The following is a 66,785-nucleotide window of genomic DNA, read 5'->3' as shown; positions in this document are numbered from 1 at the left end:
CGATTGGACTTTGGAGTGAAATGATGGAGCCATGTTTCATCAATTGTCACATATCGACGCAAAAACTGGGGTTTATTACGCTTGATCATCTCCAAACACTGTTCCGAATCATCAACTCAGCGTTGATTTTGGTCTAAAGTGAGCTCGCGCGGTACCCACTTTGCACAGAGCTTTCCCATACACAAATATTCGTGGATGATATGATGTACAGGTTCAGTTGATATTTTTAGAGTGTCTGCTATTTCATTCAATTTACGTAACAACCTTTTTTGGGCGTCCACTGCGTTCACCGTCTTCAGAGCTCATTTCACCACGTCTAAACTTAGCATACCAATCCTTGATGGTTGATTTTCTTGGGGCAGTGTCCGGAAACTCAGCATCAAGGCAAGTTTTTGCTTCAACTGTATTTTTTCCCTTCAAATAACAATATTTTATTAACATGCGAAATTCATTTTTATTCATTTTTTTCCACAATAACAAAAGTTGCTTCACTCAGAATGCTATAACTCACAAACTAATGATCCGACAGCTGTCAAATTTATACACGCATCTTTTGACGGTTAGGGCTAACTAAAAAACATATGGATTTAATTCTAGTAGAGCCATCTATGTGTCAAGCCGGGGACTTTTCAATGAGTCTGCTATTTGTATCTATATTATCTTCAGATTTTTAACCACACTTGTTATAACAGTGTGGTGTAGTACAGTTTCATGTTAGCGTTAACTTTAAATATAAAAATAATATGGTACGAACGTATAACATGCATTTTGCAACCAGATTTTCGATGTTTATCAGTTTTTTTATTCACTTGATATCTTTAAATACTCTTATTTTTGAACATTCCCTTAAATTTTTGCTTTTTTGCCAGTAATCCTCATCAATGCTTCAATATCCGTATAATCAGTTTGTTTTTATATCATTTGCTCCTTTGAGGGTGGGTTTCATAATGATAAGTCTTAGAATTTTTAATTTAATTGATATATTTACTAAGCTTTTGTCGGTTGTTCAATGATGTGTTCGTTACGTTGTGTTGAATCTTGAGTGTATGGAAATCTTTCTTTTTTTTTGGGGGGCCTGGGCTGAAATGATGGTTTGTTCAATAACTATTGTGTTGAAAGTCATAAGCGAGAGGTCAAAGAGCGGACATTTATTGGATTTACAACTTCTTGCAAATGATGGTTTACATTTTTCTATTTTCAATCTAGTAAACAAAATATCTGTTTATGTTTAAAACCCATGTGATATAGGATGTACATAGTCTATTCAAAGTTATTTTGTACATACGTCATCTAAATTTGTGACGTCGAAACGTCGCAACATTGCTGCATCAACTCTGAGGTTTAGTTCAGTTTGGCTTTGACATACAATAAAATTTTAATCTAAATAAAATAATTGAACAAAAATGTTATCAAATTTAATTTATTTTAACATTATAGTCCATCTAAAAGCTACAGTTAATTATACAGCCACAATCGTTTATAGGTTAGAGTTATAATCTCTTATTCCTATTGCCTTCAATGATTGACTTTGACAGACTCATTAGTTTACGTGTTCGAACTAATCAGACAGCATCCTGTCTCTTTATAAATAGAATAAAATGAGAAGGAAAATATTGTGAAAAATATCTGAAACAAACTTACAAATTGCCGCAGGCAATACATTAAACATCTTAATGACGTATCTACAAAAAAATTTTGACTAAACTATATATTCGTTGTTTAGAGAAACTGAAGCAATGTATTTTATTGTACATATATTCAGAAAGCTTCAGCACTCTATTAAAGCTTTGAATTATATGTTGGGTAGTATTTCTCGTTGAATTTTGGCTTTATTCTTCTTATCCAGGATTCATTTTAAAAACAAGAAAGGTTGTTTCGTCAAAACTAAAAACTTTTGTTGAAGATTAAGTGTATTAGATTAGATTTTTGAAGGTTAAGAGGTAGGGTAATAGTAATTCCATATTTTCTCACCATACAAATTTCACCCGGATCCGTTAGCATTGTTGCCGATTCAACTTGCAGTTTTAGTTGGTTTTTGCTTTAACATATAACAAAATTCTAATCTAAATAAAATAGTGTATCCAAAATAATGTTATTAAATATAATTTTAAAAATTTTATTTTGAAATTTTAGTTTTTAGTAGTAAACTTTTAATAGTAAACGATCTAAGATACGGCGATGAAAATAGATCCTACGATAAAACGGTTCCGAAACATTCAATGACCGTCTCAATCTTATCGTTTCGTCAGTTTATTTCGACAAAATATCCATCCCAACGAAAGCAAGTGCATTAAAGGCGATTACCGAAATAGGTAAACTTGAATTCTGTCATCGAGATACGTCATCGTCGCGGGCGACAAAGAAAAATATTCATATAAATGGTCGCACCAGGTGCCGCTTTCCCTTGCTAAAGGACGGGCGACCGTATAAGAACGAGAAATTTTTACTCGGTGGTGGAGGGCGCCCCACGGAGCATCCCCCGGGGACTCGTACGCGGCTCCTTGTCATAGTCGTTTGAAAATATACGTCCACCTCCCTTTCCGCGTCTTGTCGTCGCGGTTAGAATGTGATTATACGACGCCTGACAAAAGAAAAATGACGCCGGGAACAGGCAGATATTTCCGCGGCGGCGATCGCCGCCCTCACGTGACGAGTAAAACGAAAGAAATACGTTACTAAGAAACAATAACTCAACATAGAACATATTACGATTAAATTAATTATATTAATAATAATAATATAATTATATTATAATAATATAATAATATATAATAATAATATAATTATTTATATAATTAATATAATTATATAAATTCAGTAATTAATAATAAGGAAAGGTAATTGCTATTAAAGAGCTACCGGCAAGTTTAAAAGTCGCAATGTTGCCGCATAATCTCTGAGTTTTAGTTCATCTTGGCTTTGGCTTTGGCAACAAAATTCTAATCTAAATAAAATAAACAAAAATACTGTTATGAATATAATTAATAAAAATATGTTATATAATTTAGATAATTTAGTTTAACATTGCAGTACATCTCGGTCAGCTGCAAAGGATGCTACCCCAATAGCAAGAGGGAAATCAGAATATGAAGTAATTTACCCCCTCGAAATTAGAGAAGTGATAAAAGAAAGGGAAAAGCTAGAAGAGTATGGCACAGAACGAGAAATGCTGCATACAAAACTACTTTTAATAGAATTAGTAATCAGACGAATCAAAAGATCAAAGAATATAAACAGAATTGCTTTCAAAAGTATGTAAGTGAAGCCCACAAGCAGACAAAGATTATTCGCTATGGAAAGCAACTCGAAGATTTAAAAGACCAATTATTCGAGTACCGCCAATTAAAAACGATCGAAATGAATGGGTTCGACGCGACAATGAAAAAGCTGAATAGTTCCCATAATACTTAGCTAACATATTTCAACCTACTGTAGTATGTTTATCAACCCGATGTAGATTTAAATCTAATTTCTAAAGTTTGGTTTTCGAAATCACCATTCAACAATCGATCAAGTGTACAGAGTAACTGCGGCTAGTGAAAGAGCGTTTGAGGAAAAGAAATACTGCCCTGCAATATTCCTGGATGTCTCACAAGCTTGTGATCGGGTTTGGCATTTGGGATTAATCTGTAAGATGAGCAAATTGTTACCGCGTAACTATTGTCAATTGCTGGAGTCATATTTGTTCAGAAGAAAATTTAGAGTATCGCACGAAATGGCGTTCTCGACATTTAAATATATCTCGGCTGGAGTTCCATAAGGTAGCGTCTTAGGACCTCTCCTGTATCTGTTCTACACAGCTAATATTCCAAAAACAAAAGAAACACTTCTTGGAACCTGCTGACGACACAATTATTATGGCCAAAGATATATCTCGGCTTAGGGCAATAGAAAAAGTGCAGTCAACAAAATCTACAAATGGACGAAAGATTTGAAAATTCAACTTAATAGCTCCAAATCTGTCCACGTTAAGTTTGCATTGAGGCGAAATAATAAAAACTTAATTATATCACTCAATGGATGCCCGATTCCTCAAGCAGAATCAGCTAAATACCTTGGAATCCATCTTGACGGTAGATTAAATTTGAAGCATCACGTCAGACAAAAAGCAGAACACATTAGAACCAAAATAAAACAACTATACTGGTTAGTCGGAAGATACTCTCAACTTGATCTAAAATCAAAGAGTTTGATTTATAAGACAATCATAAAGCCAATTTGGACCTATGGGGTGCAAATATTGGGTTGCATTAAAAATTCAAATCAACTAGTCATACAACGCTGCCAAAACAAGGTTCTTCGATTGATTACCAATGCCTATCGCTATGTAACCAATGAAGAACTGCACGATGACCTGGAAATCAAATGGATTTGCGAAGTTATCCAAGATTTCACCTTGAAACACGAAAGAAGATTTACTAAATCATACTAACGTGGAAGCAATACAACTGCTGGACAGCGTGCAGGATGTCAGGAGATTGGAGCGAACAAAACCATATGAACTTATATAAAATGTATACCTTTAGTGTAAACTATAGCTATAAGTTATTATAATTTTGTAATTGAGGAATATATATTGATGTATTTTCTCGCACTCGTCTTGCTTGTTAATTAATCCAAGTACATAGGAAAAGTAGTAATAAATTAATTGTAAATTAAGATTTTACTAAGCGTATCTAATAAAGATGTTATAAAAAAATTGCAGTACATCTAATGAATATTATCGCTGGACTTAAAACTACAATTAATTATACAGTTATAATAGCTTGTAGATTAGGGTTGTGGTTAATTATATTCTTCCATACCACCTATGAGTTAGAGTTGTAAGCGCGTTTTTTTATTTAGTTTTGTCCCCAAGAGCTCCTATAACCTAATTAACAATTGTATATTCAAGCAATATATTTTACTTTCATTACAGAGCATATTTACTAGCGTTGGGAACTACCAACAGTGGTCGCAAAACAGTCGAAACAGTCGATAGTCAAAAAACTAGCCACTGAAAATGGTAATTACTATAAAAAAAAAGAAAAGGAAAAAAAAAAATTACTGAAAACTATATAAAATGCAATTGATAATTTAATTTTAAACGAAGTAGAATTACTTTTATATTTGAATGTTCTGTGGATCTGTAAAAAGGAAATGGAATTTTTCTATGGAATGGAACAATAGCCCATAAAGCCGGCTTGGTGGCGCAGTGGTAACGGCGATGGGACAGCCCTCCTACCGCTGCAATAGCCGCGGGTTCGAATCCTGTTGGGGCATGCACGTAAATTTATGTTTGTGATTGTTTAAAATTTCTGAATGTTCTAGGCAAGAGTGTAAATTCCGACAAGGAAAATGATCCCAGTCACGCCAGTAACCAGGCTGGGTAAAACCGGATGTCTTCTGGGATGATTTCTAAAGTTCGTCACTCGCCAGTCGGTAGGCTTAATGCTGAGGACCGTGGTTCGGAGCCCACGTTAAACTTAAGCCCAGTCCAGATAAACCCATAGTTGGTAAAAGGAGACTTTAAAATGTATATATAAAAAATACCCCATAAATGTATTATTGTATTTTAAAATTTTAATTGCTTTTTTTTAAATAATAAAACCTAAAAAGTAAAGATGTACAATAACCATAAACACTAAATAAAAATTAAAAGTAGTAAAAGTATTAAAAGTAGTAAAAAATTAAAGATATACCTAATCATAGAAAAAAAACTAATCCATGACAATTATAAAAGTGATGGCACAATAACTACTAGAGTTTTTTAAAATAAAGTAAATGTTTTATTTAATAACATTACCTATTATTATTACTACCAGTCAAAAGTATTCCACTATTTATCATTCACAATTTTAATCCTTTTACCTTAATACATTAACAATTTTGAAGCATCAGTAGTGCTAATTTTTGGAGAATTCTAATCGGCATTCGCCAAATTCGGTAGTTTCCGCCTAATTTTGCGATGTTGCCATTTACAAGCCATCGAGAGGTAGAATCTAAGAGACTACAACGGCCATTTTACATTTGACCTTGGTACTGTTTGTGAGGTCAATAATTTTATTGTTTAGTTTGTTTATTTCTCCTTGTACTTTTCATGTTTTCAGCCGGTGTTCGGTAAAATTCGGCAGTTCCCGCCTGCATTTGCGACTTTGCTGTTTACTAGCGTTCGAAACATAGAGTCCAATAGCAGCTCTTCATTGTTTGTGATTTATTTGATGTTGTTGTACGGTTCATATTTTGCGAATAATTGTTCATAATTGTTCATATTAACAGCGAATATTACATAGCGTTATTGGACCGTTTGAAGGAAGAAATCACTGAAAAATGACCGCATTTGAAGAAAAAGAAAGTGCTGCTTTACCAGCCAGTGAAAACGATGCCAAAAATGAATGAATTGGGCCTCGAATTGCTTCCTCATCCACCGTATTCTCCAGATCTGGCCCCCAACGACTATTTCCTGTTCTCAGATCTCAAAAGAATGCTCGCTGGGAAGAAATTTTCGTCGAATGAAGAGTTGATTGCCAAAACTGAGGCCTATTTTGAAGCAAAGGACAAATCGTACTACAAAAATGGTATCGAAAAGTTGGAGGGTCGCTATAATCAGTGTATCACCCTTGGAGGGAATTATGTTGAATAAAAAAAATTAATTTTGCCAAAAAAATGCGTTCTACTATGATAAGCCGGGGACTTTTCAATTGACCTGTTAATTAGATTAAATTCCTAACTTCTTAACAAGCGAATAAGTCTTAACTTAGAGTGACTCTTATTGTGGTTACAGATTCAGATATATTTGTATTTCGAATATCCGATAGTTACGATTACATTCAAAGAGATTACAAGAACTTTGGTTAATAGATGAAATTCTCAAGAAGTTTTATCAATAATTCACTTATTTTTTTATCCAGGTGAAAATAACCTTATTTATTGAAAGTTCGTCCGAATGAATAAAACTCTCTTAAGTACGTCCTCTTGGGGATGGCCCCTCTTCTCTCCGGTGCCGGTATGTACCGTTCGCATTCTAATAAAGTTGGGAGCAGTTTGTGCCGGCCCGGGCTGGACTGTTTGCAAAAAGGGAGGACCGCAACTCTTTGGGGACCCGTCCTGGCAAAATTACATTCTTGTCTACGCCGCAGATCCTGCCTTCCGTTTGCCCGGGCCTCGGTAAATAGACGCACGTACGCTTAGTGGGAAAAGTTGGGTTTTATCCGGGGAGATGACGTAGTAGTGACAACGCCATCGATACTTGGAGGAATCCCTTTCGCTTTTTGTATTGTCTTTTCTTGTCCCGTGGAGCTTTCGAGGAGATTTAATATTGTATTTATTACGGCGAGCTTTTATATTTGCATTGTGTAATGTATTAAATTATTTTAATATAATATTTTCAAAGCACCTTCACCATTTTGTCATATAATAATTTATCATATAAAATGATGATACTGTCTGCTAAATCGTATCGGGTACATTTGTTCATGTTGAAGTATCTCGAAGTGTGAATACAAGATTTTTTGGTGTATTGGAAATATCTGAATTTGTACCGAGTAAATCGCATTTGCTGCAAATTTTACTTTTTTACTTCATTTTGAATGCTTTTGGAAGCTTATGATAACAATACTCTAATGATTTCAACACGTGAATACTGACTTTGACATTTTAAGAATGGTGCTTTGGACATCAAAGATAAAGAGCGTTCTGGACAACTGACATAAAAATTGAACACTAGTATTTGAAATCATTACTCGATGATGATCAATGTAAAACGCAAGAAGAATATGCAGAATTGTTGGGTGTAGCAAAAGAAACGATTTTCAATCCTTGCTTTTGTCGTCAAAAAAAAAATCGTTAAAAATCGTCAAAAAAAAGAAAGAAAATCTTTTGAAGAAAATGGGAATTATCTAGAAGCTTGGAAGATTGAAAACAAGAAATATTGAAAAGCGTTTGGTCATGTATGAAATGCCGCTCCAATGGCCAAATTGAAAAGGTTTTATACACCGTATTATTAATGGTCCATCTGGTCATGAACCAACATTAACTTATTATTTTTATTAACAATTTTTTATTTTAATAACATTTTAATAACATTAACATTATTAATATTAGGTACCAAGCTAATGTGCTCGACCACGTTTCAGAACCGGTGAAAACATACTTGGAGACATTAAAATGAGAAGTGCTGAATGAGAACTGAAGACCTGAAAAACCTGGTATATATATAGTCGTTACCTATCTGAACAGCGCTTAGCTTCTTATGAAGATATCAAAAAATACAACGTTCTTTCTAGATGGACTTCGTAAATTGCCTGAAAGGTAATGTAACATAATTAGAGTTACTTAATATCTTTATAAATAGTAAAAATTACCTTCACCATTTTATCTACAATAATAATTATGTTTTTAAATTGTTTTTTTCTTCAAGTAAATTTCGATCATCAGTTCCGTTTATTTTACCGTTACTTTATCCTCGTCTCGCGTCGCGTTGGGTCTGATAAGGATTTCATGGCCAGATGGTATTCCATCTAATATTATTGTGGACATTTTACCTAAAACGTTAAAGTTCCGATATAGAAAGGTTTGTAGTTCTTGAACAATATTTCGCTTTCCAGTGACTTTCGTTGTCCATAAAATAATATATACAATATGCTTTGCGCTAAACGACGCCATTTGGAAACAACTATTATATTTTTGACTGTTCGTCAAGAAGTGGTTAGAGCAATTTTCAATCCCAGAAACGAAGGAGCGTAATGGATCTGTTGGTGGGACCAATATTGGTAATTTTACTTTTTCACCGGCACAACATAATCTAGTAGAGTCAGTACTTTATTTTAACGGTTTACAATATAGACAAGCTATTATAATTTCTCCAATTATAACTGATTTGTTGGCCCTATAATCTGTTGTCAATCGTGGTGGAATGCTACTCGTTCCTGGACCATAGGAGCACTGCGTCAGCGGCATCGCTCAATTTCATTGTGTCCTACTCGCTGTTACTGTGTTAGATGTGCACGATCTCGTTGCATTCTATCCATTTTAATGCCAGTTCCGACTACATATATCAACTTAATTGTTGGTAAATATTTACTCGATTGCAATTAGAATACGATTCTACTAAATTACAGTTGACAGATGTAGTTATGTCATATTCGACTTATAGTATATTTAAAACAGCAGTGAACTTACGTCAAAACGTGGCGACGTTGCCGTATCAAGTTTGAGTTATGGCTCACTCTGGCATTGATGTATAACAATATGCTAATCTAAATAAAATAATTAAACTGTTACAAGTAAAAAATTATATTGTTAAATAAAAAATTACCATAATAAAACATAATTTATTTTAACATTACAGTTCATCTAATGGATATATTATAAAAGGACTGAAAACTACAATTAATGATACAGTTATAATACTTTAGAGGTTATGGTCGTGTTTTGTTATATTTACATTATTTTTTTCCATACAACCTATGATTTTATGAAGTGGTATCCCCTGGAGGCCTAATCTGCCTAATTAACAATTATATATCCAAGTAATATGTTTTACTTTCATTAGAGAGCATATTGACCCTTTGCGCTTAGTTCTTATTTCCTTCGGTACAGTTTTTCCTTGTAAAATCATTTTGATATCATTGTATTTCCCCTTATATGTAGCGTATAGAGTGTATATATTGTATATGTAGTGCCGGTCGGTAGTTTTAATCAGTATTCAACATTTTAGACATACACACAGGCGCAAAATAAATTTCCGGGCGCATCCATATATATTTGAAAACTAACAAAAATGTCGATCCTTTGTGATAGTGAAACTATTGATGACAATGACACCTTGTTTTGGAGAAAATAGTTGTTTATAATTTTCCTCGCAATTATTCCATATTTTCTTACCATACTAGGTGTACTGGAAAATCATTACCGGTTTTTTCTAACAGATGTCGCTAGGCTTAAGTTACAATGTTATGAATTATCAATTTATTCAATTGACACGAAGCATCAAAGCTATACATGTTATATTTTGGGAAAGTAACATCGTCATATCACTTTGAATATATCAAGTTTCTTGCTTGAAAACGTGCATTTGCGGCACGTACTATTCTTATTTCATTCTCATTCGATCAAAAGAAAAAAACGGCTGAAAGTAATCGTTTGCTGGACGAAAAAGTATGCTGTAACTTTAAAAACATGTAAGGCGTGGTTTAGAAAATTCTAAAGTTTTGTTTTCGATATGGAAGGCAAAGAACGTTCTGGTAGACCGAAAAAGTTTGAAGATGCGAAACTGTAAGAAATATTGGATGAAGACTAGCGACCTATTACGAACAATGGGGAAAATCTTCAAGATGGGAAGATGGGTGCCTCATCAATTGACAGGCAAATGAAAAGTCGAAAAATTATGCTTCAAGGGTATGATAGGAAGCAATTTCTGTATCGAAAAGTGACGAGTGATGAAAAATGGATTTATTTTGAAAACCACAAGCACAAAAATTATGGTTATCACCTGGCGAAGCCATTATCGACTCCAAATCGCTTCGATCGCAAGACGATACCCTGAGTTTGGTGGGTCTAATAGCTGGTGAAACAGTTGATAGTGATCGCTACTGACAACAAATGATCAATTTGAACCATGCATTGACCGAAAAACGCCCAGAATGGGCCCGAAGGTATGATGAAGTGGTTTCACAGCACGATCAGGAAGCGTTGAAAGCAGAATGTTTCGGAAATAGATCGATGAATGGTTTTGCTCAGATGACAAATAGTTTTTTAGGGATGGTATCCATACATTTCTTGAAAGATATATAGAAGCAAATGGCCAATATTTTGAACAAATACATTTTTCTATTTTCCAATATACCTGGTATTAACCTTCCTTGGACTTGCACGACAATTCTAAAGCCGAAATTAGTCAAATTGGTCCAGCCTTTCTGGAGCTTTAGCGAGACTAACACATGATTAATTTTTGCCGATTAAAAATATATTATGAACTGAATAATGAGAATGGATTTTTAAAAATGTGCTGATCTGATGGCCATTACTTGCTTTAAACTATTTTACGTGCTCGTATGTATTCGAATTCGAGTCAGTTCTTCCCTATTCTTTCATTCCGAGCTTTCCCTTCCGGGCATCATTCTTTGTCGGGCCTGTCGGACCGAAGGAACGGTAGTCGACATTGGCACGTACTACGGCTGGTCGCTGGCTTGTCAGTGGCCATTTACAAGGGTTGGATTTCTTGTCGGAAGGGGGCCAGACGGCGGACTAGAACTTAGGACAGCGGCCAGGCCGGACATGAATAATGCATGCCGCAGATGCGGAATACGTGTAGTCGTTCGAGAAGGGTCGAATGCCAGCCGACCAGCGGTGGCGGGGGCGAGGGGGTTTGGTCGGCCCGCCCGCCTCCCTTACCGCCCGGATTTGGGGATCCGGGTGTTTCGCCGCGCGAGATAAATGGAGAAAATTATGGGGAGGGCATCGCAATCATGGCAGATTGTACGACGATGGCGATGCTTTAATTGGTTTCAATTCGTTCGCGATTAGTTGGCTTTTATGATGCGAAAAATAAATGATGGGATTTTACACTCACATATTACGCAGCTTAACTTAACAGGTTAATTGAAATGTCTCCGGCCTACCATAGTAAAACGCATTTTTTTGACAAAATTAATTTTTTTTATTCAACATAATAACCTTCAAGGGTGATACACTAATTATATCGACCCTCCAACTATTCGATACCATTTTTGTAGTACGATTTGTCCTTTGCTTCAAAATAGGCCTCAGTTTTGTCGATCACTTATTCATTCGACGAAAATGTCTTCCCATCGAGCATTCTTTTGATCAGAGATCTGAGAACAGAAAATAATCGCTGGGGGGCCCGATCTGGAGAATACGGTGGATGAGAAAGCAATTCGAATCCCAATTTATGGATTTTTGTCATCGTTTTCACTGACTTGTGACAAGGTGCATTGTCTTGGTGAGGCAGCACTTTTTTTTCCTTCAAATGCGGCCGTTTTTCGGTGATTTCGTCCTTCAAACCGTCCAATAACGCTATGTAATAGTTGTTGTTGATGGTCCTTCTTTTTCAAGGTAGTCAACGAAAATTATTCCATGCGCATCCCAAAATACAGACGCCATAACGTTGCCAGCCGACTGTTGCGGTTTCCCACTCTTTGGAGCGGGTTCATCGTGTTCAGTCCACTCGGATGACGGTCGATTGGACTTCGGAGTGAAATGATGGAGCCATGTTTCATCCATTGTCACATATCGACGCAAAAACTCGGGTTTATTATACTTGATTACATCAATTCGGAGATGTTGTTCCCTGTTACACATTTCTGCAGGCAGTTAACAAGACATGATTCGAAATTTTCTTGTGCTCGAAATGGAAGAGTAAGGACTAGAAGACATGTAGTTTCAGCAAAATGGGACACAGCACACACAGCTAGTTCAACAATTCAATTATTGAATGACGTTTTTCCATGAAGACTAATTTCGCGAACTGACGATTTTGCATGGTCAGCCAGATCTCCAGATTTAACAGCACCAGACATTTTCTTATGGTTTTTTTTTTAAATCAAAAGTTTATGTGAATAAGCCCTAAATGATTCAACATCTGAAAAGACAATATTCGATACGGATTTGAAGAAATTCGGCATCAGATGTTGCAGGATGTCATGAAAAATGGCTGAAAAAGAGCCGAAAATAGCCGATATAACTTTTCAATCATAACGAAAGAAAAATGTAAAGACCAAATAATCTTTTTATGAAAACCAAACTTTCTTATCTTTTCTTTGAGCTTTTTACAATTAATTACACGATTATAATAGTTTGTAGGCTTCTCCACACCGTCTATGATTATGAGTTCTAGGCGCGTTTTTTATATAGTGGTATACACTGGAGGCCTAATTCTTTAAATTTAAATATCTTCATGGCGTGAGTTTACTGTTATTTTGAATAGACTATAAGTATAAATTGAGACATGATTCTTACGGAAAAACCGAAAGTACTTGTTCAGAAACTTACAACAATATTTTTTATAATACCTACTTTGGACGTTTGTCGTTTCCGAATAAATACAGTGTCTTTGTTTGATGTGAATAACTCTTAAAAAAATGTTTTGCCAAAGACTCGAAACAAGACGAAATGCGGAATTAGAAACGATAAAAACAACATAAAGAATTAGAATTAGCCTTACGAACAACAGACCTACGTACAATAAAATCGAATTGTCTTCGGAAAAGGGCCCGTTCTTCCTCTTTTTTCTCCTCCTCGTCCTCCTCCTCCTCCTTTCTCTCTCTCCCCCCTCGCGTCCGCATTAGGACACATCGATGTAATTGGACTTCGTTTATGTTATCCCATCGAACCGGTCCGTTTTCGTTCGTTATTCTCTCCGGTAACCATCAGACGTCCGACCTATTATCCCTCGGAAAACTAAAACAAAAAGAGCACAAACAACGGCGCTCTCGGGCTATCTGGAAAGAAAATACGGAAAAGGCGGATACAATAAGGATGGCTGCGGCTCGGGTCGGGCCTCGGGGAATTGGAAACTCATTACAGTCGTCTTTGACCCCGCGACCATGTGCTACCCGGGAGACGGCATCAAACTTGAAAGAACTACGCCACCAGGATGGAGGCGGTGAGGTGGCCAGTGGCGGCGCTATCTCCACGGTCTCGAAACTCGTCCAGAAACTGCGACGTGGAAAATGAGAATTGATAAGATAACTACAATCTATCTAATAAAACAAACAACGTACTTCATCAAAATTTATGACGTTAGTCATACTTAATATATTATAATTAGTCGTTGCCGACTAACTTACAATTTTTTTCTACAGTAACTTAAATCTTAATTTATCACGTCAAAATGGTGCAATGTTGCAGCATTTAAATTTGATATTTTACCCATAAATAAACGAAACAAAAGTATTAGTAAAACATTATTGTACATATAATGAATATGTTATCGAAGAACTTAAACTGCAATTAATTATACAGTCACAATAGCTTGTAGATTAGAGTTATAAATATGTAATATAAATAGTTATAAATATATATAGTACTATATAGATATCGTAAACATTATTTCACACAAAACAGAATTTTTATAGGAGAAATTTACTTAATTAAATTAAAATACGAATTACAGAAGAGAACTATTTTGAATAGAGCTCAATATAAATGTTGAAAATGTATCTTTGTTTACGTGAAAATGAGTATTGATGAAGAAATTAAGTTGATGAATAATAGATGAACATAAACAGACTTAGTAGTAATGCAACAAAAACAGAATAAAAGAAATATACCGAGACAAAATATCTAGATCAGAAAATATAAAAGAGGAAATTGTTAAATTATCGTAATATTAAATTTCTTGTTTCGACAGTACGGTACGGAGAAAATGTGGCTCCGGTGCGCGATAGTATTGCAGTCTCCAGAAACATCATTTCGTAGACGTGGTTGTCAGTTACACATTTCTGCACGCAGTTTAAGGCGAATTTTGAAAACTGGTTTGAAAATGTTTCCGTACAAAATTCAGTTAGTCAAAAATTGCTATCGAGAGCCGTGTAATGGCGTCTGGTGAAATTGAAGCCCATTTTTTTTTCAGTGGCCACGTCAATATATAGAAAAATCGATTTTGGGGAATACAGAAACCTAAATTAATACATGAAACATCATTGCATCCACTAAAAACAACTGTAGGGTGTGGTATTCATGCTGGAAACATTATTGGTCCCTATTTTATTGAAAATGACTAAGGTGTTGCAGTTACTGTTACTGCTGAACTGTACCAAGACATGATTCGAAATTTTCTGGTACCTGAAATGGAAGAGCAAGGATTAGAGGACATGTGGCTTCAGCAAGATGGGGCCACAGCATACACAGCTCGTTCAAAAATTCAATTATTGAATGACGTTTTTCCATGAAGATAATTTTCCGAAGTGGCGATTTATCATGGCCAGCCAGATCTCCGGATTTAACAGCACAAGACTTTTTCTTATGAGTTTTTTTTAAATCAAAACTTTATGTGAATACGCCCGAAACGATTCAAAATGTTAAAGACAATATTCGTCACGAAAACAAATTGTAAAGACCAAATAAACTTTTTATGAAAACCAAACTTACTTATCTTTTCTTTGAGCCAAGTTATAGGTAATCAAAATGATATTGAAATTGACTTCAATCAAAGTACACTCTAAACATATTACATTGCACCTATTTTTGTCAATAATTGCCTTGTTAAAATGAGAAAATAGATTAGATTCAAGCACCTAACGACAGATACCTTAAAAATTATTTCACAAAAAAAAAAAGAATTTTATAGTAGAAATTTACTTAATTGAATCAAAATAAAATTTAAAAAGTGAATTATTTTTAATAGAGCTTAATATAAATTATTAAAATGTATCTTTGTGTACATGAAAATGACTACTGATGAAGAAATTAAGTTGATGAATAATAGATGAACATAAATATACTTAGTGGCAGTGAAACAGAATCATAATAAAAGTGTATCGAGCCAAGATGTGTAGATCAGAAAATATAAAAGGGAAAATTGCAAAAAGCAGATAAAAAATTGAAATAGTAAATTATATTGGTAGACAACAAATTTTCCAGCGAGGCCGTCGACAGGTATATAATTGAATGAGCCTCGCTGGCATCCCAATAAGAATATTGTGTTGGGACGAAGGGACTGTGGCTGTTTATTTCCCAAAGAACTGGAATCGATGGCTCCCTAGTCCCAGTGACGTGAGAAAATTGTCAATATATAAAAATAATACAGTTTTTCTATTCTTGCAATATTTTGGTGTACAGACAACACGTAAATATTATGCAATCGTAATTTAAAACAAAGATTATATGGTCCAGTTGGTGTTGTTTTATTGATATCTTGATTTTTTTTTTCAGTTAAATTTAATAAATCATATTATTTATTAAGTGATTGAATTTATATTGGTCGGAGACATCTATTTGTGAAATTACGAAGTATTAATATAAGCAACAATTAAACAACATAACCTAAACATTTCTCTATATCAAATAACAGTTTTCCATTTAGTATTATTGAGTTATTCAGTGTATACAGACGCTAATCATGGAACGCTCAAAATAGTATTTTAATCTTTCCTCAATTTATTGTTTTATTTCAAGATATATGCTGCTGTCAGTCAGAGACCACACGACAGAGTATAGCCGTAACAATAGAGTCAAACTATTAAAGGACAAGTGTGTCCACCCCTTTACATGTGAATTGAGTGAAAATTTAATTTCAAACTAAAAACATTCGAAAAATTACCTTTCATGATCACGAGATTTTTAATTGTACTATCTGTAAAACATCCTATTGGGAATGAATAAAATCTGCTAAAAACAATCCTTCTACAGATCCTGATGAGCACAAACGTGTGTTATATTGTATGAACATATCTTTTTTTTAATCGACTTCAAAAAAGGAGGAGGCTCTATGTTCGGCTGGATATATATAGTGCCCTTCCGAGGTGGTACCATTGGAACCAAGTTAGGATCAGATGGGGGAAGGGGGAAAACAGAGGGAAAATCTTAAATTTCAAAGGCACGTACAATGTTTTCACATATTTGTAATCTAAAATAATCAGATATTGATGTATAATGTTATTGCTGAGTTTTTTAAGCACTAACCATATCATATGAGAAGTCGTAGAAACAAGGTAGGCAACTGTTTCTATGGTGTAATAGTTAGAACGTTAAGCTCACACGCGAAGGTCGCGGGTTCGATTCCCAACAGGGCAACAACTTTGTTTTTTCTAGTTTGGTTCGAACATTTGTGAAATCACCTAGAATAGATAGCGCGCCCCAGCGCCTGAAACATTCCGTATTTTCAATAATTGTTTCTTTATTCCTATTTTTCCTCATACGAGCTGTACTTTTACTTGTAAAAAACATTTTAAAATAAAATATGTACGTAATAATCGCTGTAATAACTAAATAAAAATAAACTGCATCTTATTTAACTTATCTACTATACCTATGTCATATTCTATTATATAGACACAATTTAGCTTAATACCTACCTAAACCTATTTATCTATTTACAATATTATTTTAACTACTATCAACTAATCACTTTGAAGTCGAGTACGAGCAAAAAATTATATTTATTTTGTTCGCAAGTTAATTTTTTGTTTGTGTCACAAAATTATATTATTTTTGTATTGTTTGGGCTAACTGGAATTTCGAATATATTTTTTAAAACAGCATAGGTAAATAAGTTATTGTTTCGTAAAAATAATGATCTATTGACTGGTGACTTCTTTCAGGTGAAAAGTACGAAGGTCTGCTCGATGAAGACTTTACTTTGAGTTAGATGAATGACATACAAATATGGTTTCTGGATCTTTTTATAAATAATATTAGATAATATCAAGTCTTTATGTAAATATGGTTTATAGACTTTCTGAAAAAGTGTTTCAGTATGATGTTTTAATATATATATATATATATATATATATATATATATATATATATATATATATATATATAGATATAGATATAGATATAGAGATATATATTTCTAATATAATATGACGTATTATTTCTAAATGTTTCTCCATTTTATTTACTTAGTAAACAAAATTACAACAGTTTCAGTTACTATAATGCGCATTTTAATTAGTATTTAATTATTAGTATTTACTATCAACACTAAAGGAAGTATTAGAGTTCGTTTACTATTGTAACATATGTTTGATTATTGCTTTTTAATTTCATGGGGCTAAATTTCTCCGTCGCGGAGTCATATACAATGAAAAATATATTAGACTAACATTTTCATACTAGTTACAATACAAAGTATATGTGCTTGAGCAGAGCTTGTCAAAAAAAGCGATTATTCCCTCAGACTATTAATTCAAATTAATGAAAATGCGTATGTGCTATACCGAAATTACATTCTGTTTACTATATCCTGTCTTTGTGTAGTTATACACCGAATGACAAAAACAGTGAAAAGTGCTAGTAATCTTTATTTTATTTCACTAGAGATTAAGTAAGGACTAATGGATGGGGATCAAAAATCAGACAGTATTATCCTTTTTATTTTATTCTAGTTAAAAGAGACACAATGCTGCCCGATCACAAATTCGCCCGGTTGTTAAATGTCTGCAATATTCTTCGAAACATTAGTGGTAATATATTATAAATTGGCAAACGTTGTTTTGCGCTTTGCTTGTTTTTTTTAAAGGCATATAAAACAATCAAGGAAGACTTATTATTTCAATTTGTGTATTTAGATGAGACATGGATATTTCGGAATGGGACTATTGTACCCAATGGTTATTCATTGGAAGATGATAATAAAAATAGTGTTAAGATGTCAAAAGTTGATGGACAGAGGTAAACGTTAGAATAATAATTGATTAGGTTTTATTAGTCATAACATTTATTAAGAATTCATTGGAGATATATGCTTCTTCATGTTGGAAACAGGAATGATTGAATGATGGAAAAAGAAATTGGTAGTTATTCACTTGAATGAAACTTGCTGACAATTTTCAAGACAGGGTGATGAGAGTGGAAACGGTGGAAACTTTTTTTAGTTATTTTATTTAGAATAGAATTTTGTTGTATGTCAAAGCCAAAATGAACTAAAATTCAGAGTTAATGCGGCAACATTGCGAGGCTTTGACGTCATCAATTTAGATAACGTAAGTTCACTGTTTTATTGAACGGAGCATACCTTTTTTGTGCATATGTCATCAAGATGATTAATGTATTGCCTGTCGCCATTTTTTAAATTCGTTTTAGAATCAGACAATATTTTTCATCTCATTTTTTCTTGTTATACAATGCGGTCTGATCAGTTCGAACACGTAAACGAATGAGCCTGTCATAGTCGTCCAGTTGGCAGACGTACGCAACACTCTTGAGGTGATATGGCAACATTGCGACGTATTAACGTCACATATTTCGATGACGTATATACAAATGAACTTTGAATTGGCCATAGATAAGTATCTAGTTTTAAGTTATTGCATAGAAAAATGGTAAATTAATCGGCAACGATTAGTAATAAGATATTAATACATTTTAAAAGAATGTATTTACGTAAACCCTATTAATTTATAAATCCTATTGGAGAATCGCGACATAAAACATCTCTCCCGATATCTTTCCGTTCCCAATTAAGCCGAATCGAAGACGCGAAACACGCAAAGACGCCTTTTAAAAAGTATTAAAAGTCCTTTGACGTCGGAAATGAATCCAACCTTCTTTTTAGGCCAGACAGCCATTATGTGGGCAGTTTATTTTGTAAAGAAAACGAACCACATAGAGATCGAATTACCCTACTTTAAATTTTCTATAGTTTATTGTCGTCCCTTTAAGTGCCGACGACATTTGACGGACCCTTTCTTAATTCCCTTTTCATTCCATCATAGATACGTGTCCCGCGGTAACCCCTTATTTGTTCACAAAATCGGAGTTGAATAAGGAAATGAGTTTTTCTAGAATATATTAGGAATATTTTACAAGCAATATTTAATAAGGCTAGTACTTCATTATTTTTCTTATATATTTTAAAGTCCCCTTTTACCCACGAGGGTTTATTTGGACTGGACCTACGGTTTAACGTGGGCTTAGACCAACTTAGAAATCATCCCAGAAGACATCCGGTCTTATCCAGCTTGGTTACTGGCGTGACTGGGATCATTTTCCTTGTCAGATTTAGCACTCTTGCCTAAGGACAATCACAAATGTTAAACAATCATAAACATAAATTTAGGGACCATATCCCAGCGGGATTCGAACCCGTGACTATTGCAACAATAGGTGGACCATATCGTTGCCTGTACCACTGCGCCAACATAGCCGGCTTTTAATATTGTTCTTCTGATGCTGCACTGAATATTGGCACTGAAATCTCTCAAAAAAAAACTATAATGTTGGATTCGCCCAAAAGAAAGCGTCACATACCTTGGTGTTATAGATATTCGAGATTAAATTTATGAACTGCATAAAAACAATGAGTACTTTTTTCAATATAAACTTAATTTAATACAATTATTTCAGAGGTAACTGTTAGTCTAGAAAGTATTTATAAAAAAATTAGAGATATGCAACTATTTGAGGGGTGTAAGTAATCCATTCATACACTATTAAGAAACATATGATTTAAATAATGTAAATATAACTCATCAATAGGTCTAACAAAGCTTCCAGGCATTGTTTTCAAAAGAATATAATTTTTAAAAGCATAAAATTAACGATTATTGTTGTTATATTAATTAATTAAGATTTATTATTGCAATTTGTGTATAAACATTTTTGAAGCCGGTACGGGCAACAAATTAAATTTGTTTTATTCGCAATTTAAATTTGTGTCATATACCGACTTGAAATTGATCAGTCGGCGGTAGTTGAAATAATATTGCAAATAGATAAATAGGTTTAAGTAGGTATTAAGCTAGATTGTGTGTATGTAGTAGAATATAAAATACATGTAGTAGATCAAAAGCAGATCAAATAAGGTTTTTGTCTATTTTTATTTAGTTATTAGAACGATTATTATGTACATTTTATTTTAGAACGTTATTTTTATGTTGAAATCTAAGTTCAGTTAATTTGATAACTGTCGGATCGTTAGTTTGTGAATCACAGCATTTTGAGTGAAGCAACTTTTGTTATTGTGAAAAAAATGGATAAAAAGGAATTTCGCGTGTTGATAAAATACTTACTTACCTTTTTGAAGGGAAAAGATACAGTTGAAAGAAAACCTTGATGGCGATTTTCCGGATACTCTGGCTCCAAGAAAATCAACCATCAAGGATTAGAATGCTAAGTTTACACGTGGTGAATTGAGCACCGAAGACGGTGAACGCAGTGGACGCCGAAAAGGGGTTGTTACCGACGAAAACATTAAAAAATCCACAAAATGATTTCGAATGACCGTAAATTCAAATTGAATAAAATAGCAGAAACTCTAAGGATATCAACTGAATGTGAACATCATATCATTCACGAATATTTGAATATGAGAAAGCTCTGTGCAAAGTGGGTCCATGCGAGCTCACTTTTGACCAAAAACAATGACAAGTTGATGATTCGGAGCAGTGTTCGAAGATGATCAAGCGTAATAAACCCGAGTTTTTGCGTTGATATGTGACAATGGATGAAACATGGCTCCATCATTTTACTTCGAAGTCCAATCGACAGATATCCGAGTGGACTGCACACGATGAACCCGCTCTAAAGCGTAGGAAAATGCTGAAGAGTCGGCTGGCAAGGTTATGGCATCTATGTTTTGGGATGCGCATTTAATAATTTTCATTGATTACCTTGAAAAAGGAAGGACCATCAACAGTGACTATTATATGGCGTTATTGGACCGTTTGAAGGACGAAATTGCCAAAAAACAAATAGAAGAAAAAGAAAGTGCTCCGTGTCACAAATCAGTGAAAACTATGGCAAAAATCCATGAATTGGGCTTCGAATTGCTTCCTCATACACCGTATTCTCCAGATCTGCCCCCAGCGACTATTTCCTGTTCTCAGATCTCAAGATAACGCTCGCTGGGAAGACATTTTTGTCTAATGAAGAGGTGATCGCCGAGACTGAGGCCTATTTTGACGCAAAGGACAAACCGTACAACAAAAATGGCATCGAAAGGATGGAGGGTCGTTATAATTAGTGTATCACCCTTGAAGGGAATTATGTTGAATAAAAAAAACTAATATTGCCAAAAAAAATATGTTTTACTATGGTAGGCCGGAGACTTTTCAATTGACCTGTTATGCACAAATATCTGATCATTTTAGATAGAAAAATATGTGAAAACTTTGTAGGTGCCTTTGAAATTTGATGGTTTCCCTCGATTTCCCCGGATTCCACCATCAGATCTTGACTTGGTTCCAATGGGACCACATCGGAAGTGTACTCTTTCGAATAAAAAATAATTTTGAAAATTAGTTCACAATTAACGGAGATATCGGTGAACAATCCTCTTTTTTGAAGGCGGTTAAAAAGTTGGAATAACATTTGACTAGATTTTGTTAATCATAATATTTCTTTAATAATTAATTCCAGATCTATTATTCTTCGTATTAGAAACATCAATGGTTTTATTTCTGGGCCAGTGTTGGTGTTTTCCTTCAAGACTAAGAGTTAATACTAAAGTGTCACTCCAAATATATAATATCCAGAAAACAATCTAATATTGAAGAAGTACATTGTTTTACCGACGCGGACAATACCCATAACCAGACCGCCAGTCAGGACCAGGAGCGTTTCGGATTCGCATTCTCACAATATCGGGCACCGTACAATGTCCATCGACCGGTTACGTGAGATCTATCCAGATGTTCTGGACAATAAAATTTCCCAGTCGCTCGGAGACGTTCATCAATTTATTTCTTTTGCGTTAGCCGGAGGTGAACGCTGGCTGGATGTCTCCCCTTGTCCCGTTCCGTTTGCCATCTTTGTCGCGGTCGAATATAAATATGGAGTATGGAATATGTATATAAACCCCGGGACGGAAAAGAGAGTAGGGTTTTTCTTCCGTGTTATTATTATTTTCGCAAAAAAAAAACGTGAAGAATATGAAGTACGTTTAATTCTTAAAAATAAAACTTAAAAATTGGATTTTTAACTCAAAAAAAGTTTTAACAACATATTTAGCCTTATAAAAACCTTATTTAGCCTATTTACTATACGCATTTTATATTCTACTACATACACATAAATTAGCTTAATACCTACCTAAACGTAATTATCTATTTACAATATTATTTTAACTACCACCAACTGATTACGTTGAAGCCGGTTCCGAACCCAAATAGTTATATTAATTAGGATTTGTTTTGTTGGTAATTTGATTTTGTGTATATGTCACAAAACAATATTATTATTTTTTCATTGTCTGGCACCGACTTCAAAGTGGTCAGTTGGTAGTCATTAAAATTTGTGTTAATTATTTAGAATCTACGTGATTATTAGGTTAGAATTTGAGCAAGGAAACACAGGAATGAAGGAAACAAGAACTAAGCACAAAAAAGGTAAATATGGTCTCTAATGAAAGTAATATTCTTTTCTACTTTCATATACCTTTTTATGTTTAGGTCTTGTTTCTTTCCTTGCTGTGTTTCCTTGTCAAGTATTTTTGTATTCTGATATCACCGTATTTCTCCTTATTTTCTTCTGTTACTACCTCGGTACATTTTCTTGATAAAATAATATTTAATTACTGTATTCTTCCTAATGCAAAAAAGTCAGTTCACCAAAAGATGGTGTCACATTAATTGAATGACACGCAAAAGGAAAATAGGTTTTAGCGCTTTTGATAGGTATTTACCTTTTTTTATTATTTAATTAGTACATTGTTACTAGTCGTTTCCGAATAACCTACAATTTGTCTTAATGATAACTTAAATCTAGGTATATAACTAGGAGGGCCCATCAGCCCTATATCAATCTCGGATGAAATAATGTTTATACATGTCACTGCTGTATATTTAGTTACTTGTACCTCACTACACAACACTACACAATATCATATGGTTTGATTCTTGTGAGTCCAAAAGTTGCAATCCTTCAATATTATCATAAGAATGGAGTCTTTCCTCACGCACCCTTGCAATTCTCTTGATTTCTTGACTGACTGTGGATATCTGAAGATCTCGATGTAGGTAGTCAGTCCTATAGTATTAGGGTTCGCCCACAATACCTCTTAGGACTTTGTCCTGAAAAATTTATATTTTATTTATATTACTCTTTGCAGAACATCCCCATAATTGAACTCCGTATGTCCATATAGGTTTCAGTATTTGCTTCTATAATAGCAATTTATTATGTACTGATAATTGTGATTTTCTTCCAATTAGCCAATACATTTTCCTATGTTTCAATTCCAGTTATTTTCTTTTCTTCTTTATATGTTCCTTCCAGCGATGTTTTGCATTAAGAATCATTCCGAGACATTTAGTGTTGTCAACTGCACATGCACAGATTTACTTTCGTTAATTTTTATTTTCTAAGCTCCAGTTACTTATAATAATATTCAATTACCTATAGTAATATTCTCCTTTTGTGGTATATCACACGTGTAGAGTAGATAGAGTATTGGTTCCAGTACATGTGCTTGTGGTACATCTGCTTTAGCTTCTTTTATTGTAGAGTAAGCTTCTTCTTGTTTAACTCTAAACATTCTAGTTCTGTAGTTTATGAACAAGGCCTTCATGTCAAGCCTTATCGAAAGCTTGTGCTACATCTAAGAATATAGCTGAGCATACTTTTTTACTTTCGTAGGTTTCTTTCATTAACATCTATTATTCTGTGGACCTGGTCAATCCTTGAATATTTTTGTTATTATTTTTTACGGTAATCTAGCTTATTAGGTCAAGTTGTTTAACAGTTTGTAGGAATGTTCGTCTTGTCAGTCGGAATGTGTGACTGTCGACGCGGTCGTTTATCGGAACACTCTCTACTGTTTTTATTTAAGGAATTCGCACGGGAATAGAAAACACTGACTGAATAAAATCTTATTTATTAAGATTATGTATATGTTAAATTCTATGTATGTTCGATGGGAGGATGGACAGGATATTAGGTTAGGTTAAGGAAGTACAGAAGTGCTATGGAAGAGGTACTGTTACAAGGGGTAGAGAAAATGAGAGAAAGCCGTCGTCACGATTGTCTTTTATAGCCGAGAACCGTATGGTACCAATCCATCAGCGTTACCAACCTCTGAATTTAATGTAGATGTAATAATGGTGACCTAAAGTGTTGTAGCGGTCGCTACAAGTTATTTATCTTGATATTTCCCATAGATATAGCTGATTAAAATACACGGAAGCATTCAATATCGTTAATAAATTAGCTAGGAACGTCAAAATAATTATCACGAGCAAATTTATTGCAAAATCTAAAACATAGTTTCTTCAAAATTATAATGAGCCTTATAAAAATTATCACAAACACGTGTTATTTTAATATCAAGTCGTTTTTGGAGCTTATACAATATGAGAATATAAGATTCATTTTTCGTGGGGGCCCGAATACCGCCCCAACTTTTACGAAAGTATCGGTAATCAATTCAAATTTGCGAGCTGGGTATAAAAGTTGACCTAAGAGTCCGCGATGGGAGAAAAGTACGGCTATTAGGTGCATCTGTGCCGGCTTGTCATTCTAGCCACGGCAGCGATCATGTCGACGTGGCCATTAGGACACCGGATAGCCGGGATACTTCGGTATGGTGCGGCTCTGTCGAGGGTAGGAATGACTTATATATGTAATATAAATCTGTCTCTACATACAGGGGTTGGACGAAATAATATGAACACTTAACAAATACACATTAATTATTTATTATAAAGGAATAGTTCGTTGAGTCTATGAATGGTTCTTCTGCCAATTGCTTAAAATCTTCCCCTCACGCTTTGCTCTAAAATATCTCATAACGGCCTAATTATGTCGAGGTCTGACGATTGTGCTGTCCAGAAAAGATGTCTGATGATAGCTTGCTTTAATTTCATCTAATTGCTTTAGCAGGCATTTGTTTTGTGTGTGAATGCGTAATATTACAAATACGGCATCAATTTGGTGTCCTATTATTTCAATATGATTACTTTTGAGACAAAGCTTCAAAAATAAACTGTTTTCAATTGATATTTAGATCTTTATTAATAATAGTGATTACCCTGTGGTCGAAATTCGACCATAATTTATTGAGTTAATCAGGTTTTTCTCATAATAGAGTAAAGGAAATAATTTAAAAATAATATGTTTGTAACACATGATGATATGTATTTAAAAAAAGAATGATTTTGTGCAATCAACGGAAATAACATAGTAACAATGTAATAATTAAATAATAAAAAAAAAACTACAACAGTTCTGGTTTTCTTTAAAATAAAACGATGATGATCTTAACAACAGGCCTTTATTTAAGGTATTTAATAACAATATCTCGAGATATTACTGACGAAAATTGGTAAATAATATTCAACTATCAATCGAACTTAGTGGGGGCGACCTGGTGGACGTCCTTTGGGACGTGGGGCATATTTGCCATAACATCTGGTGAGGTGGATGGCGGTTTCCTCGGCATTAGCCTTATTTTGGGCACATTCGCTGACGATTTCATCCAACTTAGGTGATGATCCCAAGATGTTTTCGGCTCGAGCTCTGATGGTGTCAGTGTTTACGCTACCGTCTTCGTTTTGCCATCCGAGGGTCTATAAGCAACGAAGTAATGAGATATAATACAACGAGAAATAACGCTATAACCCCACCTTGGAGATGCAGAGGGAATGGGCACCATAGTTAGCGGGTCTGGGACCGTCCCTAGTCCAGCTTCTCAAACTACTTTCATCAATTGCTGTAGCTGGGTTTGACTGACATTTCTGACGAGCCTCTCTTAGTTTCTCTTGGCTTTCGCGGGCAGCTGCATTTGGTTCAGGTGAAGCCTGAATTGGAAAAATATATTGTAAGTAGTTTTTATCTATTGAGATAACAGTTTTGTCCGTTTATTTAATATATTTATAATGTCTTTTTTGCTTGATGTATGTGTACCGTGTGTAGAATGATGTTGTTGCTATATTTGCAGACGACACTGCAATCCTAGCCATTGGAGATAACAACACTGAATCAACCGATAAGTTACAAACAGCTATTGTCGAAATACATTGACAGAAAAATAGCGCATCCGAATACATCTTAACAAATCAGTGTATATTTATTTCATCAATCAAAGAATCTAGTATAAACCAGTATATATAAATTAGCAAGTAGTCTCATATGGATATACAGCCTAATATCTCGACATGACCTTTAATTTTATACTCATATTGAGGTCACGTATTGGGTAAAGGTAAATTCAGCACTGTCAGTATATAATAAGGTTTTCCTTTATCGACAAGTCTTGAAACCTGTGTGGATTTATGGTGTTTAACTCTGGGGTTATACCGGCCAAAGCAATAGAAATATACAAATATTTCAAAAATAGGTACTGCGAGGTATTGTTGATGCTCCATGGTAAATTAGTGAAGACAATCTGCATAAGGATCTCAAGGTAGAAACGGTCGACATCACGGACTATGCTCAAAGACATGAACAGACGCTCGATCAGCACATTAATGTTGAGGTTCTTCATCTTTTAGATTATGATGGCTTTATTAGAAGGTTAAAAATAGTAAAATCCTTGGATCTGGTTCAGTGAAGTTATAGGTATATAAGTTATAGGTTATAGAATAAGTACCCTAGCAAATTAGGACAAAACAAATATTTTATTAGTGTTAATTTACTAGATTGTTGTAATAAATAATAAAAATAAAAATTGCTTATTTGCCACAATGAACTGTTATTTTTCCTATTTAATTGTGACCATAAAAAGAGTAAATCCAGCTTTTTGTATATTAAGATGATTAACAAAGAAAATGTTGAATTGTTGAAGTTCGGCAGACTTTCCACATTTGATTTGGAGTGAAGTGAAATTGATTGATATTATTTAAGATCCTGGATTGTCCAAGAACTTCTGATGTCAGAAATATAGAAATAAACATCCATGACATAACATTTTAATACGATAAACTAATACACAAATGATAAGGTAAAATGCACTGGTCTCAAGAAGCTATTAACCTATAACTTCTTTAAGGTACGATGACGTGATATTATTTTAAAAAATGAGGGTGTTGATTGATGAGAAATCACCTCTTGTCGAAGAAGAAGACAGAATTTTTGCTGTCAGTTACACTAATACAATCTTCTCCAATATAATGTTTGAAAAAAGGAGGAAAATTATAAGATTCTCAATAAGATTCTTTTGGGTACGATGGTTTAAGATTGAAAATATTTACAGAAAATATAACTAGGATTTTGAATACACTTATAATGTCACAGTGTTAAAAAACCAAAATTGTACATAAAGTGGTTATTTTGGTGGGCAAATTCTGATATACAACCTTCGCAGCTTATGTTTTGTTGATAGTTTATGTTTATTCAACAAAATCTATATTAAAACCGACCAGTCGAAGTAGAAATTTGATGTTGTTGAGGAAATATTAATGAGGTTAACGATTTAATGCGTTCCATTTGTATTCTATTAAAATCTCAATTACATCTCTAGAAGAAATTTTCGAAAGTTAAAACTCCTAAAATACATTTTCTTTTGAATTTATCAGCATGCATTGTAGATACTAGAGCTAAATGTAAAATTGATCAAATAAATCATAAAATTAAGTAGATGAAATTAAAATTGATATTATTGTATGTGTTCAAACTGATTCTTTATAAACGTGGCATTGTTGTATATTTTTTACTAAAATTCACTTACCAATAAAGCTGCAATACAGGCGAAGAAGACGACAATGATCAACTGATTCATCGTATTGTTTGAGTAGTTTTCGGATACACTAGTCGCAACACTAATGCCATCAGAGCGGCTTTACTCTTATTTATATTGCGAACTGGGTGTCGAGTTTTGTTTTTATCTTTTATAAATATTCTTTTAACGGCTTAATTATTTTGAATGTCAAAGGGTCAGATGAATCTAGCTTTGTCGGCATTCTAATCAGGGCTTATCTCAGGCACTGGCGAAAAATGTTATTATTAATTTTTATTTCGCTTCCTTTGTTGTAAAATATCTGACCATATGAAGAAATGTGGTTTTTTGCATTCAAATATTGGGTGACGATTTATCTTAGCTGTTCCACTGTTATCTATTTCTTCTAGTTCGCATTCATGGTTAGTCACATTTTAACTATGATTTTGATATTGTTTTAAATACTTGTGATAGATACCACTAGAGCAAAAAATCAGGTTCCATATATTTACGTAAACTTGAAAATAGCTTATGAGTTGACATCAATTTTTTATAGAAGGGTGCATTTAAATAAAAAAATGTTTATTTAATATCCTGCAATCCTATCTGTAGTTCTAATGGAAACATAACAGTTTTAATCGACTTCAAAAGACGAGAAGGTTTGTTAGACTGTATATTTTTTATGTATGTTCCGTTGAATTTCTAAGGTACTTACAATCACATATTTTTTTATCCAAAATAATCAGATATTTGGGTATAATGTGACGGAAGACACAACTCTTCAATGGTTAGGAGTTAGAGGATATTTCTTTAAATATTATGGTGACGTACAGAGAACTAATTGTATAATTTGAAGTTATTTAGGTAATCTGATGATGAAAACAGGGACCAGACCGCTATACCTTTCAGGGGTTTCTGAAGAGTTTTTAGTAAGGGTTTTTTTACGTGACGTCAAGTCGTTCAGTGCAAAAATCGTTCAGTTTGCTTTATCAGCACTAACCATATAATATGGGAAGCCGTAGAAATATTGCAGGCATCTGTCTCTATGGAATAGTGGTTAGAGCGTTTAGCTCATACGCCGAGGTCGCGTGTCCCGAGCCCAAACAATACAAAAATAATAATAAAATTTGGTGTTATATACACAAAATTAAATTATGAACAAAACAAATCTAATTTGTTGCTCGTACCGACTTCACAGTGAACAGTTAGAACTAGTTAAAAATTTTGTAATTAGATAATAAATATTATAAATTGTAAATAGATAAATACGTGTAGTAGATAAGTTAAATAAGATTTTTGTTTATTTCTATTTAGTTATTACAACGATTATAATGTATATATATATATATATATATATATATATATATATATATATATTTATATATATATATATATATATATATATATATATATATATATTTATATATATATATATATATATATATATATATATATATATATATATATATATTTATATATATATTTATATATATATATATATATATATATATATATATATATATATATATATATATATATTAAAGTCTTCTTTTACCAACTATGGGTTTATCTGGACTGGGCCTAAAGTTTAACGTGGTGTCCGAATCACGGTACTCAGCATTAAGCCTACTGACTGGTGAGTGACCAACTTTTCATCCCAGAAGACATCCGGTCTTACCCAGCCTAGTTACTGGCGTGACTGGGATCATTTCCCTTTGTCGGATTTTACACTCTTGCCTAGAACAGTCACAAATTCGAATTCACAAAAAAATCGCAAACATAAATTTACGACCATGCCCCAGCAGGATTCGAACCCGCGGCTATCGCAACAGTAGGAGGACCGTCCCATCTCTTTTACCACTGCGCCACCAAGACGGCCATGTTTTATTTTAAAAACATTTATATTTATATGTTATTTATATTTTGTCGGTTCAATTTTTTCTTTGATATTTTATTAAACGGTAACCGTTATCATGTTAGTCGTCGAATATATACACAAGGGATAGAGAAAATAATATGACGAGCTTGCCGTCTAGCAACCGAAACTATTCTGGAAATGGTTGAATGATTCTTCCAAGGTCTCATTCAAATTTTCTGACTACTTCCTATGGATAAATTACAAAATGCCCATTGTTTAGGACGCCGAGATGGACATGTCAAGATATTACTATGAATTATAGACATAGAACTAATACTTTTTAGTTAACAGAAATTATTCAAAATAGATACTACGTATGTATATTTATTTTAATTTTTATGTCAAATTAATCAGAGAAATCACAAACGAAATTAAAACCGTAATTATTGTATTTGTTTATACATTATTGGTTTGAATATAAATAATATATTTAATACGTTAATAGCTAGAAAATGTTTAGATTTTAAGGAATTATTTTATTATATTGTTTTAATTTTTGTTATTAAATTTGTTACAATCTACGATTCAAACTATTTTGTCGTTATTTATTATCAATATTCTTTTATGTCTTAAATATGTTTTTGATATCTTTTTTGTTTGATACTAGTATGGATACCACTAGAGAAAAAAACAGCTTCAATATATTTCTGTAGACAGAATCCGACAATTAGCCGATGGATTGACAAATTTTTCAACAAAGACTGTATTTTGATAGAGAAATTTATATTTAATTTCTTATATTTCTCGCTGAAGTTTTGATGGAAATATAGCTTTTTTAAACGGTAATTGTTATTATCTTAATCGTCGAAAACACACAGGGGATAGACAAAATAATATGAGCACTATATAACATAGACATGTCGTTTCATATTGATAACGTTCCTTCCATGTAAAGAATGCGACCCATTTATTTTTTAAAAATATTATATACCTTGTTCTGCGACTGTTAAAACTTGATATCGGTCAAATATGTGATCTCTCATATATTATTAAGCGTTTCATGAGCGACAATATCCATGACAATGATAACATAGGCTAAATATAGTAAAACATCATCTACGGAAATTAATATTGGAAGTGATCCAAATTTAACTGACAAAGACTGATGAACATTAAATATAATTGTAGGCAGACAACATAAAACTAACTTGAAACGGAAGTCAACGATAAGCTGCGAAAGAAGTGATGCACCAGTCATAAAACTGGGCCAGTTGAGGAATGGAAGAAGATGTGGCATGGTCCGATGTGGGGATGCAGAAAAAATTCGATTTTTCTTCAAAATGGATTAAATATAATTTACTTAATTTTAAATTATTTTTTACTGATTTGCTGTATTTTGGTACTTAATTTTAAAGACTTATCACATATATCAAAATATCGATATTTTTCGGTGGCCGACACCCCTAGTCCGATGAATTATTGCTTACATTGTTTTCTAAAAATGACTGGAACCACCAAAAGAAGTCAGCCTTATTTGGGCGGCCAAATAGCGACAGTTAGCTGGAACACTCATTTACAACACTAACCCAATTAGTGCGAATGAATATCCCGACATCCTCATTAATAATGTTCTTACTAATAATTAGCACATTGTTACTAACCATACATCACACCACAGCTTGTTACGCTACCCCATTCCAAGATAACAGTGCGTCTATACATACACCCAAAGAGGTTCAGTCTTGGCTTGAGGAGTATCAGAAATATCATCAAATATCTTTTATAATTAGCACAATCGCCAGACTTAACTATAATTGAGCCCTTTTTGGAGAGCTTTAGAACAAAAAGTCCATTTCCAACAACATTTGGTAAAAGAATGAGATAAAATTCCTTTGTAAACTATTCAGACATTCTACAAATTTATTTCCGTAAAGATTTACAGCTTTCTTAAAGGCAAATAGCTGTTCAACACTTCATTAATAAATTTATATAAATAATGTGTATTTCAGGTGTTATTATTGTCAATATCATTTTGTTCATCCTCTGTATATAAGTGGAAGCGGATATGTGGATAGTTTATATTAGTGTTGGGAACTATCGATTGTTTAGTAATTGATTACTTTTTACCAGTGACTGTTTCAGTCGCTATTTTCGGTCTGACTCATTTTGTTACTATTTACTATTGACTGTTTCAGTCCTATTTTTGACCCTACATCTTTCATTCGACTGATTTTTTAACGTTCTGGCTCTGTTTTCCTGGCCGCGACCTTGACAAAATTTATTCTTACATAGATTTATATGTAATATATGTAGTTTTATGTTTTTATTTTGGTTGTTTAGATTATTATTAAGATTATTAATATAATAGGGTAAAAAGATTAAATTAGGAATGACAAATAGTAAAATATTTTGACTGTTTTTATGGCAATATTATATAATATATCGATTACTCTTTCAATTTTTGTTAAAAAATATTTCCGTTCAATAATAAATAAAGCATAAATAATCATTTCCTTCAGAGCACTTTTAATTATGTCATGGATTACTTTTTTTTCTATGATTTTAATATGCTTTAACATATAGACATTTAATTAATTTTATATATCTTACGTATTATGTATGTTATGTATTTGTAACTTTACGTTGAAAATACTGTGAAAACAAGTTTTACTACCATAACATATCATGATCAGTTGGGTGACATGAATAACTTAACAAATAGTGGTCGAATTTCGACTACTTGGCGATCATTAATATAAATGAATCATCGAAATATATTTATGCATAACTGCGGAGTCGCTGTACCAAACTGGATAATTTTTTTATTGTTGTGTACATTACTGTGAGAACAAGATTTGTACAAAAAGAAATCAAAAGAGCTTAAAGACAAATTTGTTATATTTTACACAATAATATTTGACAAAACAATGACATATTGATGTTTTTTTACTAAATGGTTAAAATCTAGTGAGGAAGACTCAATCATGAGTAGAAAAAACGGAAAATATTTACAAGTGCAAGTAAGACTACGCAGTTATAACAAGCTATTTCAAAATATTTTCAAAGTCACACGGAACATTAATGTAGAAATATATAGTCAAAGCCATCCTGAACTATATAGAAAAGTTATTGACTATTCAAGTAATAAAATTGTAATTATAGGAAATAGATTTCATCAAATACACGGCATTTGGTGTCGTGATTTGAAAAGGAAGGAAGATTATTTAGAAATGTACTGTAGTGTCTGTCATTAGGATCTGCATCCACAACATTTAATATGTCTGACGTATTTCAGAACAACAGAAGTAGATACTTTAAAATAAAAAGAAGTTCTGGTTAACTTTAAAATAAATAGCTGATTTTTTTTTATAACAAGCCTTTATTTAAGGTATTTGACAACAATCTCTCGAGTCATAACTGACGCCAATTGGTAAATTATCTCTAAGTATCAACAAGCTTAATGAGGGTGACCTGGTGGGTGTCCCTTGGGGCGCGGTGCATACTTGGCGTAACATCTGGTGAGGTGAATGGCGGTTTCTTCGGCATTGGCTTGGTTTTGAGCACATTCGCTGATGACCTCGTCCAATTTAGCTGATGAACCGAAGATGTTCTCGGCTCTAGCTCTGATGGTGTCAGCGTTCACGCTACCGTCTTCGTTTTGCCATCCGAGGGCCTATAAACGACCAAACGATAACTTAAAATAACCAGAAATAACTTTATAAAGCCACCTTGGAGATGCAGAGCGAATGAGCGCCGTAGTTTGCGGGTTTGGGGCCCCCACGAGCCAAACCTTTCAAGCTAGCTTCTTCGACTGCTGTAGCTGGGTCTGATTGACATTTCTGGTGAGCCTGTTTCAGTTTTTCTTGACTTTCGCGGGCAGCAGCAGCGTTTGGTTCCAAAGGTGAAGCCTAATTTAGAAACAGTTAATTGAGATTACAGTTTTAACTGTATATTTCTGATGTTTTTATTGTTTCCTAGATTTGTCTGAGTAAAACTGACTTAGTGGTTTCACTTTAAATTTTAGCATATGTCATTTTATATACATATATATATTGGTTGAATAATTCTCTCAAGGTCTCATTTAAATCTTCTGGCCACTTTTAAAGACGAAATTTAAAACTCTCGTTATTTAGGGCATCAAGATCTTAGTAAGTATTATAGACACAGAACATTTTTTAATTTAATGAAGAATATATTCAAAATACTAATAGGGTGTAATTATACTTCTTTTAATTCTTATGCCAAGTTAATCAAAGAAATCAGAAACAACATAAAATCGGAATTACTGTATTTGTTTATACATTTTTAGTTTGAATCTAAAAGAAACATTTACAGTGTTAACAGACTGTTTTCACGTTGTCACGTCGTGTTACAAGACCGTGTTCTGTTTTTATCGAATTTATTTTATTATATTGTTCATTTGTTACAAAATAAAACTGGCGTTCATTTCTTAAAACTGATTTTATTTAAATGAATTCTAAAGATATTTACTTACCAATAAAGCGGCAACACAGGCAAAGAAGACGACAACGCTTAACTGATTCATCGTGTTGTTTGAGTAGTTTTCGGATTCACTAATCAGAACACTAATGCCGTCGGAGCGACATTACCCTCATATTTATATTACGGACTGGGTAACGAGTTTCCTTTATCATTCGTAAATATTCTTTTAACAACATAATTATTTTGAATCATGTCAGCGGGTCAGATGAATATTGCTTGTCGGTTTCCTAATCTCTAGCTCTTATGTAAGGCGATGATAAAAAAGCTTAGGATTTATTTTTATCTATTCCTTTATTGTAAAAAATATATGTCGAACGATATGAAGAAATGTTATTTTTTGCATTCAAATATTTAGTGACGATTTATTTATTATCTGGTTAATATATCGCTGCTATCTATTTGGTCTAGGTCGTGTTTCTGGTTAGGTAAATACTATTAAACAAAAAATCATTAAAGTCATAGTGGTATCCCTCGAAGGCCTAATCCACCTAATTAACAATTTACCTAATTAACAAACAGTATATCTGAGTAATGTATTTTACTTTTATTAGAGATCATATTTATCTTTTACGCTTAAGTGTTGCTTCTTTCAATGCAATTCATTTTGATATTACTGTATTTCTCATTATTTTGTTCTGTTACTACCTGTATACACCTTTCTTGATAAAACTATATTTAATCACTGCATTCTCCTTAATGCATTTGCTATATGTGCTGGACAGTTAGTTTCTCTTCTCATACATTTTAACCAATCGCTCCTGTATATTCTGAGCAATAACACGCATGCACATAAAGCTTTCACACTCTATAATATAATTTTCTACTGTTAATGTATATTAATTATATACTAGCCTTTAGTTGTTTCCTCTTTCATCACCCTGTCTTGGTAACCGTCAGCAATGAATCATAAACCAACATTTATAAAGTTTTATTCAATCACTATCACTTTTTTTCCAATTTATCAAAAACTTGCCAACGATTCCACAATTTGTTAATTTCTTCTTCAATGGGTCTGATTGAGCTCATTCAAACCGATGGTGTTATTGCCGACAATGCATAAATCCAGACAGTTCTGGTTTCAATATACTTTTCGACTTGAACGTCTATTGTGATAATTCTTTGTAATACCTCATATCAACTGAAATGGATTAAATATGCAGTAATAGGGAGGAAGACGTAACACTCTGTGGCCATAATGTTCAGAAATCTGATCTACCATGAATTTTTTTAGGCTCATTTCTAAAAAAATATATTACATAAAACACAATTTAATATTTTATTTATAATTACCGAGTAACAATTTCAATAGTTCATTCTTTAACATGGTTTCTTCAAAACTTATTTTATGTACTTTTTAATTGCAGCCTTTGTTGATGCCCTATTTGGGATCTTCTCCACCAGTGTACTATGATGTGGTGCATTGTCCATAACAGTAACTGATGGTTCCTCCAAACTGATTTCCAAACCAGTGCTAAAACAAGTTAGGATTAGTTTCTCCATGATAGTCACTTTTGGATTGGAGCATACTAAATAATCTTAAATAAGTCATCTTCAATGTTCAGCTTAGCAATAAGTTTTTCGAAGAGGAACCTCACCAATACTACTGTCTAAAAGGTACATTGATTCATAAACAATCCGTTATGTGTTTATGCTACTTCAGTTATATTAAACAACAGTGTAGTTGTTATCTTTGTCGTGGCAACATTTCCTCAGTTATTATACTAATTTTTTTCGTATTCACTATATTGGCCAGATTTACTCTCCAAAGATTATTTCCTGTTTCCAAAAACAAAAAAATAATCAGAAAAATGCTGGAATAACGGTACTGTATTGGAAAATTTAGTTTACTGTATACATTCTGTCAATAACGTTCAGTGAATCAATTATTTGAAAAGACCGGTGTGCAAAGGGACTGCCAAAATTCTTTTTGACGTTCCGTGTATATTGTAAATAGAATTTCAGTTACCAAGTTACCAAATATTAGCAGAGGGCTTGTGGTGAACCGATTTCTTACAAATATTTTTAAAGGGTCTTTTTGAAACTGATCAAGATGTAGTTGGAGATTTGTCTGCTATCACAGATAGCAAAATCGGTAAAGTGCAGGAAATGGTGACGGAAAATCATATTTTAAGCTTGCGAGAAAATATATCTATCCAAAGATCCAAGAAATACCATGAAACAATTGCAAGATGTAGCTGTTACGGGGGAAGAATACTTTCTCCAACTCCAAGATCCAATATCAATTTTAGGCACATAATTTCATTAAAAAATGTTTGGATTATTTAACGATGAGCTGGTTGAGGAATATGGTATGTGTCAAGTAATATAATTAGGTTTTTGTCATTTTGCCGCAACAAAAAATTAACATGGACAGATTTCGAACGATTAAATTGTACTTGCCACTCACTAGTCCATTTGTAGGGTTTGTAAGTGTATCACTTTCAACATCGAGAAGAAATATTGAAAATATAAAGCTAGAATTTTTACTAAATATTTAAAATGTTTAGAAACATTAATGATCACTTATAGATTTGATTGTTTTAATCAAGCGGATCTTATTATTTTTGAGATAAAAATAAGGATTTTCATTCACTGATTTTGACTGAATTTTTATTTCGAAATAATTTCGGAGGAACAGAGTCGGAACTGTTCTTCTTGATATAATGCATGCCAATTGTGATACTTATATTTTTATCGCGTATATACACTCTTTTGACATAATTATAATGAATGTCACCAGGTCATATTTTATTTACAACATACATTATTTTGTCGGCATGTTTTAATCGTAACTTATATAAGTTATTAATAAACATTTTTGTCGACATGCTCTTTTTGTTTATGAAGAAATTATCGTATATACGAAATTATATTATACAGTCTTTTATTGACTAATATCAGGATCTCTGATGTGTCCGAATGGTTATACTATATATAATGTTTTATGTATATATTAAGCGGCTTAGCGAGAATTTTGCCTCCTTTTTGAGGAAAATGGAGTACTTAAAGGTGTTAAATTAAAAAAAGCTGCTTAAAGCTTAAACTAAGGAAGAAATTATAGGCCTAAATTTTTATGTAATATGCGCTACAATTAAATAAATTCCCATAAATCGAAATACGTCCAAATCAAGCAACCAGGAATAGCCGTCAGATTGGTGACACAAAATATATAAACAAAAATTTTGGGCTCTGGCCGACGCGCAGCCAACTCCAACTCTCATACAGTATACATTAAAATTCATCGTGGTCCGGGGATTCGGCTGTTTTCGGAACTATTAGTATATTCGTCGGCGCAATCTGCTCGCCGCAAGCCGAAATGTTAAATGTCGACGTTGCCAAATTGGCTAACTTTTATATTTTGTTTTGAAAAAAAATGGAGTTGATACGTTTTTTAGTATTTAGTACAATATATAGTCTTGCCCTTAGATTTGGCAACACTGTATGGTATTGCAAGCCAAGCATTTCTCAAAAGAAATGGCGATGTACCGTGTTGCTTTGATTAAACGTTGGGCATTTATTTGTTTAACTATTGAAGCGTTTGTTATGGCATTTTAAAGTTATATTGTTATGTTCCTTTTTACTTAAAAAGAAGGCCTTTTAGTTTAACATTTCAGCGTTATAACATGATTACGAATATGGAGAGTCAAAGGTAGGTTTAGTTTCAGTTTGTTACAAATAGAAAGAAGAGAAAGTAAATTAATATGTCAAGTTTGTAATATGACATACCTGGTAGCAAGGGAAAGAAAGATTTCACCATGAGCTTGCTGCACAACTAAAGTCGATAACAAGAAGGATCATCTGCCTTCTCTGTGTGTCCAATTTAATGATTGAATTTCGGCAGCATCTTGGTCTGATCCATAATATAGATGTTAAATAATCTATTCTACATTTTAAGAATTTGTGAAGTTTTGAAAGTTGGAAGCCACAGGACGATAAAGAAAAAAGTATTGATTAAAGAATTTCTTAGAAAACAAGAAGTCAAGAAGCTTATATTCCACTGTGTGAGGAGTTATCATCAAGATAGTATTTTCCAATAAACTATCGGTATGATTATTATCTTACGAATGAATTTTAGGTAGTGTAGGATAAGTCAAGAAGGGTTAGAGGCAAAAAATTAATTTGATTCTGTCTATATAAGTTTTTTTTTGTTAAGAATGTTATAAGACTCAATATTAAAGCAAATATAAGTATCCAATATGAATCCCAGAATAATATTCGACAATTGAATTTTGACAAGGTAATAGGGTTGTAGGGTAATAGGTATGTTTAAGTAATTTCAACTAATCGTCAAGTTTATAGGCTTTGCAGAAGTGCAGGAAAATATTGCATACCATTAATCCTGAAAAGGTAGCAATTTAGAAAAGGATTGTACCTGCTACAGCTGTATGATTTGTTGATAAAAAAAAGGAATCTGCCAAAATATCAAAGAAGACAAAAGCAGACCTAAGCAGAAATAAAAGAAAATAGTTGAAATAGAAAAGAATATATAAAAAGAATATATATATATATATATATATATATATATATATATATATATGTGTATTTTTGGATTTTATTTTCATAGCCAATAGTATAAAGAATGTTATAAGACTCAGTATTGAAGCAAATACAAGTATCCAATATTTTGACAAGGTAATAGGGTTGTAGGGTAATAGGTATGTTTAAGTAATTTCAATTAATCGTTCAGTTTATAGGCTTTGCAGAAGTGCAGGAAAATATTGCATACCATTAATCCTGAAAAGGTAGCAATTAAGAAAAGGATTGTACCTGCCACAGCTGTATGATTTGTTGATAAAAAAAGGAATCTGCCAAAATATCAAAGAAGAGAAAAGCAGACCTAAGCAGAAATAAAAGAAAATAGTTGAAAGGTATATTTATTTTAATATATATATGTATATATATATATATATATCTTGCCTTTATTTGGAAGTTTTCTATTGCTTTTATTGTATTGTAATTAATTGGTAATAACTGTGTGTATTAAGGACTGTATCTACAAGAAAGTGGTTATACAATTTTATATATATATATATATATATATATATATATATATATATATATATATATATATATTAAATTTGTAGTATTGTATATTGAAATATGTGATAATATAGTAAATAGTTTATGGAACAGTTAAGGTTCATTGTTTTATACTCCCTAATTTAAAATTACTATTAAATTTTAAAATATATAAATGAATATAATATAAAAATTTAGTATTAATTTTTCTTTTTATCTCCTCTAAAATGTTTCGTAAATTACTGTTATGTTCTTACTATTTTCTAAGTAATTTTTAGTATATATACATATGTATGATATATATAGCTTAATATAAGACTTATGAATATTACATTTTATTTTAATAACTAATACAGAGTATATTTGACGCCTTGAAGACTAACACTATGCCGATATCAGAAGTTTGGTTGTAGATAAGACACAGTCCTACTCATGACGTCCCAAGCAATACTGGGAATATTCAAATATTTCTAACACTGGGGACACGCACGCATTCTAAATTTGAATCGATAATTAATCAAAAAGTGAGTGTGTTAAAATATTAATGAAAGAAGTTATTTCATTTAAATTTGCTTTTAATTTTCATTTACTTATTGTTTTCAATATTAAAGAGTTATGGCAAGTTTGGATAAAAAATGAATTAGATTAGTTTGATCACGTAAAATTATATTTAATATTTTTGTAGAGAAAACAAATGAAGCTGTCCACTTTATTGGAATCTATATACAGCAGCGTTCCAACATAGTTATAACTGCCAACTGATATAAAACACGGAGAACACTATAAACGCTGACAGAAAGGATATAAACAAAAAATCCAGAAATAATCTATCATATTATTTCCACCGCTTCCACCTACTGTATGTTCTGATTATATTTCATTAAGTAAATTATTAACAACCATTTAAATATGAAATATCTAAATTGGAAAAATAATGTTCAAGTAGGCAAAGACAAATAATGTACAAAGGCCAACTCTTAGCCATACCTTGAAACAAATAACGGTCAATAATGGTCACCCCAATAAATAATGGTTAAACGTGACCGAGAGAGGTGTTAAGAATGAGGGATGTTTGGTCCGGCAGCTAGAGTATGTGGTTTTCTTTGTCTGGTGGAATCTTGGGGTGAATATAATACCACTTAAGGGTAGAAATTTATTAAGATCGTGGTAGCACACTGGTAATTAGATTGCGTTGGTCTGCTTGATGGAGAAAAGTTGGAAAATAGTTAATCAAGCAATTGTATTAAGTAATCTCTTTATTCTTTGTATTCTTTTAAGACCTCTGCTTTGCACTGTATTTATTATAATATGTTATTATTATCGTTATATTCACTCAACACATAACGCTTATAAATATAACTGTCTGAAATTGACTGAAAATTGAAAAGGCCTGACACATAGATGGTGCTACTAGAATTAAATCCATATAATAATTAGTTAGCCCTAACCCTCAAAAGATGCGTGTTTAAATTTGATAGCTGCCGGATCATTAGTTTGTGAATTATAGACGAAAGCATTAAAAAAATCCACAAAATGATTTTGAATGACTGTAAATTGAAAATGAATGTAATAGCAGACACTCTAAAGATATCAACTGAACATGTACATCATATTATTCACGAATATTTGGGTATGAGAAAACTCTGTGCAAAGTGGGTGCCGCGCGAGCACACTTTTGACCAAAAACAACGAGTTGATGATTCGGAGTAGTGTTTGAAGATGATCAAGTGTAATAAAGCCGAGTTTTTGCGTCGATATGTGACAATGGATGAAACATGGCTTCATCATTTCATTCTGAAGTCCAATCGACAGTCATCTGAGTGGACAGCACACGACGAATCCGCTCCAAAGCATGGGAAAATGCAACAGTCACAAGTCAGTGAACACGATGGCAAAAATCCATGAATTGGGCTTCGAATTACTTGCTCATCCACCGCATTCTCCAGATCTGCTCCTCAGTGACTATTTCCTGTTCTCAGATCTCAAAAGAATGCATTCGTCGAATGGAGAGGTGATCGACGAGACTGAGCCCTATTTTGAAGCAAAGGACAAATCATACTATAAAAATGGTGTCAAAAAGTTGGTGGGTCGCTATAACCATTGTGTCACCCTTGAAGGGAATTATGTTGAAAAAAAAACTAATTTTGCCAAAAAAAAAATGTGTTTTACTATGGTAAGCCGGGGACTCTTCAATTTACCTGTTATCATTTTTTTTTAAGAATAAAGGCTAAATTATATTCTTATCAATTGTTTTTCCAATCAGCCCAGTTACATTGAAAGATAATATTTCATTAATATAAACTGCCTTTCAATATGCTAGAAGAGAAATGAATATGATTATATGACCATTTGGTCATTTAAATGATCGTATGTCATTGGAAAATAAATTTATTTTGAAAACAATATCCTGTTTCTCTTTGAAGAACTGTTCATTAGAATACTGTTACAGTTATCAATATTTTATCAAGTTTCATCTATATTTTGCCTCAATGGATATTTGTTATGTTACTTAAATTTACTGTCTTCATTAATTAACTTAAGATAATATAAATAATAGCTTTTAACTGAGGCCTTGAAAACATTGATGAATATTGGTGTCTATCGAAATATGGTATATTTCGATATCAAAGTAACAGTATCGATATGTTCGATTAAGTATGCTCACATATTATTGATGTGTTTCATTTACACTTAGTTATTTCATACCACTTATGTGTTCTAAATATAACACTTAGTCTGGATTTTCTTGTAACTTTATATTTTTGATCTAGTAGCATCTACGTAATTTGTATGTTCTAATATCTACAATATTATCTGCAATAGTGTCAAGCCATTCTTTACATATTATTATCAAATATACATAATTACAAACAATATTTTTTAATCACCACTAGGACCATTTTATATTGACTAGCAATCGAAATTCGATCACGATTTATTATCTTAATCATGTTTTTCCCACAATAGAGCAAAGGGAATAATTTAAAAATGATATGTTAACATATTACAAAACATATCAAAATATTTAGCAAGTATATTAAAAAAATAACGAATACAATCCAATAATTTATTTTTTCAATTTAGAAATGTTTATTAAAGGAATCTCTTTCCAATCATTAAATTAACTATCGATTTTTTAAAACTTTAGTTTATAAAGGAAATAATCAAAATAATATTTTCAGAACGGTATTTGTTACCTGTAATCTTCGGTTAGTGCCTTTGTTAAGAAATGTTTTTACTATTATAACCTGAAATGAATAAAAAATGGAGGCAAAATTTTCGCTTACCCGGTTAGTATATAGAAGAAGATAATACTAGTAATTTTGTTGATATTTTAACGTCTTGAATATATGATCATTGTCACTCATCTTTTAAATTTAGTTACGTTTTGGATTAAATTTTGTAGTAGCAATATATAGCATATTAATATATACTTACTGGGATAAATATATATTCATAAACTCGATTTGTCGTCTCAGCTTCGCTATAATTGGTCCATTTCTTCGACTATCAATAACAAAAATAATGTTTTGCTATATTTTTCCTAATTTTATTGATATTTGATAAAACCTCATATAACAAATTAATAATTATGTAAAAACATGACCATATTATTAGGAAACAATAATCACAACCAGATGCAGATTATCGAAATGCTTATACTCAGAATAATTCTATATATATAACCAAAAATTATTATTACTATTTAGTTTGACCGATGAAAGGCTCATCATGAAGATATATAAAAATAGGTTAAAAATAAATTCTCGTAAACAAAAGCAAAGATAAGAATGATGTCAAATAAGGTAATGTTATATAACACAATTAATTTAAAAACGATACATAAATATTATTAAAACACACGTATTTATTTAGTTTTTTTAATAACAATTGATAATTGCACTATAAATTAACTTAAAAGCGCTTAAATAGTATTTAACAACCTTGTGTTATGCAGTAGCATTGCAGCAATATCCTGAAACTAATAAACGGAATGTCGAGGAATAATTTACTAACCAAACTCACCAAAACAAACATTTATTAACGGAGAATTTGTTCCGATAACAGTTTATAATTACCAGGCTTATCGCATGTTTTTAAACGACGAAGTTCAATAACATCAAAGAGTAACTAATCACATCCACCAAATAAGACAACAATAATTAAATGTTTGGTAACAGAACGGTCGTTTCGTCATAACGGACCTACAATAAGTCGAAATACGGATTTATTTTGTATAACGAAAAGAAATAATTAATTGATAAACCGAAATGCTTAACTTGTAATGCGAAATGTAACATTTTTTTTCTTACTGATATCAATAAATTTGTTATTGGAACAAAATTGGAAACAAAATTGAATATGCATCAACTGTTATCAAACAGATGTCATTAACAAAATTGTTAATGCTAATAACAACACGTGGAAAAGTAGAAAAAAACTTAACAACATATAGGAATACATTAACTGAAAAAATGTAATTTTTTTTAAATTAATTAATTTTTTTACATTACAATTTTAATTTACATAAAATGTTTTTAATAAAAAAATTGAACCGACTTCAAAAACTCATTAAAAAAAATCAAATTTAGATTTTTAACACAAAAAAAAACGTTTCAAAATAAAATATGTATATAATAATCGTAATAACTAAATAAAAATAAAGAAAAACTTGTTTAATCTATATACTACACATACTTTATTTTATATTCTATATTCTACTATGTACACAAAAATCTGCTTAACATCTATCTAAAACTATTTATCTATTCACAATATTATGTTAGCTACTACCAACTGATGATTTTGAAGTCGTGATATAGTCGAGTAACGTGATGTTTCCAATTAAACCTACAACTGAGATCGATGCTGAGGTATGGTTCTGCTTGAGGAATCGGACATACGCCTATTTATATAAATATATTTTGATGATTAGGCCGTAATATAAAATTGACATGGACAGATTTGTATTTCTAGTCTCTAGTAGGCTTTGCTGACTGCCACTTATACTTTTTCTACAGTTCTGGGTAGATATGTCTTTTGCCATAATATCTGTGTCGTTCGCAAATATTCCAAATATTCCAAGTACTGTTTCTTTTGTTATCAACAGTGGGATATCAGCAGTGTAGAGCAGGGAGTGGTCCCAAGACACTACCCTGGGGAACTCCGGCCGATATAGGTTTAAGTGTTGGGAATACTACTTCATGCGGGTCTGTAAACTTTGCATATGTCTTTTGCCATAATATCTATATCGTTGACAAATATTCTAAGGACTATTTCATTTGTTATTGGGTGATGTTGACTAAAAACACCAAACATACTGAGAATTTTCGCCCCAAGTCAAAAAATATATTGCAAGGCAGGAACAAGAGAGTATAGTTTGACATATTTCACACAAATTTCATTCACAGCAATAATATAATTCGAATATAAGCATTTACTATTTTAACTATCTTTCATTATGGCTAATGTGTAATTAACGCAATACAGATGTAATTACTGATAACTGATATGAGTTTATACCTCATTTGTATTATTTATTGTGTATATAAATATAATAAGAAATAATGTATGAAAATATATGTAATAATAATATATGTAATTATATTTAATATAATGTGACTAGCTTAGTCGTACAAGTGTACATGAAGTCATCATATACTTCCACAAGATTCGAATGCCAACTAGACAGAAGAAAATGAGCTTCTAACTGATCTCAAAATACAAAGGAAAATATTAATTAAGTTCAACAAGTGTGAATCAAATCCCATCAAGGTTAGGTGACCAATATCAATTTTCTGGTTTCTTGTCAAATCAAATAGTTCAAATTCACCATGTTAATGGTAAGTGACACATATTTGATTAAAAAATGGCATTTTATCAAGTTTTTATAGCTTGGCATACTTGTTATGGCAAGCAGAAACTTCAAACATTTCTAATAATATTTACGCACAGACATGTATGGTATAAACCAAATGTTGCCAATAAAGTAAAAGTAACCAAACCGATATCTAGTTGAATAATTTTTAGGAATACCTAATATGTCTAAACCATGTGTAAATACATACTTTGTAAAGTACTTGATAAAGTATTGTAGTTGCAAATACTTAATGTTATTATTAAAATACCTGACAAACCTGCAGAACAAGTCGAATCTTACAAGTTTATTTCGCTGCTATCTCCAATATCAAAACTATTTCAGAAACTAATAATTAAACGTGTTAAAAATTTTGTAATAATACCGGATTTCCAGTTTGGTTTTCGAAATCACCATTCAACAATCGATCAAGTGTACAGAGTAACTGCGGCTATTGAAAAAGCGTTCGAGGAAAAGAAATACTGCCCTGCAATATTCCTTGTTGCCTCACAAGTTTTTGATCGGGTTTGGCATTTGGGATTAATCTGTAAGATGAGCAAATTGTTACCGCATAACTGTTGTCAATTGCTGGAGTCATATCTTTTCGGAAAAAAATTTAGAGTATCGCACGAAATGGCATTCTCGACATTTAAAACTATTTCGGCTGGGGTTCCACAAGGTAGCGTCTTAGGACCTCTCCTATATCTGCTCTACACTGCTGTCTTTCCAACAACAAAAGAAACACTTCTTGGAACCTTTGCTGACGACACAGTTATTATGGCAAAAGATATATCTCTGCCTAGGGCAATAGAAAAAGTGCAAGTGGCAGTCAACAAAATCTACAAATGGACGAAAGATTGGAAAATTCTACTTAATAGATCAAAATCCGTCCACGTTAATTTTGCATTGCGGCGAAATAATAAAAAATTAATTATATCACTCAATGGATGCTCGATGCCTTAAGCAGAATCAGCTAAATACCTCGGCATGCATCTTGACGGTAGATTAAATTGGAAACATCATGTTAGACAAAAGTAAAACACATTAGAACCAAAATAAAACAACTGTACTGGTTAGTCGGGATATACTCTCAGCTTGATTAAAGAGGTTGATTTATAAGATGATTTGCACTAAAAATTCAAATCAACTAGTCATCCAACGCTGTCAAAATAAGGTTCTTCGATTGATTACCAATACCTATCGCTACGTAACCAACGAAGAACTGCACGATGACCTGGAAATCAAATGGGTTTGCTAAGTTATCCTAGATTTCGCCTTGAAAGACAAAAGAAGATTACTAAGTCATACTAACGTGGAAGCAATACAACTGCTGGACAGCGTGCAGGATATCAGGAGATTGAAGGGAACCAAACCATACGAACTTATATAAAATGTATACCTTTAGCTTAAACTATAGCTATAAATTATTATAATTTTATAATGGAGGAATACATATTGATGTATTTTCTCGCTCTCGTCTTGCTTGTGAACTAATCTAAGAAAAATTGAAAAATAGCAATAAATTTGTTTATAATTAAGATTGTACCAAGCGTATCTAATAAAGATGTTGAACTTCAAAATTACAATTCGTGAATTTTATTTATCCAAATATTACATAATTTGTTACAATAGCGCTGCTTTGTAAAATGTGGCTTCATTTGTTCTGTTTATTGTGTATATAAGTCTCTAAAAATTTTATTCAATTACATAACAATTCAACTATTCAACTTGCAACAAATTAATAATTCAACTATGGAAAAATTTTGATTAGTCGTAGCAAATTCTTTGTCTTACAGTTCTCAAGTGGCGATTGTGTTATTATTGTATCCTCTTTAAAGTTATTCATTGCGTTTATTAATGTTCTTTCCAAGTATTATACTGATATTTTTACTTAATGTTCTTTAATATTCTATTAAATTTCATGGTTAATGTGTCTGGAATCACTTCAGAATACAGTCATTATTGGCGAATCGACTGTGGGCAAATTTAAGTTATTTTCCTTGATGAATTCCAGTTCAATTTTTTCGATTATTTTTTGAATAATAAAAGCGAGGCCACTTTGGACTATCTAGTTCAAATGTAGTGTTGGGAACAATCGACTGAAAGCAACTATCGTCTGTTTAGTCATTGACTACTTTTTACTATCGACTGTTTCAGTCGCTATGTTTGGTTCGACTGTGCTTACTAGTGACTGTTCTCAGTCGCTATTTTCGGTCCGACTGATTTTATTACTAATTACTATCGACTGTTTCAGTCGTTTACTTTTAGTTACTATTTTCGGTTCCACTAGTTTATTCGACTAATTTTTAACGTTCTGGCCTAGCCGCGACCTTGAAAGTAATGCGCAGAATTTATGCTTATATAGATTCATATGTAATATATGTGGTTTTATGTTTTTTTTTGTAGGATGCTTGTGAATAAATTTATATTGTAAATTTATATAGTAGCATTCTAGAACGCTAGTTTTCGAGGGCAAAAAAAATGGTAAATGATAATAGTAAGATACTTTTGACTGGCATAATGGCGTAATACTTTGGGCTGGTATAATAGGTAATTATTTTGATGGCTATAAAGAAGAGTACCACAGTTTTTATTTGTTGACGAATGGACTATCTTAACAGAATTTGTTCAACTTTTAAAGCCCATTGAAATAATGACCACCGAGTTATCTGGTGAAAGATATCCCAACGATGTCTTTAATTATACCATTCATAAGAGGACTGCGACATTCCATCAAATCCAGGATTTTAACAAGTGAATGGGCGAAAAAATTACAAAATTGTCTACTAGATGTCATCAATAAAAGACTGGCAATTTTAGAAATGAATACAATATGCGGGAAATCCACATTTTTAGATCCTAAATTTAAAAAAGGAGGATTTGGTATTGCAAATAATGCTGAGGCGATACAAAAAGTTATCACAAAAGAGGTATCTTCCATTCTAACTTCAAAAAATACAAATATAGTTCCACAACTTGAAATTCAAGACACAACTACTGACCAAGAATGTTTTGACATCTGGAGATATTTTGATTAAAAAATAGTTGAAATGAAAGAAGTAATTACTCTAAGTACTGCAGCAACTTTACAGATTAAGCGGTATTTGGAAAGGCCATTTATTGGGCATTTAGAAAACCCATTGGATTTTTGGCAAGCCCATAAAGTGATACTACTAGTCCCCTCGGAAAGAGTTTTTTTCAAAATCTGAGCAAATAATTAACGATCGAAGAAATCGTCTCACGGGAGAAAAGTTGAATATGATAATATTTCTGAACAGTAATTTAAAAATATTTCCGTTCAAAAATAAATAAAAGTTTTTTATAAAAAGGGTCTGGTAGTTACTGTTCGATCATTTTTAGGTTCGTCATGGATTAAATTTTTCAATGTTTAGGAATACGTTTACATTTTATTTAGTAGTTATGGTTATTGAACATCTTTAGTTTTTAGGTTTTGCTTAAGTTGTATTGTACTATTTATATTTATTATAGTATGTTATTTAAAAATAGCAATTAATATATTAAAACACGATAAAACATTTGTTGTGTTATTATTCCATTCCTTTTTACAAATCCACAGAACATTCAGTATAAAAGTAATCCTACTTCCTTTAAAATTATATTACTTATTACATGTTAATAGAAATTAATAATATTTTTCTCCATTTCTTTTTTAAAGTTATCACGAGAATGAATATATATACATCTCTGTCTCGCTTATACTACCATTGGAGAATATAAGCACATTTAAAATTAACTGCTCCAAGCATTTATCTCCGTCCTTTCCTATCTCACATTTTATATAGACAAGAATTCCTGCATCTTCGTCTGACATTACGAATGGAAAAAAACAGTCGAACCGTGCATTTGTCTGAAAATAGTAATTAGTAGTTTTCAGTCGATATTTCCCAACGCTGTTCAAATGTTGATATTCGGAAATTATGGTTAGGAAGCGGTAAGTGACGTCAATATTTCGTAGCGCTTCTGATATGTACTTGACTTAAAATGTCAAATTTTGAAATTTTATGTTCTTCTGTCAAGATCTTAATAATCCCACTTAATCTTTCTATGGGATATTATTATAATAAATTAATATTTTTCTGATTTTCTATTACAGTCATCTAGCATATTATGCTTTTATGAGAGAACTGATAAAAGACATATAGTCTGTTCAAAGTTATTTTGTACATACGTCATTTAAATTTGGGACATCAAAACGTCGCAATGTTGCCGCATCAACTCCAAGTTTTAGTTCAGTTTGGCTTTGACATACATCAAAATGTAATGTAAATAAAATAATTGAACAAAAATGTTATCAAATGTAACTTATTTTGGTACATCTAAAAACTACAGTTAATTATACAGCGACAATAGTTTATAGGTTAGAGTTATAACCTCCTATCCCTATTGCTTTTTTTTGCTCAATCGTTTATCTGTTCGAACTAATCAAACAGTATTGTGTCTCTTTTTAACTAGAACAAAATGGGAAAGAAAATATTGTCTGATTCTAAAACGAATTTACAAATTGCGGTAGGCAATAGATTAAACATCTCGATGACGTATGTAAAAAAATAGTTTTTGTTTTGAAGTGTTTGAAATTTGCATGAATAATAACTTACAATACATTTTTTTTGCTTCTAATAAAAATCTATATAAAAAAATAAAATAAAAATTGTTGTTTTTAGGCAGTACAACCAATAATAACGCAGTAACTGTTTTGATCATTAAATTTGTCTTGTTATTATGTCGATGAACGAAAATATCTCGGTATCTCTTTCGGCGCCCCAACCATAAACGTCTCTGTGTTCCATATTGGGGGGTGGAAAATCAAAAAACATAACAATTTCGGATGAATGCACGCGGCATCGACAATGAGGTTACATCTTCTTTTATTGCTTGATCGAAACATACTACTATAAAGGGATGGGCCGCATGGTAAAGGGTCATAAGACCTACAGATTTATATAATCAAAAGTGATTGTGCAGTATTTGGTCGCGGAGAACGTTACTGCATATATTCGCGACAGCTGGCTTCATCTCGGATTGGGGGGAGGGGAATGGGAGTAAGGAGAAATATTGTTATGTTGTGACTGTTTTTATAAACAAAAATCATTATATTTCACATATTCCACATTATATTTATTGTTGAATGAATTCATAACAAGTTGTTAATATTTAAGAAACACTATGGACATGTACATAACAATTTTAATTTTCAAATTATTTTACTACTATTGTGATGTACTTGTATCAATACACAAGCAATACGAGTGTGAGATAAAATAATAAATTAGAATTTTCTATTGAAGATGCAGTTAAGAGTAACATTAAACACTATACAAGTTCGTGTGGTTTGGTGGTTCACTTCAATATTCTGATATCCTGCGTGTTATCCAGTAGCATGTAGTTCTTCGTTGGATTACTTGTCGGTTTTATGTTTTAGTCCAACCCCCAACAGATTGCTTGATTTTGCGTGAGGAATCTGTTACGTGCTATCATAATATTTATTCAGCTGTATTTTACAGTCCACAGATACTTTGTTGATTTTGTTAACTAATATTTGTACTCGTTCTTTAGTACTACTCGCACTACATTTTTCGTAAAAAATGGTTTAAGCACTGTTCCTTTTGTTGTTAAGATAATGTCAGTGTATAGTAAACACAGGAATAATTCCAGGATACTGCTTTGTGGAACTCCAGCTGAAATTGGTTTGCTATATACAATTTTAATCTGTTATTATGTAAAGAAGCTTCTAGAACTACAAAAATCGAGGTTTACAGATCAGCGATGGTAAAAAATTGTACAGTATGGATGTTAAAAAGGAAGAATCAGAAGATATTAGAATCATGTGAGAAAGAAGCAATGTATATGGAATTAATTCAATATGTAAAAAGAGTAAAAATGGTGAGATTGTTGAGAATGGTGAGAAAAGGGAAAATAAAGCAGACTAAAAGCTAAGAAGGCATGGTTAAATGCGCTTGTTATAGATATAATAGATGTTGGTGTAGTATCAATACAAATAACTGTTAGACAATCTAAAATATGTAATAAAATCGATGATTTTGACATTTCTGTACATAAAATGTTGTTTTTTTCATTTAGAATTATTGAAATATATATCAGGATTTAAATATGTTTCAAAGATCTAAAATTGGTGATTTTGATCAAGAACTGACTATTGTTTATGACAAAGTACTAATTGGGAGGTCAAAAATAGTTAGAGGAATATGGATAATAAGAGAAATGGATTACTTACTGGATGATAATCCAGTTCAAATGCTCATTGAACTTCGGGATATTACTTTTGGATGACATGGATATTTAAGAATGGGACCAATCTACTCAATGGCCACTCATGGCAAGATGATAATAAAAATAGTCTTAAGACAATAAAAGTTGATGGAAAAAGGTAAACGTTGGAAAAACCTAAAATATGATAACTAATTAAAATATGATGTAGGAATTCATTTTGTAGACTGTGAAAGATGTATGTACACAGATATGTGTGTAATTCTTCAAAATATATATGAAGATTTGGTTAAAATGTGTGAGGAGAGAAAGAAAGTAACTGTTTTGCAGATGTGGCAAATGCATTAAGGGGAATGCAATAATTAAATCTAGTTTTATCAACAAAGATATACACATGTATTAACAGAACAAACTAAGAAGAAATACAGTGATATCAAAATGTCTTTACAAGGAAACACTGTACCGAAGAACAAAAAAACTAACCGTAAAAGTGAATAAAGCGTCTAGTGAACGCAAACTATATTACTTGTATATACAATTGATAATTAGGTGGATTATATTATATAAAAACAGTGAGTAGTTTTTTATTACAAAGATAATTTAATACAATTATTTCAGAGGAAACGGTTAGTCTGAAAAATATCGAATAGGTTTAATGGAACTTCGGGATATTACTTTTGGAGATGACATAGATATTTAAGAATGGGACCAATCTACTCAATGGCCACTCATGGCAAGATGATAATAAAAATAGTTTTAAGACAATAAAAGTTGATGGAAAAAGGTAAACGTTGGAAAAACCTAAAATATGATAACTAATTAAAATATGATGCAGGAATTCATTTTGTAGACTGTGAAAGATGTATGTACACAGATATGTGTGTAATTCTTCAAAATATATATGAAGATTTGGTTAAAATGTGTGAGGAGAGAAAGAAAGTAACTGTTTTGCAGATGTGGCAAATGCATTAAGGGGAATGCAAAAATTAAATCTAGTTTTATCAAGAAAGATATACACAGGTATTAACAGAACAAACTAAGAATAAATACAGTGATATCAAAATGTCTTTACAAGGAAACACTGTACCGAAGGACAAAAAAACTAACCGTAAAAGTGAATAAAGCGTCTAGTGAACGCAAACTATATTACTTGGATATAAAATTGATAATTAGGTGGATTATGCCTCCAGCCTTAGCTGTGTAGTTAATCGTAGTTTTAAGTCCTTAGATAATATATGCATTAGATCATTAGATATATGTATAGATTATGTATTTAAAATTATATATAGATTATATATGTTATATATATATATATATATATATATATATATATATATATATATATATATATATATATATATATATATATATTAGAATACATACAAGCACTTAATACATAAAATAGTCAGCTTTCTTTCTGACTATTGCTTGAGCGATCATGAAGAGTCAATGAACACATAACTTTTAAAATAGATAGAGATTCGCAAATATCGCCCGGTTTTACATCAGCACATTTCCTAGTACTGGACGATTCAGATGTATTTTTACAGTGGTGTTTAAGAGGTCATCGAGTCATTGTGTGCAATATTTAAAGGTTATATAAATGTGACTACTTAATGCGTAGTTATTTTCAGAAATAACAATGGAAATACTATTACATTTTTTTTACAAAGGGCGTTCCTTGTTTAAAATTGACCTGAAACTAGTTTAGTGCTGATACAGCGTGAATACAATACAGCATTCACCTTTTATTCATGATCTAGTTTTTATCAGGTTGGGTCAGCATCCCTCGACTGTTGTATTATATTGCCCACAATACCTTTGACCTTTAACCTTTAATTTAATCTTGTTTGACATCATATATATACAGTCAGACAAAAATATAACATATTTGTAACTGGTTACTTATGATTTAACATCTGTGTGTTCTTTTATTTATAAATATTTTTATTAATAGTAATAATAATTAATAATTTTAATAATTAATAGAACGCCAACAATCTGCCCGTGGGCAATAAGTATTACTATATGATTTCCGTTATATAATATAAGCATCCTGATATCAGAGAAGATAACTTCAGTAAGTGATCTGCTCTATATCTTATAATCTAAATCTTATTCTAGATACTATTCTAACTATATCTTTACGATATTAAATAACTCATGCAACTTCACTTTTCGATCATTCAAAACGATTTTGTGGATTTGTTTAAGTTTCCTGTTGTTACCACTTCATTTGTTCACTACATTTTGCATCATTGGTGTTTCTACGATCACGTTTGAAGTCAGCAAACCAACGTTTTATTGCTGTCTCTTATGGAGCGGAGTTCTTGTAACACTTTTCAAGTCATTACTTCGCTTGAACGGTATTTTTACATATTTATTTACTATACATATATATATATATATATATATATATATATATATATATATATATATATATTAAATAAATTTCTTTATTATATTATTATATATTTATATATTCCTTTATTATATATTTTCCCATCAAGAAGCAGTGTGAAATTAGAACAGGAAATTGTTTGTGATCTATTGTTTTGAAAATTACAAATGTAGTGTCACTGGTAAACTTATGAGTACAATATCATGATTTTTTTTTCTTGTTCCAGAATGACCAGCTAGAACCAAATGGTCTTTTGCTGATGTCGTTTTAGCTTCGGGATAGTGGAGTGTTTTGCGGGCGACAGAGACCCTGGATTACGACTGGGATTGTCGTAGTTGATTATCTACCGAGGTTTGGGGATGGGTAGGGATTTGATCAAGATGTTGTCGTGTTCTAAGGCGCCTAGAAAGAATCTTACACTCAGCCTGTTCGTGAAATTGGAGGTGAGTGTTAACGTTCCTCATAAACCATGGGGCATTGAGTAACACGCGGATTCTTTTGGATTGGAACACTTGGAGTACTGTAAGTTATCTCTCGGAGACCTGTACCACACCTGTGCTCCGTAGAGGTAGACTGGACGGACTAGCATTTAGTACAAAGTCGCTTTCTGTGGGATTGGAAGTTTAATTTTTCTGCGAAACTTCCTCTTGCGGTGGAACATAATAGCCTGAGTTTTGCTCGGGTTAATCTGCAGTTTCCAGAATTTGTACCATGTGATTGCCTGGTTCAGTTGTACTTGGGGCCTGTTGCGAAAAGCGTCGGGATGGTAGCCGGTGGTAAAGAAAGCTGTGTCATCTGCGTAAAATGCTTTGTGGGAATGTTTGTGGAGTGGGAGTCAGCCATGTACAGGTTGAACAGGACAGGGGCTAGTGAAGCACCTTGCGGAACTCCTGCGGAGATATATTTTCGAGAGGAGACTGTGTTACTGATCCTCACTTGGAAGGACTTACCGTCCAAGTATGAATCTATCAGGGAGATTAGGCCATTCTGTAGACCAAGCAACCGTCATGCCAATCTTGGTCAAAAGCTTTGGAAACATCTAAATAGATGGCTCCAGTTTATCGATCTATTTTTATTGCCTGGTGGATTGTTACTGCGACGCGAGCAGTTTGATGAAGGCTTGAGTGATTGGCGCGGAAATTGAATTGTTTGTTCGGATTATGTTGCGTGCGTTTGGGAAGCTGTTTAAAGCTTGTAATATTGCTCTTTCGGCAAGTTTGAAAAGTAAACTAATCAGGTTCATGGACCTACAGTCAAATGGTTTGGATCTGGCTTTCTTTTTTGGAATAATAGCGACGAGCGCATGTTTCCAATTCTTCGGGAAAATGCTTTAAACTCAGGATGGAGTTGATGATGTTGGCTAGCTCTGATAGTTGCTTGTTACTGAGGTTTTCAGATGGTTTACTGTTATACCATCTGGGTCTGGAGCTTTTTTAGAAGACAGACGTTTTATCAAATGTTGAAGGTTTTTGGGAGAGATTATGCTCTTCAAAAAATGAACTGACTGGAAGTTCTTTTTCTTCAGGGAGCGGATAGTGTCATTTATGATGGACAACGTCTGTTGAGATGGGCCAAGCGATGGGTTGTATTTCATTTGATTCTCGAATGAATTGGCGAGAAGTTCGGCTTTTTCCGCTTGGACTTCACTTGGACGTCCACTACAGTCTGCATCATCGGTGTCTCTACCAACGTTTTATTGTTGTTTCTGGTGGAGCGGAGTTCTCATAACACTTTTCAAGCCATTGCTTTGCTTGAACGGTTTTTTTCCCATCAAGAAGGATTGTAAAATTAAAACACGGAATTGTTTTTGAAAATAACAAAAGTAGTGTCACTTACAAACTTATTAGTACAATAATATGAAATTTTAATAGCTTCCTTTTGAAGGTTAGTAGTAATTGAAAAAGCGATGAACGCAATAAAACTAGCCCCATCTATGTGTTCGGCCCGGGACTTTTCCGCCCATGTGTTATTTTAAATCCAGTTCGTTTCTTTTGTTTCTAATCTTCTAAGATCAGTAAGAGATTTTTGAAACGAAGCAAAGAGAAAAGCGCGTTGGATTGAAAATTTCTTTATTGTGCGATTATCGATAATTGTTAATGTAAACACCATTAACTATTCCGATATGATAATTAAATGTGAGTAAGATGGACCTAGAACATAAGTTGACAAGATACGCGAACATAACTGCCTAAATATTCTTAAAATCAAGTGAGTAAAGTAGCTAGGAGGATATGTATGTCACAGGATCCATGTATCTAGCAACAAAACAACCGAGCAAGAGGAAAAAAATGGTTGAAATGTATTTCGGTAACGGCAGCTCGATCCAGCGCACGGATTAGAGAAAGTCATGTTTATTTTCCGAGGAAATATCTGGTATAGCGGTCGCCCTTACACGCCATAAAAACGAATCATAAATCATAGAATCACAAAAGCTCTCGCGATTCCAGTCGCGATTTCCCGTTTGATTGACGAAATTTTTTACCGAGGGGAAAAATAGGGGGGAGGCGGCCGGTCCGGAAAACTGTCTCGTATCGTTCCTATTTTTACGGATTCGGCCGCGAAATATATCGACTTAAATTAGGTAGTTGGCTACGACAGTGACATATAAACTTGGTGCGGCGACAAAAACCGAACGTCCTCCGGGTGCCGGCTTATGTAAATCACGAGAGTCGGTGGGGTGGCAGTCGGAGAGGGAACAGGGGAGAGGGGGTCTTGGCTTTGGGAACGTCTGACGATTTCTGAGGAGGTTTTTTTTGTCCAGGAAGGAAGCCCAGTTTTATATATATATATATATATATATATATATATATATATATATATATATATATATATATATATATATATAATATAATATAAAGCGTGGGAAAACGTAACAGTCGGTTGCCAAGGTTATGGCCATGTATTTTGAGATGCGCGTGGAATAATTTTCATTGACTACCTTGAAAAAGGAAGGACCATCAACAGCGACTATTACATAGCGTTATTGGACCGTTTGAAGGACAAAATCGCCGAAAAACGGCCGTATTTTAAGAAAAAGATAGTACTGTTTCACCAAGACAATGCACCGTGTCCAAAATCCATGAATTGGGCTTCGAATTGCTTCCTCATCCACTGTATTCTCTAGATCTCTCTCACAGCGACTATTTCCTGTTCTCAGATCCCAACAGACTACTCGTTGGGAAGAAATTTTCGTCGAATGAAGAAGTGATCGACGAAACGGAGGCCTATTTTGAAGCAAAGAACAAATCGTACTACAAAGATGGTATCGAAAAGTTGGAGGGTCGCTATAATCAGTATATCACCCTTGAAAGGAATTATGTTGAAAAAAAAGTAATTTTGCTAAAAAATATGTTTTACTATGGTAGGCCGGGGACTTGAAATGACCAGTTAGGTTAGAGTTACATAACAACAATTTTAAAGAATATTAACAAATATCTTGCTATATCAGTAAATTCACTGAAACATTTTCATAAAAAAATAAGCCCAGTCTATTCTAATAGGATATAACTAAATTCATTCAAATAATGACACAAAAGATACTTCACTTGATGCTACCCTATCAAGATGAAAACAGGGCCATCGAAGGTCAGAGGTCAGGAATATGGTCAATTCAACTTAACGACGCCATAAACGAGATAAAGGTGTCAGGGGATGCTGACCCTCCCTGTCGAGTTTTAAATATATGACATACTAAACTTGTTTCAATACTTTTCATAGGAAACAAATTTTTACTAATAACGAAAATCAAATATTCTTCAAAATAAGGATATTAATTTGTTTGTTATAACTAAATATACCAAATCATACATAAAAACTCGTTTTTTAACCAACGTGGCCTGAATAATATACAAGTTTAACATCTGACCCTTTCCGTGATCTAGTTTTTATCACGTGGGTCAGCATCCCTTGATACTTGATCCTATTTATAGTGTTACTGTATTAAATTGACCGCTATACATATACCTTTCACCTTTCTGGCTGCCCTTTATTCATCTGGTTTGAGAAGCATCATTCTTTATATGTAAATATAGGAATATATTATTTGGACCCCATTTAAAATGTTTATACAGGAGATCTGTAGGAATATATTAAATTATTTTAAATTTATTTTTCCTAAACCACAAATATGATTATATTTCTTAATCCTAATTTCTAATTAACAAATCTATTTTCTTTTTTGTTTATATGCTTACACATCATTACATAGAATAAAACAAAGTCGCCTTTTCTGTCCCTATATCCCTATGTGCGCTTAAATCTTTAAAACTACGCAACGGATTTTGATGCGGTTTTTTTCAATAGATAGAGTGATTCAAGAGGAAGGTTTATATGTATAATACATGCATAATATACTAAGGCAACATTGCTAATTTTAGAGGTTTCTAACGTGATGTCGTAAATTAACCTATTTTTTTAGGCTTATTTAGCAATTAGCAAAAACGCTGCCTAACCCTACGAGTTAGATCAAATTAATGTACTACAGTATTGTACACCATAAAAGGTCTACAAAAAAGTTCGCGATGGTATATGTTTATCTTTTAGGGATAACCCACATTAACCATTTTTATTGTTTACTTTTTACGTGAGAAAATGGCTTATTTACGAAGCTATTTTAAGCAATACGGCATTAATCCTTATCGAATTAAGTACCTTAAATACAGTGTGCAATTAATATAGATCAATATGGTTCCTTACAGCATGTAAATTAAACAAATATTTTCGGAGATATTACAAATTTAAAATTTGCGTTTAAAAATGTGTAATGTAATAAAAATTGTATGAATTTAGATATTCCAAAGATAGCAGGAAATCTTCATAGTAATTATAGGGGAAGAGGAATTGTTTTACTCCAAATTTAATGCGTGCAGGCCAAGGGCAGTAATGAATGAACCAAAAATACTGGATCGATTTTAATCATGTTTTCATTGAGTGACATAGGCATATATATTTTATGCCCGTGCAAAGTCGGAGCGGGCCGCTATGTTTTTATATACAACGTTCATATTTTTTCTGTAGTGTATTTAATTTAGTATCAGCATTGCACCCGTGCGAAGCCGGGGCGGGTCGCTAGTATATTATATATTACTGTGACAGAAACTAGTAAGACTGATCTAAGATTCTATATATATATATATATATATATATATATATATATATATATATATATATATATATATATATATTTTAAAGTCTCCTTTTACCAACTATGGCCTTATCTAGACTGGCAAGTGACCAACTTTGGAAATCATCCCAGAAGACATCCGGTTTTACCCAGCCTGAGGACCGTCCCATCGCCTTTACCACTGCGCCACCAAGCCGGCTTGTTAATTTTTAATACAATAAATTGTGTATTCTGAACAAGATATATTTTGGAATAATTAAGTGTTGTTTGTTGTGGTCGATTAGGGTAGTCGATATAATACCAAAGGATAGAACATTTTTCATTGCCTCTAAATATAACTCAGATTGTATGAACAATATCGAATTATATACTTATAATAAACATATTATTAAAAATTAAATGGTTTAAACATAAAATTGAACAGAAATTGTATTTAATGCGAGTTATAATTATGATAATCCAAAAAAATATTCATATTTGTTAAAAACAAGAAATTGTAAGATTTAACAGTTTTTGTATTATATCCACTTTGTATTTTATAGTATTTAGGAAATATTTAGGTCGACAATATAGTAATAGATTAGTTATCATCTAGAATTATAGTGGACAGAGTAACTGCGGCTATTTAAAAAGCGTTTGAGGAAAAGAAATACTGCTCTGCAATATTCCTGGATGTCTTACAAGCTTTTGATCGGGTTTGGCATTTGAGATTAATCTGCAAGATGAGCAAATTGTTACCGCGTAACTATTGTCAATTGCTGGAGTCATCTTTTCAGACGAAAATGTAGAGTATAACACGAAATGGCGTTCTCGACATCTAAAACTATTTAGAACCTCTCCTATATCTGCTCGACACTGCTGACATTCCAACAACAACAAAAAACACTAGTTGGAACCTTTGCTGACGACACAATTATTATGAGAAACGACATATCTCTGCCTAGGGCAGCAGAGAAAGTATAAGTGGCAGTCAACAAAATCTATAAATGGACAAAAGATTGGAAAATTCAACTTAATAGCTCCTAATCTGTTCATGTTAATTTTGCATTAAGGCGAAATAATAAAAACTTAATTATATCACTCAATGGATGCCCGATTACTCAAGCAGAATCAGCTAAATACCTTGGAATCCATCTTGACGGCAGATTAAATTGGAAACATCATGTTGGATAAAAAGCAATACACATTAGAACCAAAATCAAAATTGTGAAAACAAGGTTCTTCGATTGATTACCAATGCATATCGCTACGTAACCGACGAAAAACTGCACGATGACCTGGAAATCAAATAGATTTGCGAAGTTATCCAAGATTTCGCCTTGAAACACGAATGAAGATTACTAAATCATACTAACGTGGAAGCAATACAACTGCTGGACAGCGCGGAGGATGTCAGGAGATTGAAGCGAACCAAACCATACGAACTTATATAAAGTGTATACTTATAATTGAGGAATACATATTGACATATTTTCTCGCACTAGTGTTGCTTGTGAATTAATCCAAGTACAAATGTAATGTAGTAATAAATGAATTTATAATTAAGATTGTACTAAGCGTATCTAATAAAGGAGTTATAAAAAAGTATAGAATTATTATTATATGAACATTTTGTATGATCTTTCTTTATATGTTTCTTCTTGTTATTGGTAACAAGATCACCATGTGTTGCTGTCTATAAATATAATCAATTTTTTTCTGGATGTTGAAATTAAATCTTACATATTGCATAAATAACATAATTATATAAATGAAGCCTCACATAAATGAAGTCACTTGAACTCTTTAGTTTATTGATATTAAAAAGAAGACAAGACCAGTCTACTTAATAATTAAACAATAAATACTTTAATAATCTATTAATATTATAAGTTAGTGTATTTTAATAATCAAATATATTTTTATAATTATTATTATTAAATATATTAATATATATATTATTACTATTATAACAATTTCTCCTCGTATATGTGGAAAGTTGTTTTTATTTATATACTATTTAAATTTTTATAAAAAAAGACCTTTGACTTTACATACCCTTAATATCATGGCACAGTTTTAATCCTGTTTAGACATCCCCGTTATTCTTTTTCTTTATGTGCGGTGCATTATTGAATCAAAATGACCACTTGTACCCTCTGATTCCCTAGGTGATCCAGTTTATCCCCTACCGGTCAGCTTCCCTATCTCACACGTTTTTTTATAGTACAATTTGAGTACCATTCAATTTCGACAGATCATAAAAGTAGACATTTATTTACCTAACATGTATTCAAAGGAAATAGTAATATTTCATTTTTAGGTATTTTAATATGTTTTTTTCTGTCGAATTTATAAAAATTCAGAAGTTTAACTAGTGGGTTAACAGGTGGATTTTTTAGATGAGTGCAAAATTATTATGATCGCAAATATTTTTCTTCAAACTGCTTCAAAAAAGCTATTAAATTATTCAGCTGAGACATAAACTATATGCTACATATATTATTTGGTCTATAATTTTTTATAAAATGAAAACTAATGTTTTATTAAATACAAGTGATCACTAGTGATCGAAATTCGGCCGTAATATAGTAAGTTAACAATATGTATTTCGTAAAAGACTAATAATCATTGTATTCTTAAAATATTTCTGTATTCTCCTAAGAAAATCAGTATGTTAAAACATTGTTAAACGTTCAAGATTTTGTGTTACTTTCTATAATGATGAGGTTATTCCCATAATGATGGAACGATTAAAGAGTTATGGTAATTTTGTATAAAAAACGATTAATACCGTATGATCATGTTAAGTTACATTTTACAGTTTTTGTAGAGGTAATAAATTATGTGTCCGCTTTATCGAAAGATGATAGAAAACCCAAGAATAACAAAAATAATACAGATAAATTAAGCAGCTAAGAAAAATTGTACTTGCTTAAGAACTGATAGTAATTGATATAGTTTTGGAGTCATTGTATATCATTTTACTAGAGGTAATTCTAAAGGCTATTAAGGCTTTTCTGGAAATTTTGGTGGTATTAATAAGGCATTTCAGAATCTAGAGAATATGGCGTTGTATCAGTTTATTTGAAATATAGTACGGAGTATCAACAATGGCACGCAACACTATTTTGGAATCGTTGAATGATGGATATGTTAGATTTGCTAGCGGTACTCCATAGTTGGATTCCATATGACCAAATAGGCCTGAGTATAGACTCATACAGCAGTACCTTGTTATCTAATGATAACTTGGATTTGAGCCCAATGAGACAATGCATTTGATATAATTTAAGTCCAAGTTGTTTTCGTTTAAAGAGTATGTATTTCTTCCAGGTTAGGCGTCGATCTAAGTGCATACCAAGATATTTAACATGCTCTGCTTGGGGTAGTTGATGATGATTGAAATTTACTGGTGGACATGTTCTTCTACGCAGGGTAAACGTTACATGGGTAGATTTTGTTGCATTGGCTTTAATGCGCCATGTCTTCAACCATAACTGTACTTGCTCCAGGTGGGTTTGTAGGTTTATTGATGCTGTGACTGTATCTTTATGAGATGCTAAGATTGCTGTATCGTCTACGTATGTTGCCACAGTAGTTATTTTAGTGGTGGGCAGATCGGCCGTATACAGAAGATACAGTACTGGAGCCCAATTATTTTCGTTTGTTTTAATAGGTGGGTTATGCTGCTGCGGCCTCTTAAGCTTTTTTGTTGCTTTCTACAACGAATAGTCTGTAGCCTTAGTTTGTGTCAAATTCTCTAGGTATTCTTGAATGCCTTGGTTTTGTTCATTTTGGATGAGTTCTTTCAGCTCTTTTATTGCCCTATTAAATTTTCTTTTATTTTCTTTAGTCCTTTGCTGTTGCCAATTCCATGGTAACATTCTTTTTTCTGCTATCTTTTTCTGTATTGTACATGATATATGTGTATTTTTTCTTGGAAATGTTTCACTGTTAGGTGTCGTGGAATATGCTGCCTCCTGTATATTTTTTGTAACGTTTATGTGGAATAAATAAGCAAAGAAAAATGCAATCTTATTTAAAAACTTGAGCTAAAAACATTCTTTTAAGAAGTCTGGCGTATTTATTGTTGTAAATATATATTTTAGGTGAGAAATATGTATAAACTTCTGACTAAATGTGAATTTGTGAGATCATCTGAATACATAATAAGATATGTAAATATATGACAATTTATTCTTTGAACCTTGTATCAATTATTTTTCACTGCTAACTATATACTAAATTTTGAAAAGATAACATTTCATTTAATGATTGTAAACACATTCCTTGTAAACACATTATATATTACCTACTTGTGTTCGTTATTGTTATAACATACATGTTGCACTCATATATAAATTCCAAAATTGTTTTATTCATATATCCTCTGTTTTAGTATGTAAACATGCATTACTTCATTGTTACGTCCCTGACTTTCCTAAGATATTTTATTTATGCTGCTCCTATCTGACTTTTATATCTTTTCAGCACTTTATTTTCTTAATTTTTCCTTGTTATTAATACATTTGTTATCTATGGAGATGTAAAAATTCATTATTTTTCCAAAGGTGTGTTGGTATCATAAAAGTAAAGAAAAATCATATACTTATATTTAAATACTCTGAAGTTGTTACAGTTCTGAAAATATTCTTACTTATGATATATTTGTTTTAATCTTTAGTAGTGTAGTAATTTAAATTTATCAATACTTTGTTTATTATTCAAATAAGTTTAGTGATTGTTACTTCTTGAGATATTTGATCATATATATATTTCCTTCTTTCTATTGCGTGAAAAACATGATTAAGTTAATAAATTGTGTTCGAATTTAGTAAAAATTATACTGATTATGTAATAAAAAATTGAAATATTGTGAAGAGAACGAACACAATAGAATAATTCAAAAGCCCCGTGTCTCTACAACCGCAGTGCATTGAAATCGGTAAACTTTTTGACATTTGACCCTGGCGCGTGATCTAATTCTCATCTTGTATGGTCCAGCGACAGGTTTGACTGGGTCTGTTACCTTATTTGAATAAATTTAAATTCACCCCAAATAACCAGCGATGCATTCTTGGATGCGGATGTTAACAAGATACAGTTGAACTTTCACCTTTATCTCCGCTTTTTTTTTAGTTGTCATGTAGATGATTATGAAAGAGGAGGGACAATAAATAAAATTTTTAGTTGATAATATGATATCTCATACTTAGAAGTGTTTATGTTATTATAAACATTTTTAACTTGTCTAACATATATGTATATATTATGTTTATTGTCTCTATCTTCATGTTTACATACCTTCCATTAATTTTTTCTGTTTCTGTCCAGTTTTCTTTCTTCAGTCATAATTTTTCCTCTCTTCCGAAGTATTTCTTTGATACATTCATTCCAGATTCTGTTAGGTGATTCTCTGATTTTACGTCTTCGTATTTGCTGGTAGATTATTTAAATAAATTTAAATTCACCTCAAATAACCAGCGATGTATTCTTGGATGCGGATGATAACAAGGTACAGATGAACTTTCACCTTTATCTCCGCCTTTTTTTAGTTGTCATGTAGATGATTATGAAAGAGGAGGCAGAATAAATATTTTTTTTAGTTGATAATATGATATCTCATACTTAGAATTGTTTATGTTGTTATAAGCATTTTTAACTTGTCTAACATATACGTGCGTATTATGTTTATTGTCTCTATCTTCATGTTTACATACCTTCCATTCATTTTTTCCATTTCTGTCCAGTTTTCTTTCTTCAGTCATAATTTTTCCTTTCTTCCGAAGTATTTCTTTGATACATTCATTCCAGATTCTGTTAGGTGATTCTCTGATTTTACGTCTTCGTATTTGCTGGTAGATTATTTAAATAAATTTAAATTCACCCTAAACCAGCGATGTATTCTTGGATGCGGATGTTAACAAGATACAGTTGAACTTTCACCTTTATCTCCGCCTTTTTTTAGTTGTAATGTAGAAAGTTTGGCACGTGACAGTTCTGACGTCACGTGGATTTGACCAATAAAATTTAAATAAAAAATAATTTAATTTCTGAAATAAATTTATTAAATAAAATTCAATGGATGAAATAAATATAATTATGTATAGAATATAAATATAATGTAGAAATAGATATATCTAAAAAATCAAAAAAAAAAGAATTTTATAACAATTAAAAAGTAGTTCTGTTTTCCCTTTTTCATATTTGTTTACTGCCATCAATTTGTTAGAATGTATTAGAGTTCTGTCTTTTTGTTTTCTTATAATAAAAGCTATTAAATTTCTGTTTACCTGTTTTATCCAAAATTATAGCGCGCAACTTATTATTTTTAATATTCTATCTAGAAGATCGTTATGTAGCGCGCAATTAAAATGTTTTAATTTACATATTTTTAAGATATTTAACAAAATACATGTTATATACATTATCGTCCAGATAGATAATATCGCGAGATAAAATAAAACAGATAGCTCAAAGACCTACTGATAGTATAATAAAACAATGTTCTAAGGCATGAGATATTGCCATGCCTCATTTGTTCATATAGGAACATCTGGAATTGAAGTTATATAGTCAAGTTGCATTTTCTCAACCCCTAGTCCAGTTATGCTTCGTTAGTATTGAATGAATGTGAGGGATGATGACTACACATGATTGGGTGTTTTCTCAAACTTACTAGCCGAAGGATGTATATTCTGAATCCAGGAGCTCTAATAGATCCATAAAAATTTCAAGCTATCTTGGTTAAGTAGTCTTAAGCTAATATATTTATTTGTATAATTACGGTATTTTTTTTCTTTAATGCAATGTGGGGGTTCAAGGTATTTATTAAATTTTTAATTGATGGCACTTTAACAAATTTGTTCTTACTTGGGTTATAAGCACCATTTAAGTCGTGAATTACTTTGAACCAAAATTCCTAGTGTATCGAACTTTGATTAATCCTCTCTTAAAATGTTTGCATTTAGTAGCTATTATTTCAGTGGTTGTTGAACTATCCAATAATTTATCCAAAAATAAAAGTTTATCGCCACTTGCATAGCTTTTTTCGGAAGGGGATTAACTTCTAAAACTAAAAAATAAGTATTTGAACCCAACTTACAACAAAACATGCTGTAACGATCATAAATGTCTTTGACAATTAATCCAGTCAGTTTGGGATTTTTAACATTATCAACCATTTCCGAAAGGCAGCTAAATATTTCTTTGAAGTAAGACAATTTTGCATTTTTATACTATCTGTGCACCCGGGTACACAACATTTTCAACATCGAGAATTCATTTTAGTTATTGTACTACAGACTTATAAGTTAATAAGTAAAAGGTAGCGACAGCTAGATGTTGGACGTCGCGAAACATTTCCCCAAAATTTCCTATAAGGTTAAATCTCTATATCTATGTGACTATAACTGGCATAATTGTAAAGTTTGTTAAGCCTAGCGATATCTGTTAGATAAATCGGTAATAACCTTTCGGTTCACCTGGCATTGCATCGTCTGTCCTACCGACATTTCAATTTTTTTTCCATATTTTCGTACA

At 32.3% G+C, this 66,785-nt stretch overlaps 2 protein-coding genes and 2 long non-coding RNA genes across 4 annotated transcripts; 1 reads left to right on the top strand and 3 right to left on the bottom strand.

The window, feature by feature from the left end:
- Positions 1-25,856: 25,856 nt before the first annotated feature.
- LOC143205133 (uncharacterized) lies at positions 25,857-28,405 on the bottom strand. The gene is made up of 3 exons (XM_076418221.1): positions 28,268-28,405; positions 26,226-26,399; positions 25,857-26,168 (listed from the first exon to the last, which is right to left on the bottom strand). The coding sequence occupies exons 1-3, from the start codon at positions 28,316-28,318 to the stop codon at positions 25,953-25,955; spliced, it is 441 nt and encodes a 146-aa protein (XP_076274336.1). The 5' UTR covers positions 28,319-28,405; the 3' UTR covers positions 25,857-25,952.
- A 5,067-nt stretch (positions 28,406-33,472) lies between these two features.
- On the bottom strand, positions 33,473-34,766 carry LOC143205132 (uncharacterized). Its single transcript, XM_076418220.1, has 3 exons — positions 34,609-34,766; positions 33,842-34,021; positions 33,473-33,786 (listed from the first exon to the last, which is right to left on the bottom strand). Exons 1-3 carry the CDS (start codon positions 34,657-34,659, stop codon positions 33,571-33,573), a joined length of 447 nt encoding a protein of 148 aa, XP_076274335.1. The 5' UTR covers positions 34,660-34,766; the 3' UTR covers positions 33,473-33,570.
- Positions 34,767-36,043: 1,277 nt separating this feature from the next.
- On the bottom strand, positions 36,044-43,179 carry LOC143205135 (uncharacterized). The gene is made up of 3 exons (XR_013007767.1): positions 43,074-43,179; positions 42,833-42,883; positions 36,044-36,087 (listed from the first exon to the last, which is right to left on the bottom strand). It is a non-coding gene; the product is annotated as an uncharacterized LOC143205135 (long non-coding RNA).
- An 8,592-nt stretch (positions 43,180-51,771) lies between these two features.
- LOC143204461 (uncharacterized) lies at positions 51,772-52,928 on the top strand. Its single transcript, XR_013007613.1, has 3 exons — positions 51,772-51,898; positions 51,965-52,758; positions 52,814-52,928. It is a non-coding gene; the product is annotated as an uncharacterized LOC143204461 (long non-coding RNA).
- The last annotated feature ends 13,857 nt before the right edge of the window (positions 52,929-66,785 follow it).

The sequence above is a fragment of the Rhynchophorus ferrugineus genome, unplaced genomic scaffold, assembly GCF_030347505.1.
Source record: "Rhynchophorus ferrugineus isolate W39M unplaced genomic scaffold, kcgeb_rfMv2 rfM11, whole genome shotgun sequence".
In the NCBI taxonomy this organism is placed as follows: Eukaryota; Metazoa; Arthropoda; class Insecta; order Coleoptera; family Curculionidae; genus Rhynchophorus; species Rhynchophorus ferrugineus.
Note: the sequence above shows the minus strand (reverse complement) of the source record. Positions and strands in the feature narration are given on the sequence as shown.

What these genes read in the sequence shown, in the direction of transcription:
- LOC143205133 (XM_076418221.1), bottom strand. Translation starts at nt 28,318, where the DNA reads ATGAATCAGTTGATCATTGTCGTCTTCTTCGCCTGTATTGCAGCTTTA. An exon ending in CCTGTATTGCAGCTTTATTG is followed by an intron (nt 26,400 to 28,267) that starts GTAAGTGAATTT and finishes TTTCCAATTCAG; the next exon opens with GCTTCACCTGAACCAAATGC. An exon ending in ATTCCCTCTGCATCTCCAAG is followed by an intron (nt 26,169 to 26,225) that starts GTGGGGTTATAG and finishes CGTTGCTTATAG; the next exon opens with ACCCTCGGATGGCAAAACGA.
- LOC143205132 (XM_076418220.1), bottom strand. Translation starts at nt 34,659, where the DNA reads ATGAATCAGTTAAGCGTTGTCGTCTTCTTTGCCTGTGTTGCCGCTTTA. An exon ending in CCTGTGTTGCCGCTTTATTG is followed by an intron (nt 34,022 to 34,608) that starts GTAAGTAAATAT and finishes TTTCTAAATTAG; the next exon opens with GCTTCACCTTTGGAACCAAA. An exon ending in ATTCGCTCTGCATCTCCAAG is followed by an intron (nt 33,787 to 33,841) that starts GTGGCTTTATAA and finishes GGTCGTTTATAG; the next exon opens with GCCCTCGGATGGCAAAACGA.